Consider the following 71,418-nt stretch of genomic DNA (forward strand, 5'->3'; position numbering starts at 1 on the left):
AATGTGAGGTCCACTACACAGGGCAAAAGTCAAAGGGCTGGGTCTCAGTAGGACTTGTGTGTGTGTTTATGTCACATCACACTGCTTTTTCTGACACTGATTTTCTAACAAACCATTCACCTGATGCAAACACCTGTTGTGCTGTAAACTTCCCCAGCTTGGATTTTAGGAAATCTCCTTTTGTTTTGTTTTATGCATTTTTACTAGTTATAGTTTTAGCTCCATCCAGTCCATAAATAAGGCAAAATTAACTCTTAAGAATTGAACCACTTCATCCATTTATTAGTCAGTTGTTCAAGGAAAACGTAAATACTCAGTGTTAAAAATACTTTTCAGAAGCCAGTAAGCATTTATAGACAGAAGTGAAACAGTCAAAATGGCACAGTGGGGGCTCAGTGCTTACATACGCTATATACATCAGCAATTCTGTTTCTCTACGTTTCTTAGAAGCCTTTCAACTTGTAACTTTTTTTTTTTTTACATGACAAACAGGCAGGTTGGATCATCTTTACACAAAATTCTGTTAGTAGGAAGAGGTCTATTAGTTTTTAATATTATCTATATATTCAAATCACAGTGTCATCATCAGATCATATTCTGAGCTCCTCATCCCTCCCATTACAAACATGGAGTTGGTTTGAAAAGATATAAAAATGACTATAAAGGAAATTCCCTTCAGATTTCCACTGAGGAAGCTGAGCTGAGTGTGCTGTGCTGAGTGATATCGGGTGTAAAGAAACAGGGGGTTTCCGGGGAAATGTTGGGTGGGCAAACTTCTTAAATGTTGTGCTCGTCCTCTATTGTAAAGCTTTCCATGGGGCCTTTGCTCAGAGACTTGATGTCATCCAGGAGAATGGTGGGGGTCAAAATGTGGGAAGACCCTGGATAGGATAAATTGTAATTAGATCCCAAATGACATAAAATAAAAATCCTGTCATAATTCTGTCTGGCTCCAGTAGGGGGCATAAAACAGCTGGAAATAACAGCATATAGTATAGTAAGTGTAATTTTGTCTCTGCTCCAAACTAACATTTTCCCAGCATGTTGACCTTCTGAAAACTTGTCTGCTATGAAGAAAGGCCCTGGTGTTTTCTTGCATTAATGCTCACCTATGATGACCTCACAGGATTTCACTGCCTTGGTGACCTCATAGGCACAGCGCATCTCAGAGCAGCTGATTCCTCCGATAACAAAGATGATGAGACGTGAGCCGGTCCGGCGGTCCTCCTGAGTGCTGGCTCTGTGTTTCTGCCGTGCACTGCGGAGCAGAGGAGTGGCATCAGAACTATTAACTGATAGAGCTTAGAGGAAAAAGCAGATGCTGCTTTGCAGTGCTGAGACAGGAAAATCAACCTCCACGCAAGAAAAACAGTAAGAGGGTGTGGATAGATTAACCCTTTAAATCCAAGAGGCAGGAATTTTCTGGCAATTATTTTATGGTTCAGCCTTTACAGGGTTAAAAAAAAAGCTGACGATGGTAGCACAACATACTAACAACACTCTTACACACACAACCTCTTTTAACAGACAAATGAAGAGAGTAAAACATGTACTTAACATTGCTAAACTGGATATTCTTCGGTTAGAAATAAAAAGCCAGCTGTCACTTTTGTATAATTAATAACAAAGAGAAATATACCCAGAATTCAAAGTATTCAGACAGAAAACAGTACACTCTTCATGTAACTTTGTTAATGGAACCAAGCCTTAAAAAAGACAGTCTGGAGCCAGTGTTGAAAACACCGCAGCCCCGTTCTAGCACGGTCACTCCCAAAAACCCACCTGACAGCCCCAGAGCCGTTCCAGGCAGCAGGACACTCGGACTGGTGCGGCCACTCTTTGGTGTCCAGTTTGTTCTCTACGGCATCCTGGAAGAAACAGATGTTTTCATGAATCTGTCACTGTAACAATTATGTGACAAGGAGAGCCGATCTCTTCTGCAAGGTGTTAAGGTGTCCTACCAACATTTAATTTATATACACAAAGCCCCTTCTTATAAATGTTAAGCAAGTATTAGGACCAAAATATTCAGCAAGTTGTTCTTTGACCCTCATGAGCATACTTCAGAATTCAGTTTTCTTCATATTTGAAACAAACATGTGACCTCATCAATGACATAAAAACAGTCAGTTTGTAAACAGCAACAAAAAGGAAACAGCTTTATGTGGGTGACAACAACTTAATTAACAGAAGAACAAATGATTCAGGTGCCAAGTGCAGGTGTGGTTCTTTCACTGTGGGAAGACAACACAACTACATGGTGATTCTGATGCTCACAACAAAATGCATTAGTACATTCCAAAACACAGGTTACTGATTGAGAAACAACTGTCAAACTTTCCTCTGTCTCAAATAGTTCATTTTCAGCTGTGCGTCTAAATTTTTGTATTGTGCAGCTTTATACTGATGAATCCTCGAGACGAGCAGTTGGGCTTTAGCTTATTTTACGCAGGCTTTCTGCTGCCACACATCAAATCAATCTGTTTTCTGCTGTCAGAGGAAATATTTTAACCACATTTTACAGGAAACCAGGTGCTCAGGTGGTGAAGAGAACTGAAAAATCTTTTTGTCAGATAATAACAGGAAATGTAAGTGAAGATGAGAAGAAACAAAAGAGCTCATTCACATTCTTAAACTGTATTATAATCTCATTTAATCTCTCTCTCTCTCTCTCACACACACACACACACACACACACACACACACACACACACACACACACACACACACACACACACACACACACACACACACAGTACGATTATTAAAAAATTATCCCAGTTTTGTTTGTTAAGAGCTTCCTCTTTATTGGAAACTCTCCATATGATTAACACATGGATTTACTGAGATTCAGTAAAACAATTCTTCATGAGGATCTGATAACAGAGCACAAACATGCTGTAAACTGGGTATCAGTTTACAGCATGTCTTCAAGGCAAAACACTGCTTAACAGAATAGAGAGATTGGAGAAGGCTGGTGTACCGTTGAGGCTGAAGATGTAGAGCAGCACAGCTCTGATCTTGTCATATTTACTGTATGGGTTCAGCAGCACAGGCAGCAGAGTCCTCATGGGATCTTTCACCTTCACCCCATCCACATCTGAACCCACTGCAAGGTCCTGCACAGAAACATCCAGCATATTCTACGTGGTTCAGCTGGCACACTCCTCCAAATCTCTGACTAGAAGGTCACACTCACATATATATATATATATATATATATATATATATATATATATATATATATATATATATATATATATATATATATATATATATATTAGGGGTGGGACTTTAACGCGTTAATTTCGATTAATTAATTACGGGGAAATTAAAGCGTTAAAAAATTTAACGCATTTTAATCGCACTTTGCACCGTGGAACGTTTCTCAGTGCGCGAGTTCCAGGCATACAGATTATATCGACGCACAATGTCCAAATTAGGGGCCGCATCCTGCGAAGGACCCGCCCACGTCTTTCGTAGCCCACGAAGGCTGCAAAGGCCGGAAGTGAGCGGCTCGCCTTCATATCAGCTGCCGTCACCTCTGCGTAGCTCATGTCGCCTAGCAACCGTGAGTGTGAAGCACAGCTGTGTAAAAGCAGCTGGTTAAATGGAGAATGAACTTTTTCTCCTTTTTGTGGTTTAATTTTAAGTCTTTGATTCAAAATAAGCTGTTAAAACAAGCATAACACATTTCAACATCAAGGAATACAGCTGAGCGTATGATTAATTTTCAACTATATTAAGTGAGACATTAATGTTTAATAAAACTATCCAGTTATGATGCTTAACTTTAATTTTAGGAGTTTGCTTATCACAGGAGCACTTCCACCTTTTGTTGGTCTGTGTAGCAGACTGGTGGGAAAATAAACAAAATTTTGAAGTTTAAGCTTATGTATATTGATTCATTCATCAACTAAACTTAAATTAATATTTATCATGTCAAATATTGAAATGCGATTAAAATGCGATTAATTTCGATTAATTAATTACAAAGCTTGTAATTAATTCGATTAATTTTTTTAATCGAGTAATAAATGTTGTTAGCTGATGCTGTTATTGACTCACAGGGAGAAGATGCTCTCCGTAGCCTAGTTTCCACTGCACTGATAACCAGGCTTTACTCATTATTCTTGATATTACTTCTGCCAGGAAAGCTGCTTCTGTGCCCCTGGTGTTGTTTATCTGTCAGCAGGATATCACACAGAAAGTATGAACAGATTGCCTGAAATGTGGTGCACAGGCCCAAAGTTTAAGTCATTAGCTTTCATCTGTTCGTTCTTTTTTTTTTTAATAAGTTTTGCTCTGCATGAAAACAGAAACATTTACAAGTCATTATGCTAAATGTTAAGCCATGCAGTGCTAGCTCACAGCGTTGCATCAGTCACTGTGCTCCAAGAAGACTCAGGAAGCATTTGCTTCAAACTGACAGTTCAGTCGATGACTGACAGTCAGCTCAGTGACTCACTGATATGAATGCGACTGAACCAACAACAGCGCTCAGGGCTGTTATTGGTCTTCAGTTCAGGTGTATATGTACAGTGATGTGCAAAAGTCTTGAGCCACCCCTTATTTCTTTATATTTTGACACACTTTCTTGTAATTTTTAAAGTGATCTTGAGCAATAGCTCTCCAGAAGGTCTTTCAAAGTTTTTCTTTGGACTTTGGCTGCTTTTTCATTTTTATTTTCAGTCCAGTCCTTTTTCCATTTTCAGAGGAATTTTGTTTGTTTTTGTTAAGCCATTTAACACTGACCTATGAATCATTCAAGCACAAAACAGGCACTAACTCAAGGGATGAACCAGGGTTGTGTCTACACATAACTTTGCAAAGAACCAAGTTTAAATTGTATCTTTAGGCATTTTGTTACTTACTGCATCCTCTCACAAAAACACATCATTTGTTCCTGTTTCTTTAGTTGAATTTACAAAAAAAAAAAAAAACCCAAAGAAACAAACTAACAAAAAAACAGCCAAGATAACACAGTTTGACAGACTTAAAAATAGTATTTTTGCACGATAAATGTGATTCCCAAAGAGATGTTAGCTGACAAGTTGGCATATCTCTGGATGGTGTACAGAACCAAACACGCTGCCTCCCCAGATCCTGGACCTCAACATTATTGTACATTATTGAAATATGCTATATTTCCATGTATGTTTTCATGTGTTTTAAAATAAATCTCTGCACCCATTTCCCATTTTCCTAGCAAAATATAAATAAATGAGGGGTGACTTAAGACTTTTGCACTGCACTGTATATGCATTTTGTGGATTTCTTTTCACCACAAATTTGTACCTTTTCTGTTCGAATTTACAGTGAAAAGGTGTCGCGGTCAGCAGTAGCTGACTGTAGAGTCTGTAACTAGCGAGGACCCAAACACAGGACGCGTGGAGGCAAACAGGGTTTTAACTGAAAATGAGACATTTATTGGTGGCAGAAGGCTGGCTGCAAAGGTCAAACAAAGTCCAAAAAACAGAACCGAGAACTACTCAAATATAACACTAGGAAACATCAGTGAAACTGAAAACTAAAAAAACAACACACTAGGAAACTCTCGGAGGCTAGGAAACACTGGGGCAAGGGGAATAGGAACAAAATCAGGAACATAAGTAGACTGAGATGCTATACACAGAGGGATGATTAGGGAAGAGGAAACAGCTGGGAAGAAAGGCTGAACAGGTTCACAAGAGACGAGACAAAGGAAGTAAACTAAAAGCAAAGCATGAGAGACAAGAGACTGACAAAGTAAAACAGGAAATACTGAACAGACACATGAAAATAACACAAGGCACTAGACACCAGAGGAAGGGAACATAATACTGGGGAAGACACAGAGGGAGAACTAAACTAACGCAACAAGAACTGAGAACACAATTAAATATACTGAACAGGAATATATACAGCAATACAACCTCAGAGTACTCCAAAAATCTCAGAATAATTAAATAAAATCTCAGAGTCCAAAACTAAAACATAACAAAAGTTATGTTTTAAGGTGTCTAAACTTGGCTAAGGTATCATTCTGTGTTCCTTCTATTAAGTAGATATGAGCCGGTCAATATTTTTGACAATTCCTGCTTGGCCGGCTGTCATGAACCGGCTGCAATAAAGGCAAACTGTTTAGACATTTACGAGGAAGAAATGGGAAATGGGATTTTCATGGAAGAGACACAGAAACTCAAACATGCTGGCCTGATATGAGAGACATCTGCAGATTTCCAGTTGTGTCTCGTGTCGTGGGCCATGCAGTAGTGATCTTTGTTCCACTGTTGTGACAGAACAGTGGAGGAAAGGAGGACGTTTCAAAAACAGGAAGTCGGTGAGTGTGTAGAAGCTAAATGCCCAGTATCTACCTGTAGCCTGCTACTGCTGCTACTGTGTGAGACAGCCTTTTCCCTCTGAGCTCAAAGGTTATAGTGAGATCGACTGAACAGAGTAAACAGGACAACACAGAACTCTGGCGTATCAAGCTTATTGGTGTATTATCTTATTTAAGTATTTATGATCCCCCGCTTCTCACCCTGTGGTAGCTGGGATAGGCTCAAAAGAGAGACAGCCCAAACTGTACGGTAACTGAATGAGCCATTTTACATGCCAAAGGGGAAACCACGGGGACAATAACTAAATGTAGCACCCAAAAAGAACCCATTCCCCTGTATAGTCACAACAGATGGCTCTGCACTTAAACCAGCTCCACCCTCAGACTCCTCCTTTGCTCAAACCAGGAAGCACTGGAGCAGCAGACGGGGAGCTCAAGAGAACAGAAAAAAATATTACTGCAGCTGACAAATGATGTAAACCAAATGTATGCACCATTAATTAAACTGTTTACTGTAACTTCAGTGACTGCACCTAATTTAATGTGCAAATGAGATGGGAGTGTATGAATGAATATTACCAGAGCATTTCAATTCTGTGTTTGCAGACACATGATCACATGTGACTCAGGACAGGTTTACTGACAGTGAAGTTTTGAAAGTTTGACAGTGAAGACGATAATCAGCTACAAATTATAACTATGAACTAGGGGTGGGACTTTAACGCGTTAATTTCGATTAATTAATTACAGGGAAATTAACGAATTAAAAATTGTAATGCATTTTAACGCACTTTGCACCGTGGAACGTTTCTCAGTGCACAAGAATGAACTTTTTCTCCTTTTTGGTTTAATTTTAAGTCTTTATTCAAAAAGGCTGTTAAAACAAGCATAACAACATCAAGGAATACAGCTGATCAATAATTAATTTCCAACTATATTAAGTGAGACATTAATGTTGAATAAAACTATCCAGTTATGAAGCTTAACTTTAATTTCAGGAGTTTGCTTATCACAGGAGCACTTCCACCCTTCGTTGGTCTGTGTAGTAGACTGGTGGGAAAATAAAATTTTGAAGTTTAAGCTTATGTATATTGATTCATTCATCAACCAAACTTAAATTAATATTTATCATGTTAATATTAAAATGTGATTAAAATGCGATTAATTTCGATTAATTATTTACAAAGCTTCTAATTAATTCGATTAATTTTTTTTAATCGAGTCCCACCCCTACTATGAACATATGACGTTGGTATAATGTTTTAAAGTTGAACAAAAAGGGACATTTCTGCTAGAATTGTTACATTTTGTTTACCCAATATCAATATTTGTTAAAGTAATGTCTCAGATAAATTTTAAAAATATTTTAATGCACCAAAATCACCAAACGTCACTGTTTGGTCACTCTTGTTGTTTAGCGCCCTCTACCGATCATGACGCAGTATGATATGTCTGTATCAAAACGCCTTACAAAATAAAGGTTTTTGCATAGTTTCAATCAAATGGTCCTCATTTAAAAATATGCTTCACACCATTACTTGTTTAATCTGTTTAAATGTTGAAATAAAACTGATTTAAATGCAACAAAACACACATGCAGCTTGCTGATGGGTAGGTGCCGAAAGCAGCCGAAGAACTGGGAGGCTAGATTCGGCGGCGAGCAGAGGGTTTTTCCTGAAAGCGAGTTTTTACATTTTCTGTTGTCAGACTGACAGCGTCGAGCCAGTAGAACCAGCGTCCACACTGAGTGCAAATCATATTGTTACATCCTCCATTCTTCTGCAATATAAAGCAAAGTCAGAGTCGAAAACATTCGTTAACTCTCTCTGGACTGCTCTGTGCTCAGGAGTTGATGTGAATGTGTGCACATGACTAAATACCTCTATTCTGCTGAAGCAGTGAGGGCAGCACTTGCTATTGTCGACTATCCAGTTCTCACTCAGACTACTTTCCAGTGTGGTCATGATGTTGCCATATCTGCTCTCCAGCAAGCGCTTCCTCCCCTTGCTGCCACTGATGTAGTCCTCCATGAGAGCCTTCACACCCTCTAAGAGACACAGATAGCACAGAGCATCAAGCCACATCTGCATTAACACAAAACAGACATTCAGTCAAGGGGTGGGACTGTCATTAAAGGATGACCAAACATATCTGTTTGATACCATTACCATATTATGAGCAGTACTCTCAAACTATCAAGAATCTGGTTGAATTTTTTTTTTTTTTTAGTTGTGTTTTGACTCTATAACTATGCAGCATTATAACATTCATGATCATCATTTCCACTTGACTTTAAGTGATAAAGCAGTAACCTTACTCCTCCATGAAGGTTGACGCATTTGAACTGACGCTGTTGACTGCTGCACTGACATGAGACACATTACTAAGACATCTCCATGTTGCTTCTTGTGCTTCCTGCTTTGAAATGCTGAGGACTGAAATGCTTTATGATTTTCTTTGAAACACAACAATATTTGCACCACTCATACTGCAAATACTGTCATTTTAATTATTCTTTTTTTTAAAAAAAACATATCTTTATTCTCAGTAAACACAAAAACATGCCCACATACTTATTGAAACAGTATATCCTTGTATACCTTCTGTCTGTGGCAAGATGCCTGTTTTTAAAAAGACTTTCAATTTTGCTTGTATTTTCTTGGATTCACACTCGTTTATTCCATGGTAGGTCTTTCTGCAGGTGACACAGAAGGCAAAGCTGCACACAGAGCAAAATGCTGCCTTGCTGGACTTCTCCAAAATCACAGCAGAACCGCAGGAACTCCGAGGACAGTACACCACATCTGAGAGACACAAGCAGAAACTCTTTCATGAACCCGGAGTGAAAATAAATGAGATTTTTATGAATAGGACGGAGCTAGAGATGTTCTTTCTGCCTGGTCTGTGATAGAAATGCAATACACACATTTCAATCAGTGTATGAAAGCTTAACTACACACTCAGTTTAACAGCAACAGAAAGGAAACACACACCGGACATGCGGTCGAGAGCGGCCTGTAGCAGGAGACGGTCATAGCGGCTGAACAGCTCCTCCCCTACCAGACTCTGCACCTACCAAACAGAACAGAGAAGAAGAGAGCAGAGAGACACAAAGTGAGGAAGATGTCAGCTGATCTAAATACTTTTCTTTTTTTTTTTTTTAACTGTCCAGGCAAACAGTTTAAGTAAGCAGAATTATGGTCTGCATGCTCTGTTGCGTCAAACACACTTGCTTTGTGGAGAGGAGCTCTAGACAGGCTCCTCTTGTTAGAAAGAAAGGAAGAAAAAAAGGACTTTCTTTCTTTAATTGTTCATATTAGTATAAGTTTTAGTATACCAGAGCTGAGAAGTGGGGAGGGGCAGATTACTGACAGGGGAAGAAATCTGCCCCCCTATATATTTGCAATTTGTATACTTGTATATTGTCTTATAGTTTTTATACTTATTTGTTTGTTTTTTTTTTGTTTGTTTTTTTTTTTTCTTCTGTAAGCACGAAGTACCGCAGCAATTTCCTAATGCTGTGAACCTGTTCACCCATATGGCAATAAAAACCTTCTGATTCTGATTCTGATTCTGAAAGAGGAAGGAGAAGGTGAAGAAGGAGAAGAGACAAAGCACAAGTGCAATACAGACAAATATTGCTCACATACATGCACATAGACAAATACACACACAGGCCCCCCTCTCTCTCTCTCTCTCTCTCTCTCTCTCACACACACACACACGAAAATAAATGCAGAAACAGACACCCATCCACATCAACCCCCCTCTGAGTGTGGGTGAACGAATGTCCCTCAGAGCCCTCATTATGCATGCTGAAGGATGTGTCAGTTCTTAAAACACATGCAGATGAGAGAGGACGCCTGTGGGAGGAGCTATAGTTGAGGATGCACAGGTGTGTCCTTTGTGGAAGTGTTTTTACTTTCAGTGTGTAAAAGAGGTGTGCAGCACAGCTGGAATATACAAACCATGGCAGAACGAGGACTCTAAGTGACATCACTCCAATCATCCAACAGGTCTTTTTAACAGCTTATAAAATGTGTTGCAGCATTAGGTAAAAGTATGAGACACTACAGTTGTTGAAACGATTCTGCAGATTCAACCACCTGCAGCATAAAATAATCAAAAAAAAACAGGTCAAGACTGTACCTGTGCAGGTGTAGGGGCCCCAGTGCAATCTGCCTGAGGACATGTGACACCCCGGACGTTCCCCTCTGTGATCTGAACCTTACAGAACTCACTGAGACAGGCCCGGCAGAAGATGTGGCCACACCCAGACAGCTGCACACACTCCGACCCGAGCCAGCCCACAAAGCAAACCCCACAGTCAAAGACGGTGGCGGCAAACACTTTCTTTTTCTGACCTGCATCATAGATCAAAATCTGTGACAGGAGAGTCTGTGAGGGAGTTAAAAAGAGACCAGAGAGGGTTTGTTCTTCATTCTGAGGTGAATCTCTGGGGTGGACCGGCAGAGAAGCAGCTCCCTGTTCACTTGGATCTTGCAGGCCTGAGGAAGTAGACGGAAGCAACAATGAGAATGAAACATCTCCTTCATTTAAGGCATCTTCCTGACCACTTTGATCCAACTGAGAAAATGGGAGAGGCTCAGATTTCTCTGTAGCTGAAGAGAGATCATCCTGGGAATCAGCCTTAAATTCTGAGGTTTGGAGGGCTGTCACATCTGGAGTGTGTGCAGTTTGATCTGGGAGTGTAGCCTCTGGAGAAGGAGGTTTTTGATAATCTGAGGTTAGATCACTCTGGTTCTGCTGACAGTTCAGATTATTTTGGTCCTCTGTGTCGGAGTCTAAAGCCAAAGCTCCCTGAGAGTCTGTGCTGCTCCCATCAGAAGGATTCTCCTGAACTTCCAAGGATGGTACAGAGAGGTCTGCTTCTGAATTTGGAGTGAGCTGATCATTCTTTGGTTCTGAGGGTTTAGCATCTTGTTTGTCCTGGTTATAATGCAGGGTGCTGCGTTCATCAGGAGGAAGCTCCAGCTTACTGTGGATGTTTAGGAAGTTCAGAGCGTCTTCTCTGAGAAACTGGACCCAGGAGAACAGCACCACAGCGCCCCCAGTGGCCTCATAGAGATCAGTGAGGTGCGCACCCAGCGCAGCCAACTGTGGAACAAAAAAAGGGAAAAATACATTGATGTCGTCTTTGCTGAGGCTCTGCAGTGTCCTGTGAATCTCTCACACACTGACAGGCTGCACATGTGACCAACAATGATTTAACTGAGTCACTTTCTTCTGCTGAATACCTGTGTGTGAGTCAGCCAGCTGCAAGTGAGGGTGAAGGAGGGAGGGGAGGAGGATGGGTAGTCCTCAGGAAGTTCAAAGGTCAGAAGCAGAGGTGGAAGGAAAGAAATATCATACTGCCTCAGACTTTCACCTTAGGAAGAAAAACAAGAAATGACAAGCTGACCAATATATATATATTATATATATTAATGCACCAATGATTTACCCTCTCTGAGAACCACACTGAAGTCGGCAGGAAGCTCAACGGACACTCGGATTTCTCCGGCAGACTCGGACTCATCCCGAACAAACTCGTCCGCATCAAAGATACTCTGGAGGGCGAGCAGCTCGTCTTCCTGCTCCTCCGAGTCCGTAGTCATACCTCCACCTCTTCTATGAATAACTTTTCCTGTTTCCTCCGGAGGCTGAGGTCTCGCTGTTCAGTGACTCGGAGTTATGCCAGCCTGTTCCTGGTCCGTGATTGTCCGTCCCTCTGCTGACTCACAGGTGCATGATGTAAGGAACGTGACAGAGCAGCAACCTCACCCTACTGTAGACCTACTTATTCTCTCCTGGCAGTTGTGTCCAAACAAAGCACTGACAGATAGCTAACGAGAGTAAAATGAGGAGCGGGGCTTTCCTTGATTAAAGTTTAATCGTTGAACTGCCACTTCATCCACATATACTCAAATCGTAAAACTTCAACAGACATAAAACACAACATGTCAGTTAGAAAAGTCTCGTCACACTTTCACATGTATTTACACATTTCTTATCAAAATAAGCACTCTCACATTAAACAATTAACAAACACGGACATCGTTGCTAGGCAACAATGTATAACGCAGGCTAGTAGCAAAAGTCTAACACAGAGATGCTTCATCAAACTTAATGATTCAAAGAAAACGGTTCACATGTGTCGTATTATATGACAAACTGTAACTGACAACACTTACAGGCGTATCTCTTCCAAGGTTTGGAGTGAGGGAAACCACCGTGCTGTACAAATACTGTGATAGCGGTTGAGTGATCTGAAGGTGTCTCGACAGAAAAAGCTTATAACTGCAGTACCCAAAACGAACACTAGGCGTCACCATAGCATCATGAAAATACGGAAGTAAACAAAATTGTAAAACTTAACATACTTTTTCTTAAACATAAAATCATTTCCACAAGTCGGTACACTACTGCTAATGCAAAACAGGTCAAACAGGCCATTCACCATTATAGCCATTATAGCCTTAACGCGCCTTTCTTTGCGCAGCTAATCCATATTATGATATTGTGCATGATGTAAAAAACAAGGTGCAGGCAGCAAGCTCTTTACGGCTGGGAATGGGCTTGTTGGAGGAAATGCCTCCTGTAATTCATACAGTACACACACACACACACACACACACACACACACACACACACAAAGATTGTGCAAGCATTAGTAATATGTAAGTCCTAAACAGTAACATATAGTACTGTGCAAAAGTCTTGAGACAACCCTCATTTCTGGCCCTTCAGCTGATCCATCTACTGCTCACTGAAGCCTCATCAGAAATGGTCTCAGTGGAAGGGTGGATGTCAAGAGGCCATTCTTACAGAAGGGAAACGGGGGGGGGGGGGGGGGGGGGGGGGGGGGGGGGGCATGCCAAAGTGCACAAGAACTGGACTGAGAATCAGTGGCAACAGGTCTGATGGGGAGATGAATCCCAATTTGAAATTTCTTTTGAAATTATGAACACCGAAAACTACCATCAGATTTTGATCTTCCATGCAATACCATCTAAAAAGCTTTTTTTTTTTTTCTTCTTCTTAAATTTTCATCATGACAATTATCCCAAACACACTGCCAATGTAGCAAAAGTATACCTGGATAGAAAAACATCCAGTGGAGCACTATCAGTCATGGATTGGCCTCCCCAGAGCCCGGCTTTAACATTACTAAAGCAGTGTGGGATCATCTTGACAGAGAACAGAACAAAAGGCAGCCAACATCCAAAAAAGAGCTTTGAATGTCCTTTGGTGCAAATTAAATATAAATATTAATTTAAAAAAAAAAACTGTAAGGAAGTCATTGTTGGAAAGATTATCCATGTTAAGTCTATGTGGTTCTGTCCTGGGACCCAAGAAAAGTAAGTGTCATTAAATTTATTTTTCTTTCTAATTTCCTACATCCTTGGGGTCCAAAAAACATCTCACAATTTAGAGTTCTTAAAATTTATTTTTAATTGCATTTTTTCAGCATGTCCCCTGTAGTGGACAACAGGACGATATTCATTCAAAACAAACAGCTGAACTGAACGATTAGACTAATTATGGTCATTAACCAACGATACAAAATAAAAACAAAAAACGCTCCTTAGGGCAACAGAATGTGTGATATCTTATTCTAGATGCATTTGGCACCCACTATTAGTCAGGACACATGGATACTTCAAATCAGCATCCTTAAGGGGCTGCTGAAGAGCATCTAGGACTGGGGGCACCTTTAAGAAACTGGGAGGTCATAGATAATTCATCCCTATTGAGTGCTGAGTAACTAACATGAACCAGCTGAATTGCTGCCACCATACCCCACAGAGTAACTGCAGATTTGCCCGCCTCCAGCTGGGACTGCAGAAATTGCCAGGATGGCCTGACTGTGGCCTCACAGGGGTGTTGATCTAGTGGACTGTACGCCAGGAGGCAAACAGTCCCCTGCAGGATGAGTAGCCAAATCTAGTGCATGGTGCAGAATCTTGGATTTTTGTACTATCTTGTAATCTCTGCCTCAGTCCTGCTGCCTACAAGGATTAGGTATCAAAGTACATAGATGGTTGTAAAATGGAAAGTACTCTTCCTGAAACCTTTACAAAGAACATCATATATGATAACCACGATGAAAACAACAAAAAAGTAACAAGATTTGAGCTGCTTCTTCTCTTTCCATAAAATGTTCTTCCTGCAATGGCAGCCATTTTGGATTGGTAACAAAATAAAGTTCCCAACATGCCAGCCTGTCACATGACATATCCCCAGAAAGCCCAGGATGTCCTCTTTAAAGTACAACAGGATTTAACTGATTTTCTTTAAAAACTCAATAGATCTGCATGAAAATGTGAGGTCCACTACACAGGGCAAAAGTCAAAGGGCTGGGTCTCAGTAGGACTTGTGTGTGTGTTTATGTCACATCACACTGCTTTTTCTAACACTGATTTTCTAACAAACCATTCACCTGATGCAAACACCTGTTGTGCTGTAAACTTCCCCAGCTTGGATTTTAGGAAATCTCCTTTTGTTTTGTTTTATGCATTTTTACTAGTTATAGTTTTAGCTCCATCCAGTCCATAAATAAGGCAAAATTAACTCTTAAGAATTGAACCACTTCATCCATTTATTAGTCAGTTGTTCAAGGAAAACGTAAATACTCAGTGTTAAAAATACTTTTCAGAAGCCAGTAAGCATTTATAGACAGAAGTGAAACAGTCAAAATGGCACAGTGGGGGCTCAGTGCTTACATACGCTATATACATCAGCAATTCTGTTTCTCTACGTTTCTTAGAAGCCTTTCAACTTGTAACTTTTTTTTTTTTACATGACAAACAGGCAGGTTGGATCATCTTTACACAAAATTCTGTTAGTAGGATGAGGTCAATTAGTTTTTAATATTATCTATATATTCAAATCACAATGTCATCATCAGATCATATTCTGAGCTCCTCATCCCTCCCATTACAAACATGGAGTTGGTTTGAAAAGATATAAAAATGACTATAAAGGAAATTCCCTTCAGATTTCCACTGAGGAAGCTGAGCTGAGTGTGCTGTGCTGAGTGATATGGGGTGTAAAGAAACAGGGGGTTTCCGGGGAAATGTTGGGTGGGCAAACTTCTTAAATGTTGTGCTCGTCCTCTATTGTAAAGCTTTCCATGGGGCCTTTGCTCAGAGACTTGATGTCATCCAGGAGAATGGTGGGGGTCAAAATGTGGGAAGACCCTGGATAGGATAAATTGTAATTAGATCCCAAATGACATAAAATAAAAATCCTGTCATAATTCTGTCTGGCTCCAGTAGGGGGCATAAAACAGCTGGAAATAACAGCATATAGTATAGTAAGTGTAATTTTGTCTCTGCTCCAAACTAACATTTTCCCAGCATGTTGACCTTCTGAAAACTTGTCTGCTATGAAGAAAGGCCCTGGTGTTTTCTTGCATTAATGCTCACCTATGATGACCTCACAGGATTTCACTGCCTTGGTGACCTCATAGGCACAGCGCATCTCAGAGCAGCTGATTCCTCCGATAACAAAGATGATGAGACGTGAGCCGGTCCGGCGGTCCTCCTGAGTGCTGGCTCTGTGTTTCTGCCGTGCACTGCGGAGCAGAGGAGTGGCATCAGAACTATTAACTGATAGAGCTTAGAGGAAAAAGCAGATGCTGCTTTGCAGTGCTGAGACAGGAAAATCAACCTCCACGCAAGAAAAACAGTAAGAGGGTGTGGATAGATTAACCCTTTAAATCCAAGAGGCAGGAATTTTCTGGCAATTATTTTATGGTTCAGCCTTTACAGGGTTAAAAAAAAAGCTGACGATGGTAGCACAACATACTAACAACACTCTTACACACACAACCTCTTTTAACAGACAAATGAAGAGAGTAAAACATGTACTTAACATTGCTAAACTGGATATTCTTCGGTTAGAAATAAAAAGCCAGCTGTCACTTTTGTATAATTAATAACAAAGAGAAATATACCCAGAATTCAAAGTATTCAGACAGAAAACAGTACACTCTTCATGTAACTTTGTTAATGGAACCAAGCCTTAAAAAAGACAGTCTGGAGCCAGTGTTGAAAACACCGCAGCCCCGTTCTAGCACGGTCACTCCCAAAAACCCCCCTGACAGCCCCAGAGCCGTTCCAGGCAGCAGGACACTCGGACTGGTGCGGCCACTCTTTGGTGTCCAGTTTGTTCTCTACGGCATCCTGGAAGAAACAGATGTTTTCATGAATCTGTCACTGTAACAATTATGTGACAAGGAGAGCCGATCTCTTCTGCAAGGTGTTAAGGTGTCCTACCAACATTTAATTTATATACACAAAGCCCCTTCTTATAAATGTTAAGCAAGTATTAGGACCAAAATATTCAGCAAGTTGTTCTTTGACCCTCATGAGCATACTTCAGAATTCAGTTTTCTTCATATTTGAAACAAACATGTGACCTCATCAATGACATAAAAACAGTCAGTTTGTAAACAGCAACAAAAAGGAAACAGCTTTATGTGGGTGACAACAACTTAATTAACAGAAGAACAAATAATTCAGGTGCCAAGTGCAGGTGTGGTTCTTTCACTGTGGGAAGACAACACAACTACATGGTGATTCTGATGCTGACAACAAAATGCATTAGTACATTCCAAAACACAGGTTACTGATTGAGAAACAACTGTCAAACTTTCCTCTGTCTCAAATAGTTCATTTTCAGCTGTGCGTCTAAATTTTTGTATTGTGCAGCTTTATACTGATGAATCCTCGAGACGAGCAGTTGGGCTTTAGCTTATTTTACGCAGGCTTTCTGCTGCCACACATCAAATCAATCTGTTTTCTGCTGTCAGAGGAAATATTTTAACCACATTTTACAGGAAACCAGGTGCTCAGGTGGTGAAGAGAACTGAAAAATCTTTTTGTCAGATAATAACAGGAAATGTAAGTGAAGATGAGAAGAAACAAAAGAGCTCATTCACATTCTTAAACTGTATTATAATCTCATTTAATCTCTCTCTCTCTCTCACACACACACACACACACACACACACACACACACACACACACACACAGTACGATTATTAAAAAATTATCCCATTGTTTGTTAAGAGCTTCCTCTTTATTGGAAACTCTCCATATGATTAACACATGGATTTACTGAGATTCAGTAAAATGGTGAGTTTGGGGGGGGGGGATACTTTCACCTCTCAGCTCTACACCCATTTCTGAGAAATGGCCTTGGCAGCAGCAGAGATTTAGGAGCAAATATATATTTTCCTTTCATGATTCATGGCTGAGAGCTCATATGACTTACCAGACTGAAAAGAAACAGCCACCAGCGAACTTAACCATGACAGCACAACTATAACCTTTTATATCAACATGTTTAAAATCCAGTCACGACACTAGTGTATCAGTACAGATAGAAACAGAATGATCATCCTTAAACAACAAGGCAACACAAAATTAATGCCTTGTTGTGCCTTAGACTTGCTAAAATGGAGAAAACGGTACAGAACAACGCAAACATGTGACACAGCTTATCAGATTATCCGAACCTGATAACCTCCTTTTGTTCTGCTTTCACAGTTCACTGAAACTATGAACAATGAAATAGATGAAGTTACATAAAGTTAGATAAAGTCTGGGAAGGCGCAAACAGCAACCACAACTAGGATGAAAAATGAAGCCAGTGCGGAAGTGCCAAACACTGCAGTTCAGCTAATGCCCGCTCAAGGCTGGGTCCAAAAGCAAGCCAGCGTTTCATAGACTCCCCATGTTAACATGCCCAATATGAGCAATAAAATTAACATGTTTACAGCCTGATGCAAGAACTGCTTTTGGCTACGGATAATTTCATTCTTTATAAACAACTGTACAGCCAGGTAACTTTGTTAACTTTGTTGTCACCCATTTGTATTTGCTGAGGCTCAACGCTTTGATTGACAGGTGTTGACAGACCTAATTCCCACCAATGAACAGGAGCCTCTTAACCCCGTGTGTGACGCTGATGCCTCACAGAGCAGCTTTAACTGAATTGTCTAATGTGTAATGCAGCCTGAAGAGCGCTACAACCCATCCAAGAAGTTTCTGCTTCAGTTGTGTTGCGTGAAAAACTAGTATTTTATTACTTAGCAATAATTAACAGCTATCTGAATCTTCATTGCAGATGTACAGTTTACGGTTTATGGAGCTGGCTAACCATTCTCTAATCTAAATATGGCTACTTATGGTTTACAACAAACACAAAAATGCAAGGTGGTGGCCACTAATACTGAGGCTTAATAATGCAGTGTCCAGAAACCAATAAATGATGTCACAGTGGCTCCGTCCAACTTTTATATACAGTCTAATTTCAAAGCTCTGTGTGTGCATCAAAGTAAGGGGATAAACAATCCAGAATACCACATGGTTAACTGCTATCACTGACCTCCATCACATCTTTTATCACAGGGGTCCATCTCGAAAGGCTGTACGTCTCATCCTGGTTACGATCCCGTCGGGTTGGTTTACGAGAGAAGAAACTAGGCTGGAAAGAAAAGTACATGAATGACCAAAGAAGAAACCCTGTGTGAAATAAAAATTAAAACACTGAATCAAACTATGTTTTCTCAAACTACCGTTGTGATGATGGGCACACCCAGTTCTTTCCAGTTCTGGATGAACTCCGGTTCTCCCTCGATCTTCACATGTTCAATAAGTTTGTGTAAGTTCTCTTCTGTTGTTCCTGTTTACACACAATAAACAACCAAAAAAACAAAAAAGACAGACGGGCAAATTAGCACTTCAGCCTTTTAGTCAAAACAATTCTTCATGAGGATCTGATAACAGAGCACAAACATGCTGTAAACTGGGTATCAGTTTACAGCATGTCTTCAAGGCAAAACACTGCTTAACAGAATAGAGAGATTGGAGAAGGCTGGTGTACCGTTGAGGCTGAAGATGTAGAGCAGCACAGCTCTGATCTTGTCATATTTACTGTATGGGTTCAGCAGCACAGGCAGCAGAGTCCTCATGGGATCTTTCACCTTCACCCCATCCACATCTGAACCCACTGCAAGGTCCTGCACAGAAACATCCAGCATATTCTACGTGGTTCAGCTGGCACACTCCTCCAAATCTCTGACTAGAAGGTCACACTCACATATATATATATATATATATATATATATATATATATATATATATATATATTAGGGGTGGGACTTTAACGCGTTAATTTCGATTAATTAATTACGGGGAAATTAAAGCGTTAAAAAATTTAACGCATTTTAATCGCACTTTGCACCGTGGAACGTTTCTCAGTGCGCGAGTTCCAGGCATACAGATTATATCGACGCACAATGTCCAAATTAGGGGCCGCATCCTGCGAAGGACCCGCCCACGTCTTTCGTAGCCCACGAAGACTGCAAAGGCCGGAAGTGAGCGGCTCGCCTTCATATCAGCTGCCGTCACCTCTGCATAGCTCATGTCGCCTAGCAACCGTGAGTGTGAAGCACAGCTGTGTAAAAGCAGCTGGTTAAATGGAGAATGAACTTTTTCTCCTTTTTGTGGTTTAATTTTAAGTCTTTGATTCAAAATAAGCTGTTAAAACAAGCATAACACATTTCAACATCAAGGAATACAGCTGAGCGTATGATTAATTTTCAACTATATTAAGTGAGACATTAATGTTTAATAAAACTATCCAGTTATGATGCTTAACTTTAATTTTAGGAGTTTGCTTATCACAGGAGCACTTCCACCTTTTGTTGGTCTGTGTAGCAGACTGGTGGGAAAATAAACAAAATTTTGAAGTTTAAGCTTATGTATATTGATTCATTCATCAACTAAACTTAAATTAATATTTATCATGTCAAATATTGAAATGCGATTAAAATGCGATTAATTTCGATTAATTAATTACAAAGCTTGTAATTAATTCGATTAATTTTTTTAATCGAGTCCCACCCCTAATATATATATATATATATATATATATATATATATATATATATATAAAACAATACTCAAAGGGAGCGACCGCCACATCCTGATAACAGAGCACAAACAGACCTGCTCAGCTTTGCAGAGTTTCTCCACATTTTCTCCGTAATGTTTCATGCAGTCCTCAGCCAGCTGGAGATGAATCGTTTTCTACAGTTCAGACAGAAAACGGAACACAACAGTAAGAGCAGACTCCTCTGTTTCAATCTGTTTAACTGCTAAAAGCATTAAATATAAACCCTTTATGATGATAACAGGTTGTGGAGGCACCAAACCCAACCACAACATAATGATCGCATAGCCCTATAATAAGAGGGATGAGGTAACTGATGTAAGTTTTCTTTGTCTTAAATCCAAATAGCAAGACACGACCCTGGAGAAATTTCTGGTTAAATTTCCAACTTAAGATGAATTGATTACTTCAAAGCAAGTTCAGTTATCACTACAAAATTTTTAATAGGGCCCCTGAGTGGCTTAGTGGTGAAGCCGGCGACCACATACACATGCTGCGTTGCAGTGCGGGTTCGCGTCCCAGCCCATCGCCAATTTGCCCGCGTGTCTTCCCCTGTATCTTTCCCCCATTTCCTGTCTCTCTCCACTGTCGATAAAAGCCGCTGTGGCCAAAAAACGCAAAAAAAACAAAACAAAAATTTTACTACATACCTCAGTCATCTGTTTACGGAATGCAGGCATCTTCTTCATCATTTGAGCCAAATTGCTAATTGTGATCTGGGTTTAAAAAAAAAAAAAAAAAGATAAATTAACAAATTAAATGTTTGCCTAAGACATGCTTTTAAAAAGACACAGTTAAAGGATGACATAAACAGAAACCACAGCATGTACCTTCCCATCTGGCTGTTTCTTGCTCGCAGATATCTCCTTTAACATCTTGGGAATTTGCCTGTTGTAGGGAAACAACAGGGTTGAGCTGAGGGCGCCAACAACCAGAAAAAGATATCGACCTTCTGATTTTGCACACTTACTCTGACACCTCGGCGATGTGCTTGTGCCTCAGCTTGACCCAGAGCATGTCATCCTCATTCAGTTTTGCCTGCTTCTCTGAGCCATCTCTAGACTTGTACCTGCCACAAAATTACCCAGACAATTGATTTCTAGTCTGTCATATGGGCCCGACAGTATGGAGCAGTAAGCACATCATTTATAGTACAGGGAGATCCAGCAGAGAAAGACTATTACTTATAGGTGTCGTTCTTGATGTCAATGAGGTCGTAGGCCATGGCCTGGTAGGTCAGCTCGTGCAGGATGGGGCTCACAGGGTCAAAACCTCTTTCCAGTATCAGCAACTGGGCCTGGGTCTTTTCCTTTTTTTTTGGGGGGGGGGGGGCGCAATAACATTAACACTGCATTATATATAAAAACTGTGCAAACTTTTCAAATCTGTGGCCTGCTTGAAGCAAAGTGGGAATATTTCATTCTTTCATGTGATCCTCTGTAGAAGAAAATAATACAGTATTTTCAAGGTCCTATTTACACCCAGGGCTAAGACCTTGTTTATCCTGACAACATGCTTTGTTCAGCAGGCCTCTCACCTTTTTCTTGCCACTGTCATCCAGCTCATAGTGCCTGGCCAGCCTGTTGTCCACCATCTCTGCAAGGATTCTGGCATTATCCATGTTGCTGTCTCTAGTTATGATATAAATTTTTTTTTTCCATGAGTCAAGTTAAGGTTGAGGTTAAGGTTGCAGTGATAGCAGTAGCAGTTAATCCAGCAATTATAAAACAGAAAAGATACACACAGCTCCTGCTTGACTTTACTTCTAAATTAAATACTTTCATTTATGAGGTGCTTTGAGCAAATAAATTTCCCCACTAATTCTTTTTACACACAGCTATTTCTCCTAAGAGGGAACCTTTTTCACTTCATGTGCACTCTGTTTAAGAAACAAGTGACACCTACCCTTTGTTTGCTAACGCTTCCAACCATAAATAGGGAACTTATTCGAAGTTATTCTCACTCTGCGCTGGGCCTCAGGTGTGCTGTAACCTAAGAAACTAAATCTTCTCTAGCTTACTTCTTATATCGGATCCCCGGGTACTCGTCCAATGTGGCACAGAGCGTGACAAGCTGGTCTGCCAGCATCTCCAGTGTCTTCCTTTTGTCCTGACTTTTGGGACTGTAGATGCTTCGGAAAGCTCCGGGATTACCACAGGTGAAAACCTTAAAAGTGTTAAATATCACAGTGTAAACAACAACTGTCCTCTCAGTTAATGATCTGCTTGTAAGCTTATAGTAAAACAGCACACAGATCATTTTCAATTCCTCGCAGTTTCTCCAACTCCAGGCTACAATACAAAAAATTTCTGCCTGTGCGTGTCTGAAAACTGCTCCTAGATCTTCAGCAGTTGAGCAACCAAACCTGGTACACAGGTATATCTTAGGCCCCTGAAGGTTCTCATCTATATCAGAAATTATGACATCATCATGTTGCCTAAATACTACCCAGCAACAGGTTGAAATGACCCATTTCCAGTATTTATACACATATACAACCTATACCAACATATACAATGCATTGTATCATTTTTATTTCACAACATCTGATTTATATTCACAAAAGCTGATGAGGTGCTGTCCCCAAGCCACCAGGATAACATAGTTTGCTAAATTATATAAATGCTATATCAAGCAAAAATGTGAAAGTACTTTCAAAACTACAGCAAATACTCTCTTCAAGATCTCAACACCCATTCAGGATTCACTGAGTTTTTCTACTAAGAGAAAAAAAAAAAAAAATTTTCTCTCACTGGAAACATGGCCTAGAACATCCTATAACAGGGAAACGTCCCTCAGTTAACAGGCAAGTACACAGCCTGTGTGGAAATTTGGATAAAAAGAGGAAGCGGACTATTACAAAATAAACTAAAAAAAGCACAGACTTGGTAAACTGAACACTTACTTGTGCCTCCTGAGGCATGAAGGAGATGTTTATTTCCTTACAGACGCGTATGTACTTTGCACAGTACAGCTTCATGTTTTTGAACAGGTCATCGGGGCAGTCTGCGGGACCAAAAAGATTTCAGTGACCATTATGATCGTGACAGTTTAATGTCTGTTATTTTGCTGATGAAGCAGATTCAAGCAGCAACACATAAGTTACTTACAGTCAGTGAAATAGACGTACGCTGCTTTGTATTTGGGTTTGGTCTTGAAATCGGCTATAAAGGCCTCCACACACTATGAAAAGCAGAAATTACAACAGAGTCTGACAGCAATATCTTAAAAAAATGTCATAGAAACTGAAAGCAGAAACAAAAACTTGAATTCAATTCCAATATGACCATCACAGGTTTATAATGGCAAACCTTAGATGTAGGTGTCATAAAGTAGATGGCCTTCATTTCTGGAACAGGCTCTCTGCTTTTGTACAGATCCTCCACAACTAAATAAACAGGATATTTATGTCAAATGGTAGCTACAGACACACACACACACACACACACACACACACACACACACACACACACACACACACACACACACACACACACACACACATATATAAACACACAGTTAATTTCAAGTATTGCTTTATGATATAAAAACAAATGCAATGGCATCATTCCACCCACTTGTTATTTTCTCTGCCATCAGATCGGACATTTTGCAGCATGTTGAGAGGAGTTTGGTGGTGAAGGGGTCCAGAATTAATATCTGTAAAGAAGGCAAAGTGAAATTGCCCTGTTAATTATGAATAACACAGTAATATGTTGCAAGACTATTTATTATTAAGACAAAATGTATGAGTAAAAATCAATCATATCAAAGTTGACTTTGTAACTTGGAACTTGTCCTTTCATGCAAGTACAGTACTAAGCACATGGTGGATTGTCCTACCTTCCATATTTCAGATTTTCTGCAGTCTGCAATAATTGTGTCTTGTATTCCTGTAAGGGGCAAATAACATGACAGCATGACTAAGATCAGAAAACAGTTATTGTTCATGAGTTCACTATTTAAGCTGTATCTTACTTCAAGTGTTAAAACATCTGCGCTGAACAGAAACTCATGTGATTAGAAATGCAAATATCCATTGTTTAGATAAGACACTGATTAAATGCCTCCCACCTGACCATCTCAGATTTGACATCTTTGTCTGCTGGACATAAATGTGAGTATTTTAAAAATTTACCACCACAAACTTTGGATATAATATTAATGGAAACTTGCTCTTTCTACAAAAATTCACCTGGATTTGCTACATGGGCTCATACCTGGGGAATATCACACTTAAGTTGGCTTATTGTTTTTTTTTTTTAATAACTGTCAAACCTTCACCTGATTTGGACTGTACTTTGCATATGTGAAGCTGTAAATCAAATATCTGTCCCCTACCTGCAAGTTATGGTTTCTACAGTCCTTCAAATCTGCTGTCAGAGATTCAAACAGCGAAATATTTAGGGAATTCAAGCATCCATCGTGCTACATTAACTTGAGCTGCACTCCCAAGATCCTGAATCACAGAGCCACACCCTAAAAAAATTAAAGGACCAAGCTCAAGTAGTTTTCTAGATAATGGAATTTTAAAACCACCTGTCAAAAAAATACCTCAAACGTCATCCCTTGAATTTTTTTGTTTTTATTTTCGTGACAACTAATGACAGCAGGGTCCTAAAGTTCAGCATAATTCCTCCTAATAGGAAATTTTTTCAGGCAAATCTGAGATGGTCATGTGGGATTTCTTTTTTTTTTTTGGAATGACCCTTTCAACCAACTACAGTACATACTCAATGCCAAGGTTCTTTAAGCTTTCACGAGTGGAAGTAAACTGTCAGGGTTGTAACATTACCGAAGCATATTCTGTTTCTGTTTGACGTTTACCCTGTTATTATAGTACACCTGACTGACACCACCCTCATGAATTTAGGATCTGCTGTTCTGGGATTTTATGGTCATTTTGTAGCCTGTATTTTGTGATGTGGTAATTTGAATCATCCGTCCATATTCCCATTCAGGGTCGCATGAAGGTTGGAGCGGTCACAGGGATAACGATACATGTCAGCATCAACAAAGAATCTACTCTGTTGGACTGCTTTAGTTTTAGCTGCTTGTTTAACCCCAAACCAGCCTTCTTGGTGACAAAGCCATAACCATTAAGAGCAATGCAAACGTAATGCAGAGGAGAAAACAGACCACGACTACGACAGAAATCGGACGTCAAGTATATATCGAGCAGCATAAATGAGGTGCGGCTGTAGACATGAAGTGACCTCATGCCCGGCTACTCCCATAAAATAGCACCCTAAATAAGCTCGAACAATGGGCCGTATCGTTGTGACAAACAAGCGGGGCAACTGTTAATTAAAGTTTAGTCTGCTGCTGTTTTCTCTATCGATTCTTCTCCGTTACTTTTTTGTAAATTTCCGCTGCAAAGAAACAGCTCAATGAAACTGTTCGCTGTCATTCAAGAGGAAAACGTTTGCTAAAACAGCTCATAGTTTACGGATTTTCACATTATAAACAGCTGTTACGCTGTTTTATAAGCGCAGTAAATACTCTCCTGTTGGAGTGAACTTACTTTTCCAAACTATCCTTTTTAGCCCGTGCTCCGAGCCCGCTGCCATCTTGTTTTTTTTTTTTCCTCTGTGCCTCTTCCTGTCAAGACAAACTCTGACGTCATACGCGTCAGCAAGTGTGCGACGGAGTGAGTTGTAGTTTTTTAGTGCTGAAATGCTGGATAGATAGATAGATAGATGGCGTCAGCAGATGCTGAGGCACATAGTGCGCAGAGGTTGCCAGTTTTCTGCAGTCAATCACTACAGACCTCCAAACTTCATGTGGCCTTCAGATTAACTCAAGAACAGGGCAGAAAGCTTCATGGAATGGGTTTCCATGAGTGAGCAGCTGCATCCAAGCCTTACATCACCAAGCACAATGCAAAGGATTGGATGCAGTGGTGTAAAGCACACCACCACGGGCTCTTGAGCAGTGAAGACGTGTTTTCTGGATTTATGAATAACACTTCTCCATCTGGCAACCCAGTAGATGAGTGTGGGTTTGGCAGTTGCCAGGAGAAAAGTACTTGTCTGCATCGTGCCAAGAGTAAAGTTTGGTGGAGGAGGATTATGGTGTGGAATTGTTTTTCAGGAGTTGGGCTTGGCCCCTTAGTTCCAGTGAAAGGAACTCTTAATGCTTCAGCATACCAAGACATTTTGGACAATTTCGTGCTCCCAACTTTGTGGGAACGGTTTGGGGATGTCCCCTTCCTGTTCCAACATGACTGTGCACCAGTGCACAAAGCAAGGACCATAAAGACATGGATGAGTGTGATTGGTGTGGATAAACTTGACTGGCTTGCACAGAGTCCCAACCTCAACCTGATAGAACACCTTTGGGATGAATTAGAGCAGAGACCGTGAGCCAGGACTTCTCATCCAACATCAGTGCCTGATCTCACAAATGTGCTTCTGGAAGAATGGTCAAAAATTACCATAAAGACACTCCTAAATCCTTATGGAAAGCCTTCCTAGAAGAGTTTATGCTGTTATAGCTCCAAAGGGTGTGCTGACATATTAAATCTTATGGATTAAGAACGGGATGTCACTCAAGTTCATATAAGATAAGATAAGATAAGATAGTGTTTATTTGTCACATGCACAGTTATACACAGTACAATGCACAGTGAAATGTATTTTGTACCTGCAACCTTATATACACACACATATAAATAAGAAGAATAAAAATAAAAAAAAGTAATTCACACTATACACTATACTCTATATACTATACACTATACACACTTTTTAAATTATAATATTTACACTGTGCAATAATGGTCCAGTTAGGGCTCAGAGTTGAGCAGACGGATGGCTTGTGGGTAAAAACTCTTCTTCAACCTTTCAGTCTTAGTCGTCAGGCAGCGGTAACGCCGGCCTGATGGGAGCAGGGAGAAGAGAGAGTGTCCGGGGTGGCTGGGCTGTTTTAGGATCTTCATGGCCCTCAGCCTGCACTGCTTGGTGTAAATGTCCTGCAGGTTGGGGAGGGTGGTTCTGATGGTCCGTTCAGCTGAACGAACCACCCTTTTTAGGGCCATGAAGTCCTGCTTGGTGCAGTTTCCCATCCAGGTGGTGATGCTCCCACGCATGATGCTCTCAATGGTGCAGGTGTAAAAGTTCCTGAGCACCTTGAGTGGGAGCTTGAAGTCTCTCAGCCGCCTGAGGAGGTAGAGACGCTGTCTGGCCTTCTTCACAGTGATGTTTATGTGATGAGTCCAGGACAGGTCCTGTGAGATGGTCACTCCCAGGTATTTGAAGGTGTCCACTCTTTCCACCTCAGCACCACTGATGACAAGTGGATGGTAGTCCCTCTGCTGCTTCCTGCTGAAGTCCACGATCAGTTCCTTTGTTTTGCTGACGTTGAGCAGGAGGTGGTTCTCCTGGCACCAGTTCTCCAGGCGGGAGACCTCTCTCCTGTAGGCTGTCTCCTCATTGTGAGAGATTAGTCCCACAACAGCAGTGTCGTCAGCAAACTTGATGATGACGTTGGACTCTGACGTGGCCTCGCAGTCATGGGTGTACAGTGAGTACAGCAGAGGGCTGAGCACACAGCCTTGGGGGGATCCAGTGTTGAGGGTGAGGGAGGATGAGGTGAGGTGACCCACTCGTACCACCTGTGGTCTGCTGGTCAGGAAGCTGTGAACCCACCTGCACAGGGATGGGCCCAGGCCCAGGTCCAGCAGCTTAGAGACCAGCCTGGAGGGAACTATGGTGTTGAATGCTGAGCTGTAATCTACAAACAGCACTCTCACATAGTTCCCCTTACCAGTGTCTATGTGTGAAAGGGTCTTGTGGAGGAGGAAGGATATGGCGTCGTCTGTGGATCTGTCTGGCCGGTATGCAAACTGTAGTGGGTCGAGGGTGGTGGGCAGTGAGGAGGTGATGAATGTCTTGATGAGTCTCTCAAAACACTTCATCACCACAGAGGTGAGTGCTATGGGCCTGAAGTCATTGGGGCTGCTGGGGTGTGGTTTCTTTGGGACAGGGACTATGATGGACTTTTTAAAGCAGGTGGGAATCACACACAGTTTCAGTGAGAGGTTGAATATCACTGTAAACACAGGTGCCAGCTGGTCAGCGCAGGTCTTAAGGACACGTCCACTAATACCGTCTGGTCCAGCCGCTTTCCTGGTGTTTACACGTCTAAACGCCCTCCTCACGTCGCGCTCCGTCACAGTGAGTGTCTCCGCCCCTCCGGCCGGGAGCGCAGCGGGCTGTCGGCTTCCCGACTCAAAGCGCGCAAAGAAGATGTTGAGTTCATCAGCCAGAGAAGCGTCGGCACTCACCGGGTGTGTGTGTGGTGCTTTGTAGTCCGTGATGGTGCGTAGTCCCTGCCACAGTCCCCTGGGGTCAGACTGTTGTAGTTGCTGTTCCAGTCTGCGGCCGTAGCGATGTTTTGCCTCTTTCACCGCTCTGCGGACGTTGTATGATGCAACCTTGTAGTCCTCCATGTTCCCAGAGGCGAGGCCGGAGTTGTAGGCAACGGTGCGGGACCTCAGGGCGTCGTGGACAGATTTATCCACCCACGGCTTCTGGTTGGGAAAAGTCCTGATGGTCCTCCTAAGTGAAGTGTCTTCAACAACTTTCCCAATAAATCCCACAACAGTTTCCGTAAACTCCTCGATGTCTCCGCCCGCGCTGCTGCGAAACATGTCCCAGTCGATTGAATCCAACGCACCCTGCAGAGCGGCCTCTGTTTGATCAGACCACCGTGTCACTTCTCTCACAGCAGGGGGTTCCTGCCTGAGCCGTTGTTTGTATTTCGGCATGAGAAGTACAGAGGTGTGGTCAGACTTCCCAAAAGGCGGAAGAGGCTTTGCTTTGTAGCCATCTTTGAATGGAGAATAGCAGTGGTCTAGGGTCCTCTCTCCTCTGGTGGGGCAGTCGATGTGTTGAATCAATTCCGGTATCAGCTTTTTCAAGTTTGCACTGTTAAAGTCCCCGGCTACGATGAGAGCCGCATCACGCTGGTTAGCCTGATAGGTGGAAATAGCCTCATGTAGCTCGGATAGTGCAGTGTTTGTGTCCGCCTGAGGTGGAATATAGACGGCGCTGAAGATGACCGAAGTAAACTCGCGGGGCAGGTAGTGGGGACGGCATTTCAGGGTTAGGAGCTCCAGGTTAGGTGAACATGATTGTTTCAGAAGGACAACATTCCTACTGTCACACCAGTTGTTATTAATCATTAGGCACACACCTCCTCCTCTTGATTTTCCAGACTCACTCGTTCTGTCCGTGCGATGAACACTGAAGAACTCCGACGGCTGTACGGCGTGGTCCGGTATGAGGGGAGTCAGCCATGTCTCCGTGAGACAGATGATGTTGCAGTCCCTTATGTCCCTCTGAAACTGTATCCTGGCCCTGAGTTCGTCCAGCTTGTTATCCAGTGACTGGACATTAGCCAACAGGATGCTCGGCAGTGGCGTTTGGTGCGCTCTGCGCCTCAGCCTCTCTCTTACACCGGCTCTTTTCCCTCGGGGCCTTGTCCGTGACCTGGTCCGTCCTTTGTTTGAGCTGGCCCACTGGAAACGCAGTATCTCCCGAGGCCAAGTCGGGTCGGGAGAAAAAGGTGTCAGAATACAGCCAGAGTGCTGTATTCTGATATTAAAAAGAGTCTGTCTGTCATACGTGATATGACACAGAGCAGGCGGAATTATAAAGTCCAAAATTAGAGCTAAACCTAATATATACAAACAAAGCGTAGGAGCAGGTACGACGGCTGCTGACCTCACCGGCGCCATCTTGGAACATATGCATGTGAAGGCAGACGAGTGAACACTTTTGGCACTGTAGTGTAGCTAGTATCTATCTGACATATTACATCAAAGGTTTTGCTTTCAAATTTGCAAATTATGCAAGAAATATAAGATATTCTGTTGTATTTTCTGTAGTATCTCTATCACTGTCAAAAGGGAGGATCCGAGACCTCCAGCGAGGGAAATTCCAGACCGTTATTATCTGCATGCCACCTTTTAGTGAATATACCCTTGAGTGCAGAACATGATGCCTTCATAGGTGGGTTCTTCTCATGGCATTCAACCTACACCTGCCCCATCTCCCTGCTTCAGTATGAAGGGAAATTTGCCCCCCAGTGGGAGGAGCTTGATGCAGGTATTTCAGCATGCAGACACCACCTATTTTTAAGAAAAGACTAAAACCATTAGAGAAACACATTTTTAAAAATCAAAGAGAAGCTGTCAAGTGGGAGTGCAGACACGAACGTGATAAATGGGTGCTATGAAGTGGCTGGTGATTTTTATATTCCTGGGCATATGCTCACAGGTATAGTATTGTTTCAGGCTTAAAATATGTAGTTGACATGGCATTTACTGCTTAGAGTAAATTAAGCAGAACACTTAATAAGTCCCTTTTATCTTAATTTGCAGGCTGCAGCACAACCAGGTACTGTATGTGGTCTTTTACTATGTATCCCGCTGTTGTTCCATTATCACAGATTTCTCAGTGTGGTAAAATGTATTATAATGATTCATTCTCTTCCCTCATTAGATTTTAGAATGTCAGTGTTCTCTGCAACATCCAAGACTGTGACTCTCAGATGGACCAGGGACCCCAGAGCCACCTCATACAAGATCACCGCAACTTCACCAACCAAACCCGACGCTTTTGTATCATTTGGTCCAAATACAGTGATGGGCTCTGTCACTTCGCTGTCTCCAAACATCATGTATAACTTCATAGTTGAAGCTCTGAGCGGTTCCGATGTACTCAGCACTGCATCTACTAAGTCATCAACAGGTGAGATGCACTTCAGTCCATGCCCACACTGTTTCAGGCATTAAGAACACATTCTTGTGTTGTCCCTTCATTTTCATTTCCAAAATAAACAGTTTTTACATGAATTTGACTGAGCCTGACTTTGTCCTAATAACATCTTCTTCCTTGGAGGGTTCAGGGTCCAGGTTGTGTAGCTGGTTTAAAAATGGAACCAGTGCTTTTTTAAAAGGTTGCAGAGCACGTCGCAGTCACTGAAGTACCACAATAAAACGATGCAGTATTTGTAGCAAGTTTCATTTCTGTTGCATCACATTTGGTAGGATTGTAGTTTATAATTTGAATAGAACAGAACTGGTTCATTGTTAAAAGGCTGCATTTTAAAATTTCACTCTCGACGGGTAATAAGGGTGTACTACACAATGTTTTCAAGTGCCTCTTCTCCATAGAGTTCAAGGTTGTTCATTTTGAACTTAGAGACTTACAGACTTAGTTTTACAACTATATTTTTTAAGGTATGAATTTCAAAGAATAGCCTATAAGACAGGCACACTGGTCTTCTATCTAGATAGAATTAAATATTGTGAATATTATGCTGGTTCCATGAGAATTAGTAATTTTGCAATCTAAATCTAGCTATCTAAATGATACTTTAAAAACTAGAGCTTAAGGTGGGCAGTTTTACTGGCATTTCTTTGGCTACCACAGTGATAAATATGTCTTCAAGGGATTTATTTTATGTATGCTTAATAACTAACAAAATGTACCTAGGAAAAGTCACGGTAGATTGTGTGTTTTTTTTTCTGTTATGTAACCACTTAAATCTGAGGTTAGGTGCAGTACTAAGTTAATTTTTAGATTATGTGTCCACATGCTGGATGCCATCCCTGTTCTTAATGGTTTATGATTATTTCAGCCCCTGATATGATGGACCCCATTCAGACAGTGAAGCCACAGGAAAGCACAACCTTGACTGTGGAGTTTAACTTGAGGACCGGGGCGACTCATTACATCATACGTGTCGAGAATGACGACGGCTTCTTCAGAGAGGACACAGCGTCCTCCTCTCCAGCTGAGATTCGGTCTCTCATGCCGTACACTGAGTACTCGCTCAGCATCATGGCTGTGAACAGCGCAGGGCGCAGCCAGCCATCACTTCCTGTAACTGCAAAGACGGGTACGTTGATTTCTGTTATTTTCCACTGTGTAGGATCTTCACATTACCCATTTTTCAGCTGGAAATCAAAACCACCCAAAGGTGAAATTGGTCACACATTAATTGAGAAACCCACAGTAAATATCTCAGCACACCCCGTGCCCTGCAGTAGTCACATGATCTGTTTTATTGTCTAAATAGCACAGCCACTATATTCAATACTTCAGTTGAAGGTACAGTATACATATCATGATCATATTCAGACCAGGTTTGTCTGCATCTGCAAGAAATGCATCTTTAACCCTAAGGGCCTCTCCTGTATCAGTGGTAACCATACCCGACCCTTCTATGTCAAACACAAAAAGTTGACCTCATCCTGAGAAGATGGCTGTTGGTTCTAACCTCCTCTTTACCACCAGGTGTGTGTGTGTGTGTGTCACATTTGATCCTTGTGAGCTATAAACCATGCACCAAACAGTGTCACAGTTGGCGCCCCTTGGTGGTGGAATGAGTTTACTGGTCTCGGTTCAGTCAGCAGGTCTCAAATGAAAACCTCTTCAGAGAGCACCTATTAAGCTCTCTGTCTTTCCAGGAAGTATTCTTCAATATTCTCCTTGTCTGCCATGTCAAATTTAAGATAAGATGCAATGAATCTTTATAATTCAGAGATGTCATGAATTAACTCTTTCCTCTACAAATTTTCATTTATGCAAACTTGACTTACGTGAAATAGAGATCAAGACAAAGGGGCTATGAATTTATGACATTAATTGGTGCTTATGTGATTATTATACTTATTAGCCTTAGTAAAATAAAGTTTATGTATTGCTTAATAACAGTTTTTATCAGATAATGAACGATTAATTGAACCTTTCACAATTGAAAGTGAACGCAATCAAAATCTGACGATTTGCCTCACTTAAATACTAAAACGATGGAAGGAAATAACACAGCTTTAATATGCAGCAACTGGTGAGAGACTTACATTTTAATAATCTAAGAGCTTCTCTGACAGATTTCAGATTCGACTTGGAAAGCTCTAAATCAGGGGTGGGCAACTCCAGGTCTCAGCCAACACACCTGAATCACATATAGAAGTCATTAGCAGGACTCTGGAGAACTTGACTGCATACTGAGGAGGTAATTCAGCCATTTGATTCAGGTGTGTTGGATCAGGGACACATCTAAAACCTGCAGGACACCGGCCCTCGAGGCCTGGAGTTGCCCACCCCTGCTCTAAATGCTGCACTAACCATTAAGGTGACATCATGTGTATGTCTTCCTTTGGACTCCACTGAGCTCAGGCACGTGGATAATTTTGGACTGAACTTTTAACAACAACCCAGTGAAGTCACTATTCCCCTTTTTATAGAATTTTGACTTTTAATAGTGAGCTACAGCATTCATTCCTCAAACCATCTATTACATGTAAAACCGTCTAATCTCCTCTTCCACAGTTTTGGCTCCACCTCAGCTTTCATCCTCGTCGCCGAGCAATGAAAGCATCGTTTTATCCTGGGACCCTGTTGCTCATGCTGTCCAATACACCCTATCCATATACAAGTTTGGCTCAAACACAAGCATGGACATGTACAACACGTCTAAAACCAATCTGACCTTCTCTGGCCTGGATGCTGGCTCACTCTATACCATAACGGGTTTCGCTTGGGATCCCGAAGGTCGAGAGGGAGAAAGCTTGTACATCAACCAGACCACACGTAAGGAGGCACTGAGACACTTCTCTGTCAGTGATTGCACACTTTGTGTTTACTATGGTGCAGGATGTTATTCAATAGGAGCCTTGAAGAGCATGAAGAATGCTCGCTTAAGAAGAGAGCTAAACCATGATCTAGGGTCAGTGAATGCGATGAAGCACCAAAGCCACTATTAAAACACAGTCTTATAGTCTTATAGTTTTATTGTTTATCCATAAGCTTTAGTGGACATTTTGCTTGACTAATGTAGGAATACCACAAGGAGGAAATACTTATTTTCAAAGCCTCTCATAGAGTGATTTGAAAATTTCCACACAAAGTCAAAATCTATAAAATATAATTTCATTAAATTCTATACAGTAAGTTTTTTTAGCAGTAAAATGTCCTCCTGTATGAGGACTCACTTTGAAGACTAACATATACCGTGAACTAGCATAAAAACTGTATGAAAAATAATATTACAATCTTACTATAATACACAAAATCTGCTTTTCTGCAAACTCCTACATGATCAGGAGTTGAGCAACAATCATCTTTGAAGGTTCTGATCTTTATCAGATATTACGGAGTCATCATGCAGTCTAGCAACTGTCTAGCAATGGGCTAAAATGATCTGTTTTTCATGTATGCATCTACATCTCCTTATGAAAGGAAATTTCACAACAGTAGCATTTCATTTATATCCACAAAAGCTTAACTATATATGAGATATAAAATCAGTATGCTGCATACTAACCACCTCTCAATGGGCTAAAAGGACCCATTTTGTTGCTTTTATTTACCTACAACATCACATAAATGCATTGTATCATTTTCATTTCACAGCACTGTTGTCCTGGCATGCACTAGTATACAGTACATTGGATTATAGCAGTCAAAAAAAAAAAGTCAGTCTTACATGAAATTGGTTCCTGTGTATATTCCAGTTTAGTCCTTTGCTGGTTTTGTGTTTATCTTTTGTCATTTAACAGGACCTCAGGCGCCACCTTCTGTCAACGTGTCTGTGGTGATGAATAACGGTGTGGCTGGACTCTTGGTGTCCTGGGAGCGGGACCAGGAAGTCTATAGACCCACTGAGAACCATGTGATGAGTGACCTGAACTTCACATGCAACACCACATCCAGCTCCTGCACCCTGTCTGCAGTGGGATGCGGAGAGGTACACACCATCCAAGTCATTGCCTCAAACGAGGCTGGGCCCAGCTACCCATCTAGTGCTGTGGTCTTCATTACCTGTGAGTAGCAGAGATATGAATGCGTCAGCCACACACTGCTGATAAGAAATGGAACTACCTTCTATGTCTGAAAACAGAAGACTGCTGTATTCTTTCTAATCACCAGCAGAGGGCATTCTCTGGATACCAAAAGAAGTCCAAAGTATAGTCTGTGGGAAAATGACAAATGACCTTTACTTTGATTTCAGTTGATTGTTTTTTAAATATAATATGGCACTGACTTCGTAAATTATGATCACTGTTTGAGTAAAATACAATATAAAGCAGGGTGCCATTTAGAGTGCACCCCGCGTCATCAATTTTTCAGAGCCACCACCTCACACACACACACAAAAAAAAAAACACAATATAGTGACAACCTAATTGCCAAAGACAAGGCTTCAAAACAGGAATCCACAAACCAATGGGTGATGACATGCTGGTCTTTCACACAGAGGCTTTGGTGTCAACCTGCTGATAGGTTCTGATACTAGACAGATATGGTCTCTACTGAGGTAACTGCCTGGTTGTAACTGGCCATTACTGAGATGAACATTCCCATTTGGTTGGCTTATTTATTGATTACAGTTGTGATATGATATTCTATGTGGCATGAAAAACATTTTATCTGTCCTCCCCATTCATATTCCCATCAATTCATATTGAGAATTCAAAAGCTCCATATAAAAAAATGTATTCCACAGAACAGAAGTTGAAATTTTCTGACCACTAAGGGCAACAATTCTAGGCATAATTTGAGCACTTTGAGTCTTTTAAAACTCTTTCATATAAGCAGACGATGATAATATAATCAAAATTGGTTGATAAAATGTCTACACTTTTATGTAGCTCATTGCTTAAAAATTTTTCAAACTTATAATAACTACCGTGCAAAAGATGCTATTATAAAATATGCTACACAAGACTTTTGTGTTCTACAACAAACCCCACTGAATGCTGGTGACACTGTGTTTGTGAGTGTGTCTAATTTCCTTCCTGTGCTGCAGTCCCCTGCCCACCTCAGTCTTTGGCACTTGTGGAGTCATTAGAAGGAAACTGCACTCTAACGTGGAAGACGGTGTCTCACGCTGACAGCTACACGGCCTTCATCAAGACAGATAGCAGCAGTGTGGAGACCTGCAACACCACCAGCAACAATTGCACCTATCACTGCCAGTGTGGCCACACATACCTGATGTCTGTGCAGGCGTTCAACAACGCCGGCAGCAGTCCTCAAGGACAAGTTCTCAACTACACCACCTGTAAGCAGCAGCAGTAACAACATTTATTGTAGAGATTCATTATCTTCTCTCGCTGATAATTATATGCTTACATCTATCATTTAGTGCCATGTTGTCCAGAGGATGTATCTGTATCGACGGTGAGCACCGACACTCTGGAGATCAGGTGGATGCCCTCGCGGGGGGCAGTGCTGTATGAGACTCGGGCTGCACACAGTTCAGAGGTCATTCTCTGTAATGACACAGCACCAGTGTGCGCCCTCTCTGACCTCAGTTGTGACACAGCCTACAGTGTGGTGGTGATGCCCTGTAATGAAATCAGCGGATGCAACAGTGCTTGTAAAGCTCACACCAAAGACACAGGTAGAAAACTTGTAGGCCTACTTTTTGTATAAACACATATCCAAGGAGAAAAAGGCTACAATATCACAAAATAGATGCCTAGTCATGATTTTGAGGGGTCGCTGAACAATGTGGACATCGTTAACTCAGCCTTCCTTCCTCCATCAGCTCCCTGCATGCCAATGAATCTGATGCTAAATCAAAAGAACTCCTCCCGTGTCACTGTCAGCTGGACTGCAAATAACAGGGCCGCTAATTACACTGTAAGCGCCAATGGAGATGATGACAAACACATCTGTACCACCAATGAAAACAGCTGTGACATCACTAACCTTTCCTGTGGCTCCACCTACGAAGTGAGTGTCATAGCAACCGGTGCCGCTGGTCAGAGTTTACCCAGCTACTCTGAGTATCTAGAAACAGGTGAGCAGCTGAATGCTTTCACTGATGCATCAGTGCTTCTTGCTGTTGACTTTACAATTTTGCGTAATTTCATATGTGACCTTATTCCAGGTGATTATAATGGTATTAAAGATTAAAATATTTTGCCTGTTTATCTCAATTTTTCAAGTTTACAAGAGCTATATTTAGACAGTAACATACAGATGTCCTAAAAACCTGTATTTTTGCCTAGCTGAAATATATACTGTAAATGAATTAAAAATTTATACTTATCTCCACACACCTCATCATCTTTCACAGAACCGTGTTGCCCAGTGAATCTAACAGTGGATCAGGTGACTCAGGCAATGACCAACGTCTCGTGGTCTCGCGCCAAAGGGGCACGCTCATTCATCACCTCTCTGACATCATCACGCGGTCATGCCCGCTGCCATACCCAGGACTCCCACTGCCTCATGGGATGCATCACCTGCAGCACCAACTATACTGTCACCGTGGAGGCGTTTAGCCACAGCGGACACAAGTCCAACTGCACCTATCAGGGTTTCTCGTCCAGTGAGTGTTTTCTAATAAACTGGCCATGCCAAAATTATACATACATGTCGACCAATAAGTAACAAAGAATGGTCAGTGGAAGATGTCTTTGAGATAAAATAGAAGCAGTGTCGACAAAGTTGGGCTGTCAGAGAGCTTTGACGGGTTTATTAAAGCATGCACACACCTGTTATGCTTTTACTTTGGATGCTCGTATGAAATATGGGCAGTTTCAAATAATGTCTATTTATGTGCATGTCCAATTCAATTAAATTCAATTCAATTTTATTTATATAGCGCCAAATCACAACAAACTGTCTCCTCAAGGCGCTTTGTATTGTGGGTAAAGACCCTACAATAATACAGAGAAAACCCAACAGTCAAAACGACCCCCTATGAGCAGCACTTGGCGACAGTGGAAAGGAAAAACTCCCTTTTAACAGGAAGAAACCTCCAGCAGAACCAGGCTCAGGGAGGGGCAGTCATCTGCCGCGACCGGTTGGGCTGAGGGGAGAGAAAGACATGCTGTGGAAGAGAGCCAGAGATTAATATCAATTAATGAATAAATGCAGAGTGGAGTATAAACAAAGTAAATAAGGTGAATGAGAAGAAACAGTGCATTATGTGAACCCCCCAGCAGACTAGGCCTATAGCAGCATAACTAAGGGATGGTTCAGGGTCACCTGATCCAGCCCTAACTATAAGCTTGATCAAAAAGGAAAGTTTTGAGCCTAATCTTAAAAATAGAGAGGGTGTCTGTCTCCCGAATCCAAGCTGGAAGCTGGTTCCACAGAAGAGGCGCCTGAAAGCTGAAGGCTCTGCCTCCCATTCTACTCTTAAGTATCCTAGGAACCACAAGTAAGCCAGCAGTCTGAGAGCGAAGTGCTCTATTGGGGTGATATGGTACTATGAGGTCTTTGAGATAAGATGGTGCCTGATTATTCAAGACCTTGTATGTGAGGAGAAGAATTTTAAATTCTATTCTAGATTTAACAGGGAGCCAATGAAGAGAAGCCAAAATGGGAGAAATGTGCTCTCTCTTTCTAGTCCCTGTCAGTACTCTAGCTGCAGCATTTTGGATAAGGCTTCAGAATGCTCTAACTGCTCAGTTTCACGTGTTTTTTTTTTTTTTTTTTTTAATACCCTTAAGGTAATGATCAGAAGCCCCAGCCGCCTGTTGTTCAAACCTTCTGCTTGCCAAGGGCAGCCAATCAGAAGAAAGCTGGCTTAAAAATAGAGTTGCCTTAGAAGGAGAGAAGCTCATTATTCTATCTATTTAAGTAAAAACTGACTAAAAGCATTAAGATAAGTGTATAGAAGGGATGCCTTCTATACACTTATCTTAATGCGTTTAGTTTATAAAGGCTTGTACTTATAAATCCAAATTTTGTAGTTGTGTTCTTAAAAACTTTGCAGTGTGTCACTTTAGGTTTAAATACACATAGTTCAAACACAGTCAGGGTAATCTATTTTTCCTCACTCATCAATTACAAACTTTGAGATAATAGTCACAAGAGACGCATCACTTCATCAGCATGTCTGTCGTAGGTCCCTGCTGTCCATCACGTGTCAAGCTATACAGGAAGACAAATAACACACTGGGGGTTTACTGGAGCAGCACTGGGAGCAGCAACAGCTACATCGCAGAGATGGTGGTGAACAACACCAACTACAACTGCACCGCATCTCCTGGAGAAAACAGCTGTGAGTTTGGCAGCATCCAGTGCGGGGACATCGATCATGTGGTGGTTGCTCCACTCACACCAGAGGGCAGCAAAGTCCCTTTCTGCCCTAAGAGACTGTACTCAGGTAGGCCACTAGGAATTCAATGTGACTCAATTCAGTGAGACTGTGTGCAGAGCAGTAAGGACCTGCAGAACCTGACTTTTCTGTTTCTGCTCTTTTAGTCACTTGTTCAGGAGTAGACATTGGCACAGGTGAGTACGTTATCTGTGTTTTCAATCTGGTACTCAAAAATATTTATTTGGCAGTTTAAAGTTTCTTGGATTTGCATTGTGTTGAATAATTTTTTTCCCCCTCCAAATTCTTCTTCAATCTCTTCTCCAACAGTGATTTACAGAGGGAAGAGAAGTGCGGACTAGTCTCATGGTACGTGAACATATTATGTGTAACTTTACGTTTAACAGCAGATGTTAGGCCGCAGCACTGGGGTTTCACACATAAGGTCCTGGGGCTAGAATAGGCCCGCCAAAGACTCCTCTGAACCTATTGGTTGTCCTAAAAGTAACTAGAAGTCACTACATAATGTAATCACCTAATTTGCATAATTAGTCATTTGCATGTAGTTGTAATTGAGGCTGTAGGAGAAAGGAATAACATTGTTGGAGAGACAAAAAGTGAGTAAAAAAAACAGCCTAAATATGTTTCGCACTACAAACGAACTTTATGAATTACAAGTAAAACTCAAAAAACTGCAGTGATGTATTTCAGTGCAACTGCAACATTGAAGAAACATTTGCATTTACATCCCTGTAAGTAAGCCAGGGTGGGTTCAGCTCTGGCTTTGCGCACGCCTGATTCATTTGCAGCATTTTCACTATCAACTATAGAAATTTATTTTTTCTTTTTTTTGCTGTGGGTCACTTAAGTTTATGGCATTATGTGTTCTTCCATAGTCTGGTTGATTTCTGTATTAATTTACAATGTAGTAAAAAAAAAAAAAAAAAAAAAAGGAAAACATTGAATGAGAAGGTGTGTCCAAACTTTTGACTGGTACTGTATATTTAAAAAAAAAAAAAAAAAAACATACTGTTGAAATTTCACTTATTTTTCTTATATTAATACATCTCAGGGATTAAATGTGTAGTTAAATGTCTTTACACTAACAGAAAGGGGAGTTTCACTGGTCTGGCTCACTTCAATGTGGCCCACGATGTAAAGGGGAGTCTGACATCCCCGGGCCACAGTAAGTTAGAGAGAATTTCTTATGGTCAGAGTTTTATTTATCATCTTAAACATTGTGAAAACCAGCTGGAAACAAAAGATGGAAACACAAATTTAAAAAAAAAAAAATGAAAAAGGATGACCCATTACTCATGAGAGTTGAGTAAAATTAAATGTAACCAATGACCTACAATAAAAGTGAAAATGATGCAGGCCAAGTACAAGTTTCATGTGTCTTGATGTTTTGCCTCCACAGAAAACATGTTCATCCTCCTCTTCCTCATGCATCAGTGGAAGGAACCCAGCTTCATAAATATATAGAGGAACAACTGATAACCACAAATGTTTAGACATGAAACATACTGGAATAACGAGAGATCAGCGTTTAGGAAACTGTTGTTATAGGATGGTCATGTGGCATTAAAAAAAAGCAAAACCACAGTCTGCCCCAGCGTTCAGGATCGAGCCCTTATATATATTTGAAAAACAGATTATGGGTACAGCAAGGGCAAGGGTTAAATTCAATTTAATTCTAAGTTACTAGAGTTAAAAACATAAAACATTTACCATGGTCCAAAAGACAGGTTAAACAAAGTATGAAATATTTTTCCTCTTCAGTTTAAGAAATGTTTGTTGGAGAGCTGACTGAATTACAGCAGATTTATAGCTCCCGCCCCGAGTAGGAGTACTCCTGACAATCGAGGGACAGAAACTGATCCATTCATCTTTAAACAGATCACTGCTTCCTTAAACGTTTCAGTGCTCTGTTTCATATGGTTAGGGTGTGATGAACTTTTGTAGTATGTGTCACTGTCTAAAACTGATGTCAATTCCTGCTAATAAAGAGTTCCTAGCATCAGCTTTGTCTTTTGTTTTGCTTGTAGAATGTAGTTTGTTAAACAGCAAAATGAAGTTCATAATCTTGAATGTATTGACACTAAGAAATACCCGCAGGGCCACTTTGTTAGGTACACCTGTTTAACTGTTTTTTTTTTACTGCAATAATTGAATCAGCAAATCACATGGTAGCAGTTAATGCAGTCAGAATTGTAGACATGAGCGGGATGACCTGCTGAAGTTCAAACTGAGATATCAGAGAATGGCTTCACTGCTTGTAGCTGTAACTTAAATAACCAGTATTTACCACTGGGGTATGCAGAAGAGCCTCTCTGAACACACACAACAAACCTGGAAGCTGATTGGCTGTAACAGCAGAAGATCACGTTGGATGCTTCTCCTGTCAGCTAAGAACTGGAAACCGTCTGCATGGGCTCACCAAAGTTGGACAACAGAAGTCTGAGTTTCGATTTCTGCTGCAACATTTTGGATGGTTAGGGTCAAAATCTGGTGTAAACAATATGCAAGCAACAATCCATCCTGCCTTGTATCAAAAGTTCAGGCTTGGTGGTGGTGTAATGATCTGGGGCATATCTGGTGGGTGCCTGTAGCTCAGGAGCTTGAGCAGGTCACCTACCAATCGTAAGGCTGCTCCAGTCTGCATGCCAAAGTATCCTTGGGCAAGATATTGAACCCCAAGTTGCTCTCCGATGCAGCCGTCAGAATATGAATGCGTGTTAATGTTAGATAGAAAGCACTTCGCTGTAGAAAGAAGTGTCTGAATGAGTGTGTGAATGAGGCATGTTGTATAAAGCGCTTCAAGTGCTCAAAGTAGAGTAGAAAAAGCGCTATATTAGAACCAGTCCATTTACCATCTTCTTGGCACCAACTGAGCATAAACACCACAGCCTACCTGAGTTATTGCCCAGGTCCATCCCTTTATGACCACATTATACACATCTTCTGATGTGCTACTGTATGCCACAAAGCTCAAATCATCTCAAGTTGGTTTCTAGGATATGATGATAAAGTCAGTGTTCTGAGCAGCATGGTGGAGCAGTGGTTAACACAAGAAGGTGGTCCTGGATTCAAAGTTTCTGTGTGGAGGTGCATGTGTCATGGAACAGCTGTGTGGCAAGCAGGAAGAGGACCCCAATGCAGGATACGCAAGACGGAAGGTAAAATATCAACTCCGCTTTTATTTTAGCGAGGGCAGAACAGAAGGCAGGGCTGGACCAAACCAGCGGCAGATTCAGGACAACAGAAAATAGCTTGACTTGAAGTCTAAGCGCTAAGGCAAAAAACAGGAGACACAAAGCAGGGGAACAAAGAACAAGACGACGACGCAACAGCAAACCGAGAAATCACAGGACTTAAACACACAGGAGGGCTAATGAGGGAGGTGGAAACAGGTGGTAACACAGGTGACACTAATAACACTGACGAGACCAGGGGAAGCAAAACTGGACACAACAGACCGGACGCCTATAAATAGACTGAGAAACAGTTTTTATGCCAGAGCCATAATTGAATTGAACCCCTTGCTGTCAAATGGAAAGTGATGTGGGTGGTAGTGCTGTTGTGTGTGTGTGTGTGTGTGTGTGTGTGTGTGTGTGTGTGTGTGTGTGTGTGTGTGTGTGCGCGCGCGCGCGCGCGCATCGGGGCTGGCATCTTATAATTTGAATTTTTATTTAGTATTGTATTGTGCTAATTATTTTACTACTCATATTTTTATTATGGGCAGCACACTGCCATGGTGGTTAGCACTGCTGCCTCACAGCTAGAATGACATCTAGAAGGTCTGGGTTTGATTCCACCTTGGCCTGGACCTCTCACTGTGTGGAGTTTGCATGTTCTCCCCCCGTGCTAGGCTCTGTGATTGTACGTGGCCTACCACTTCATGGCTCAGTTGCTGTCGTTCCCAATCACTTCCACTTTAACAGTTGACTGTGGAATATTTAGTAGTGAGGAAATTTCCTGACTGGAATATACAGATGGCATCCTATCACGGTACCACGATGGAATTCACTGAGCTCCTGAGAGCAACCCATTCTTCCACAAATGTTTGTAGAAGCAGTCTGCAGGCCTAGGTGCTTGGTTTGTGTACCTGTGGCCATGGAAGTGATTGGAACATCTGAATTCAATGATTTGGATGGCTGAGTGAACACTTTTGGCAATATACCATAGTGTAACTGTAAGGATCAGAGCTAACCCTTGATAAGTGGTGTTTTTCCATCTCTCTCATTTTTATAGGCTAATTTTCTACTGTTGTTATTTAAATTCTGATGTTCCCTTTAAAAAATATAAGTCTGTTAAGGAGCAACATATAAGAAAAAGTCTGTACAGTTACAGAATGAAAGCACTTTTATAGTTTTATCTTCTCAGGTTTACACAGTCTAATATAGGAGTTGTTTGTTGACAATCTAAGTAATATTTAAGTAATCTAATGGAGTTATTGTCAATACCTGTTAACATGAAGTTTATGAGATATGAGAAAGAAGAAAGCCTTTTTGTTTTGAAAAGAAATTAAAGCAGATCTACCACAGGAATGGCATTCATACCCAAATGATTTCCAATTCTGCAAAAAAAAATCAATGGGGGTAATGATTTTGGAATAAGTTTGGAATTAATAAGCAACCCCAAATGCCACTGGCTTTTTCCTGTTGGATCAGCTGACAGGAAGTGTTTTTTTCATATACTATTGAGCTATTCTACTCTATGAATCTATTTTGTGAGAGGCTGTATTAACTGGCAGCACGGTGGAGCAGTGGTTAACACTGGTGCCTCAGAGCAAGGTCCTGGTTTGAATCCACCATTTGGCCTTTCTGTTTGCATGTTCTCCCCGTGGCTGTGTGGGTTCTCTCCGGCTTCCCCCCCACAGTCCAACAATATGCAGTTAGTGGGGTTAGGTTAATCTGTGATTCTAAATTGTCCATAGGTGTGAATGTGAGCCTGAACGGTTGTCTGTGTCAGCTCTGTGACAGGCTGGCAACCTGTCCATTGTGCACCCTGCCTCTTGCTCTATGATAGCCTCCAGCCCCCCTGCAACCCTGAAAAGGATAAGAGGATGGATGGACTTTATAGAAAAAAGGCCCACATTTTTGCTGAGTGTAAAAAAAAAAAAGTCTTACACAGCAGCAATAAAAAAGTATTTAGATGAGCACAAAGAAGAACAGACTGTAATGAGCCAAAAACAAAACCAAAAAACCTAGGAAATCAGGAAGGGGCAAATGAATGAAATGAATGAAATTTACATTCAGAAAACCTGCACTTCTATGTATGGATAGATTATTATTCAATTCAATTTTATTTATATAGTGCCAAATCACATCATCACCTGAGAACGCTTCATATTGTGATTTACCTTACGATTGTAACCGGCTAATGTAAGGTAATAGTTAGACAACCCTCGCTGGCAAGCCTGTTACTTTCAAAAATGACATTGAGCAGGAGAACCACCTCCTGCTCAATGTCAGCAAAACGAAGGAACTGATCGTGGACTTCAGCAGGAAGCAGCAGAGGGACTACCATCCACTTGTCATCAGTGGTGCTGAGGTGGAAAGAGTGGACACTTTCAAATACCTGGGAGTGACCATCTCACAGGACCTGTCCTGGACTCATCACATAAACATCACTGTGAAGAAGGCCAGACAGCACCTCTACCTCCTCAGGCGGCTGAGAGACTTCAAGCTCCCACTCAAGGTGCTCAGGAACTTTTACACCTGCACCATCGAGAGCATCATGCGTGGGAGCATCACCACCTGGATGGGAAACTGCACCAAGCAGGACTTCATGGCCCTAAAAAGGGTGGTTCGTTCAGCTGAACGGACCATCAGAACCACCCTCCCCAACCTGCAGGATATTTACACCAAGCAGTGCAGGCTGAGGGCCATGAAGATCCTAAAACAGCCCAGCCACCCCGGACACTCTCTCTTCTCCCTGCTCCCATCAGGCCGGCGTTACCGCTGCCTGACGGCTAAGACTGAAAGGTTGAAGAAGAGTTTTTACCCACAAGCCATCCGTCTGCTCAACTCTGAGCCATAACTGGACCATTATTGCACAATGTAAATATTATAATTTATAATCTATAATTCCACGTAAAAGTGTATATAGTGTATAGTATATAGAGTATAGTGTATAGTGTGAATTACTTTTTTTATTTTTATTCTTGTTATTTATATGTGTGTGTATATATGGTTGCAGGTACAAAATACATTTCACTGTGCATTGTACTGTGTATAACTGTGCATGTGACAAATAAACACTATCTTAATCTTAATCTTAATCATTTGCGGGCTTCTTGCAACAGTGTGAGTGAAATTACCGCAATAACCCTATGTTGGCTGTGGAGCGCAACTTCTCGGCTTTCAAAAGTGATGCAAAGTGCGCTTGCCCAAATATGCTGGCAATTAAAGGCTGTTAAAGGGCATGTTGGCAGTAACAGCTGGCTATTAAAGGGTTAATAATAACTTATGATTGAATGCAGAGTGGTGAATAAATAGAGCAAGTGTCCTTTAGACAAATACAAGTTAAGCACAGTATCTTACAGAAGGACTTCTTTGGTTTTCTCCAAGTAAGACATTTTGTACAATCATCACTCATTTTTCCAGATGACCAGCCAATCTTAAACCCCATAGAAAGTTTTCTGCTTAAATTTAATAAGGGTCCTGACCATAAAAAGAAATTTCTTTCTTTCTTTTTTTTATAGGCAACTAATGATGATAAATCCTCTCACAACTGAAAGGTCCAAAATTCATTGGGAAATGGATTTGGGGGTTGAGCTTAGCAGTGAAACATGGTCAAGGGCTTTTTCAGTAATAAACATTTATCTGCAATAGACTCAGGGAGAGCCAATTTAGAATTCTTCACAGGCTACAGTGTACTGTACTCTGCAATTTACGCATAAACGTCACTCTCAATATTCACCTCTCTGTATAAAATGTAACACAGTTGTGGGCAACTACTATCATTGTATCTGGCAATGTGTATCGATAAACAGGTTGTCACAGAACTCCGTTCCATTTTTCATCAAACAATTCCTATGTTTCTTTTTGGTTTGTCTGTGCATGGCCTGATCCTGATGCCTGAGGAGATGTTACTACGCAAACTTCTACATCTGGCAAGACGTTGCATTCTGTTACAGTGGATCCAAGGACAACCCCCTTCTGTTACACAATGGTACAGAGAGACATTTAGGGTTGTCCCAATGGAGCGCCTCAGTGCCCTTATAAAGGGTAATTTGGGTGCCTTTTATAAAATATGGCAACCCCTTTTGGATTATTTGCCTCAGGATTTAACCTCCTGAGACCCGAGCTCCTGTTTGCGATGCATTTTCTATTTCTCCTAGATATTTGTGACCTGAAATGTATATATACCAAGCTTACTCTTTGAACAAGAAGATGTATTTTGTTACATGGTTGTTACATACTTTTGTGAGAAAAAAAGATGTCCTCAGATGTGGACACTGGGATTATTTTATAGCATAACACAGCAAAAACAACATGACTTAACAAAGTATAAAATACTCTCGAGCACAATGAAGTATAAGGTGCAGCAAAGCCAAAATGTAATGTCGCAATAGGTGGACACAGGGTCTCAGGAGGTTGAATGATATACTTTGCAAAGGAGGGTCACATTTTATTTTCAAACATATCCAGTGTTGTCTACTTTATTTTATGTATGTTCTGTGCTGGCCTGTTCTGGGGTTTTTTTTGTTTTCTTTTGTTTTTCCTTTCTTTCTCTTGTTATTTTTGCATAATAAGTAAATGTTCAATAAAATATATTTAAAAAAAAAAACAGAGTGAGTTAATAGGGGTGAATGAAGAAGAAACATTCACTGTGCATCATGGGAAATCCCCAGCAACCTAGGCCTACACTATAGCATATGTCTATGAGTATAACTATGGAATCCAGTCAGAACCTTTAACTATGATATAATTAAGTCACAGATCAAAGCCACGGAATGTAGAATGTTGTCAAGACTGTTAAGAAGAGTGAAGACAGACCAGTTTAACCAAACCTTTCGGATTACAACACAAAAAATCAACAAGCTCGTATTTCTTGAAACATACGAGATTTTATATACAAGATAAACCAAACCTTTAGTGTTTATCCCTGTAATGGCATCAGTCATGTGCTCCAATGTACATGCCGGAGACGACTTAGTCCCTGGAAGCTGGCTCACCTCCGAATTCTCCACCTACCAAGTATCAACTATCCTTGGAGAGGGGACTTTCAGCAAGGTAGTAAAATGTGTCAGGATGGCTGACAAGAAGACTGTAGCCATCAAAGTAACGAAAAATGAAAACTTTGAAAAGACGGCAAAAAAAGAGGTATAAACTGCTTCTTAGAATTTCTGTTTCAAAGATGTGTGTAGTGGATGTGAAAACTGTATTTGCAGAAATACTTATTGTGCAGTACAAATGTCAAACTAATGTTAAACCCATCTGTGACCTATGTTTCCAGCTGGCTATCCTACGCAAACTCAGCATGTATAACTCCGATGAACACAACTTGATTGAATGGCACCAGGCTTTTATGGATAGAGGCCGTACATGTCTGGAGTTTGAGTGTCTTGACAAAAGTCTTTTTGACTTCATGCAAGAAAGACATTTCCAACCACTGAGTTTAATGGCAATTCGACCAATCGTCGTGCAGGTATATTTAACTCTGTGATTCTCCACATTAATATGTGCTTTCTAAATGGAAACTGATCAAATTTAATCATGACATTTTCTTTGGTACCTTTCAGATGGCAGTAGCTCTGAAACATCTCAAGTCTGTTGGAATTATACACGCAGACCTCAAATTACAGAATGTGATATTAGTCAATCACCAGCAAGAGCCGTACCGAATTAAAGTGATTGACTTCGGCCTGGCTCGTGAGACCCCAGCTGTGACAGTGGGCTCTTACATTCAGACCCGTCCATATCGGTGAGTAGCTGGACTCAAATCTGATCTCTTACTCACACAATCACACAAACCTTCTGAGTCTGTGGTTTCTGTTAGCTGTAGTATAAATCATACTTATCCAAATGATCGAGACTGACAACAAATGTAACAATTACAATCACTGCTCTTTGTCCTAAATCAGGTCCCCCGAGATTATTCTAGGCCTTCCATTTACAGAGGCCATAGATGTTTGGTCTCTGGGAAACATTGTTGCCTATCTGTACCTCGGTTTCCTGCTGTACCCTGGCTACACTGAATATGATATGGTGAGTAAACAGTAGACCTAGAGTCTGCTTTTTGCTTGACTGAAATATATGGCAAAGTCTGTGCTGGACTCCCAGTTTGACTAAATTTTCTTGTTGTATTTACAGATGAGCTACATAGTAGAAACCCAAGGGAACCCACCAGACAAAATGTTAAACTCTGGGCAAAAGACCTCCCGCTTTTTCTACAAAGAGTTCAATTCCACCACCAGCGACTGGAAACTCAAGGTACCCACCACTTCACCATTGCGCTGCTTACACCTATATGTCAGTCTCTAAACTCACTTGCAATCTACTTCTTTTCTAACTCTTGATTTTTAACATATCCCTATCTTTTCAGATACCTGAACAAGTTTTCGAAGAGTCAGGGATTTGGTTCACAGAGAGAAGTGGAAGAAACTTCACCTCTCTGAATGACCTCTTACATGTATGTACACTTTGGCCATACAGTGGATACAAAAAAAAAAAAAAAAAAAAAAAGGGAAAAACTTATGTCACTCAAACACTCAAGTAAGTTATTTTGGTTGACATTTGTTGCTTTCTTCATCTTTTAGTTCCGGCAACTCGAGGATCAGCCGTTTGAAGATAAAGCTGCAGAAATGTGTGATCTCTTGATGTTTGTTGAAATGGTGAAAGAAATGCTTCAGCTTGATCCTGAAAGACGGATGACACCCCAACAGGTGCTGGACCATCCTTTCGCCACAATGAACCACATAGGGTACTTGTACGACCTGAGCTCCTAGTAAGTCAACGCTTTTTATTTAGAACGACTGTTCTCCCTTAACCCCCCATGTACAACACATTTCCCCACAGATCACACGTTAGTAAAAAGCAAGGAAGTACACCCTCTTTCGATTCTAAGCTTTAACTTCATTCTTAACAGGGTTAAATTTAGGTAAACACAACCTTGGGTGGACAGTAACACAACATTACCCTCTTAACTCCTATCTAAACAATAAGGGTGTACTTAATTTTTCACACACTTCTCATGGTATAATGTCATGCTTTGTAGTTCATCTGGGGTTGTATTTACCCCCATTTTAATCCCTGATAAGGACCAAATTCAACTTTTTAATTGAAAGAAAATATGTGAAAATATTTCATACATATGAGTGAATAATTTACAATATTGAATGGTTCACTGTCTTGCAGTGTTAAGTCCTGCTATCAGCACATGGACATCTGTAAGGAAAAGAGCACAGTGTCTTCAGATAGCGGGACAGGAGTGAGTGGGTCTCTGCAGCAGCCCGTCTCTGACACCAGACAACCTGCCCAACAGAGGCTCCCTTCCCCTGCAGCTGAGAGCAAATTCCTAGTGGGATCCCCTTCCTCCAGGACCACCAGCCCATTACAACAAAACTGTCCTCCCCCTTCAAATCAGAAGAGCAGCCCCAAGTGCTTCAGGCCCAGTCACTCTGAAACTGCCCAGACAGTTTCAGTCTCGTCAAACTTTAAAAGAAAGCTCGATGATGAGGATATAAAGGACACCAGTCAGCCAGTGAAATGGAGGAGGATTGACTTGAAAGATGTGGGTGAAAAAATACCCACCTCTTCCAATTTTGAGAGGTCAGACCACGACCGCCAGTATTCTCTGGGGCCATCCTGTCATGGCCGTGGAGGAAGGGCAAACACGAAGGACTCCGGAGACATACATAACTCAACAGGTTTATTAAAGATGGGGGGAAAAAGAATACAAAAACCTTTCAGAAGGGAGACGAAGAGAAACCACAGGGAGCACAGGAACACACGGGCACACAACGTCAACGACGCAACAAGGAACACATGGAAACTGAGGGCTTAAATACACAATGGGTAATCAGGGTAAGAGGAAACAGCAGGGAACAACAGGTGAGGCAAAGGAAACTAATTACACAGGGGAAGCAAAGCTAGACACAAAGCACAGGGAAACCACACTGGCAAAATAATACAGGAAGTGATAAACCAAGGAACACGCAGACAAGTCACAACACTGGGAACAAGACATCAAACATACTGGGAGGACAAGCACAGGAAATAAACTATAAACACAAAAACGCTGGGCAAACGGCCCAGGACATGACACATCCTGCTCAACCAACAGGGCTGTATTCAACTAAAGGAAATTCTGGTCAACTAAACTTGTCCTCTTCATCCAAATGATTGGTCGTGATGGCATGAACTGCACGTACAGTAACACAACACAATTGTTGTGTCTCTTTTCCTCGCCTGCGATGTGCAGGCTGCATGATTATGCACATGTATGACGCAGTGAAAGCTTTTTAAGTAAAGTTGCACCTGTGAGAGGTGCAGATGCAAAATGGGAATTTATGCCACTTTCCATGTTGTCTGTCAATCAATCAGTCAATCAATCAATCTATCAATCAATCAATAAATTAATTAATTTAAAAAAAAATCATCCCAGGGCGCCTGGGTGGCTTAGTGGTGAAGCTGGTGACCACATATATATGCCGCAGTGCGGGCGGTGTGGGTTCACATCCCGGCCTGTCACCAATTTGCCCGTGTGTCTTCCCCTGTATCTTTCCACCTTTTCCTGTCTCTCTCCACTGTCAATAAAAGCCGCTGTGGCCAAAAATGCAAAAAAAATAAAATCATACCAGGTCTCCACTGCTGTGTTTGCAGCTGCACTTCTTGCTGAGGAACTGGGCACTTTACACAGCGTTTTTCTGATTTTGACGCGCAGAAATTCACATCACCGAAAAAAAAAATGCAAAGTTTCATCAGCTTGAAATATATTATTTTCCCTGATGTTTTTATTTTTAAGAAAAATATAATTTTATATTTTATTTACTGTGTTGAGGAAAACCTTGCTGTTTTATGGCCATTCAAATTCATATTGCTAATTAAAATAGCTTTAGTTTTAGACTGTTCAATAAATGTCAGTCCTGTACGCGACTGACACCGTTTGTTTTTCAATTTTGGCCCATCCGGTGATTGAGTTTATCGTACCGGGGGTGAGGCCTCGGAGGATCACGGGAGAGTCTGGCTCTCCACCTGGAACGTGCACAAATGAAAGGTGTGGAGGAGCTGATGTAGCCCATCACTTCCATGGCTTCCAGGATGTCCTGGTGCTGCTCTTTCACGTAACTCCCGACAAGAGCATGAGAGACACTGTGTGGTGGAAGGATGCCTGCAGGAACAGATGAACTGTAATTCAGGAGTGTATCCACATACATTTATCCACAGTATTCCTGACTTCGCGCCATTACCCATAATTCATAGCGGAAGCCGGTAGTTTACTTCCGTTTGTGCTGTTGTTTACGGTTGCAGGCTTGCACACATGCCTTTCATTTAAACATTTTGACACCGCAGTTTCTTTTACCTGGCCTAAACGGTATCACATCGGAGGTGGATACATTGCAAGGATGTTTTAAAAAGCAGCTAGGTAACAGTGCCTCACCCGTCACTTGTGTAAATTGACATGAAATTATGGCCCGAAGCAGTCCCGTCGCCAGATCTCAGTCTTAAGGGGGGCTTATGAAATCCAATAGGGGGGCACCACTATTATTAACTTGATTAGTGATCTGGCTTGGGTGGGCGGGCCCAAGCGTATCAGTGGGCGGGCACGGCCCCCTAGGGCCCGCCCATAGCGACGGGTGTGGCCCGAAGTCACATTACGAATACAAATACCTTTATTAGTCCCACAATGGGGAAATTACTGTTAGCAGAACACCCATCCAAGAAATTCAAACATAGAGATAAACACAAACACCGGGGACAGGTGTCTGATGTCATGCAGCCGTTTTACCGGCGCTACCTTTAGCAGGAAAACAGAAAGAGATACACTGGGATAGGTAGGTTCTAAAAAATCATCTCGTACTGTGTTCATTATGAACACCTTACGAGGTTCCAAAAAAAACACCTCAGCAAAGCAGTAGCACATTTAAAGTCTGGAGAGCACTAGGGATCTAGGATGTGTTATTTGAGTGTTCCCTTTATTTTTTTTAAACAGTGTATATTCCACACAATACACAGAAATGTCAGTTTTTCTCTTTATTTTATCTTTGATAATTATTGCTCAAAAGATTTAAAATAGCAAATTATTACAATATCTCACTTTAAAATTACCACTATAAAATTATAAAAGCATATAAAATGCTGTGTGTTTCTCCATTTTGTTCAATACACACAAACACAATGGTGGGGAATGCTGTTGCAGAAGGTCACTGCTGGAAAGGGCGGTTGCAGAGACATGAGATCACATGAAATCACGTGACTCCTGAGGACGATATTTGTATCGGCCTGTAGTGTGGCATTAGATTCAGTGTGTTGTGCATCGAGTGTCCAAAGGTTTCCTGAATGTCTGTGAGAATGACCACCACAGGTGCCATAAGCTGCAGCAATAACAGCTAGACTTCCATTGACCCCAGGGCGGGTCAGAGGTGAGCATCAATGCTGTGAGCCACTGAGTGAGTGTGGATGATGTGGAGCAAAGTTCTCTTTTCTTCATAGTGCTGGTCAGGTGGTTTATGAAGGACCTCCAGCTGTTTCCCAGTAAAGGTTTTAAGGTGGTTACAGGAACAAGTGCTGCTGCTTTAGACGCTAGAAAAACGTCACCTTTTGCTCCACCTGAGCTCTCCGCATCTTTGCGCGAGTGCAGACAGACTGCATGTAAAACAGCTGCTGTTGTGTTTTTGTTGAAAACTGGGGGCTGCATGACACACTGAGAACTGGAACAAATCTGTTGTTGAGCTTTATTTGGAGTTCATAAAGTGAAGCTGTAAACTAACCAGAGACACATGAGGTGAGGATGATGAGCAGCAGGATCCTGCAGATCATCTTCTCCCTGTGAGAGGAGACAGAGGTGAAGAGTCATCAACACATGAGGTCAAAGGTCAGTCAGTGCAGCTAGAAGAAGGAAAATCTACAGTCTGACTTCATTCACTCATTACAACATCTGATCCTGTTCATGATCCAGATTATTACACTGACTGGCCAAAACTAGAAGAAGTACAACCAGAAGAAGAACCTGCACTTTGATTTGACCTGAAAATGTTTCACATTTTAAATCTTCAGAGCTGCAGAAATGTTTTTCTGTCACAAGGTGGTGCCATGCTTCAACTGATAAAGGAAACCGAACTGTGGAGATCATTTCTTCCAACTTGAACTAAACCTTCACTGACTGCTGCAGGAAAACTACCGTATTTTTCGGACTATAAGCCGCTACTTTTTTCCCACGTTTTGAACCATGCGGCTTATAGCCCGGTGCGGCTTTTCTGTGGATTTTTCTTTAACCACCAGGGGGCTCTTTAGCAGGATATGAATCATGGGACGTCAAAGTTGGAAATCAAAGAAGAAAGCGCCAACAAGTGCTAGCAGCAGGCACAAAAGAGATTTTTTTCAAACTCCCTCATCATGGAAACCACAAAAAGAACTTCCTATGATGCCGCTTTTAAGTTGAGGGCTATCGACCTGGCACTACAGGAGGGAAATAGAGCCGCTGCACGTAAGCTCGGCGTGAACGAATCAATGGTTCGGCGTTGGAGACGGCAGCGGGAAGAACTCATTGAATGCCAAAAGACGAGAAAGGCTTTCAGAGGACATAAAAGCAGGTGGCCTGAACTTGAAGATGTTCTTGAGGATTGGGTAAACACTCAGAGGGCAGGCGGCCGAGGTGTATCCACCGTGCAAATCCGTCTGAAAGCCAAATCGATTGCCCGCCAAATGAATATTGACAATTTTAATGGAGGACCGTCATGGTGTTTCAGATTTATGAGAAGAAAGAACCTGTCCATCAGAGCACGGACAACTCTCTGTCAGCAACTTCCCCCGGACTACCAGGAAAAAGTTACAAATTTCCGACAATTTGTTGAAACAAAGATCGCGGAGAACGCCATCGGACCGGACAACATTATAAATATGGATGAAGTGCCATTGACATTTGATATGCCTCTGACCAAGACTGTAAACAAGACAGGTGCATCATCCATTTTGGTGAAAACCACCGGACACGAGAGGACACATTTCACCTGTGTCCTGGGCTGCACCGCGTCTGGGAAAAAGCTCCCCCCGATGGTGATTTTTAAGCGCAAAACTATGCCGAAAGACCAACTCCCGAAGGACATTGTAGTTAAAGTCAACCAGAAAGGATGGATGGTAGAAAATCTGATGATGGACTGGTTAACGGAGTGCTACGGAAAGCGCCCAGGAGGATTTTTTCACCGGAAAAAAGCGCTGCTTGTTTTGGACAGTATGAGGGCCCACATCACCGATTCGGTGAAATCAGTCATCAAGAGAACCAACTCAATTCCCGCTGTTATTCCTGGAGGTACAACAAAGTATTTGCAACCCCTTGACATCAGTGTGAATTGAGCGTTTAAAGCAGCACTCAGGGTTGAATGGGAGGCTTGGATGACTAGCGGGGATAAATCCTTCACAAAAACTGGCCGAATGCGAAGAGCATCATTTTCTGAGGTCTGCCAGTGGATCCTAACAGCGTGGAGCAGAGTGAATGAATCCACCATCACCAATGGGTTCCGAAAGGCTGGACTGCTGCGTGAAGAGGGCACCACAGCTTCGGAGCCAGCTTTACCCCGGGATGACAGCGACACGGAGAGTGACACGGACATAGAGACAGAAAGGGTATGTGACGAAGCTGTTCTGAGGCTGTTCAACTCCGATACCGAAGAAGATGACTTCAGTGGTTTCAGTGTGCAGGAGGAAGATGAATAAACCAATCAATAACTTTTCTGTTTTGTTCGATCAGCACTTTTACTATGTTACACGCACCGTAACATAATCAGTTCAGGTAAAGCTAAACTTGTCATCTTTTTCTTCCTTTTCGATCAGCGCTGTTACTATGTTACACGCACCTTTCGGAAACTACCGTAATCAGTTCAGTTAAAGCTAAACTTGTCAACTTTTTCTTCTTTTTTAACCTTAATAAATTTGTTTACAAATTAATGTGATGGTGAATTGACTTGTTATAACTCAAATTTGGGGTTGTCTGTCCCCCTCTGCTGAGTGCCGAGTAATTGTGGAAAACCGAGAGCGGCGGAGATACCAGCGGCTTATAGCCCGGTGCGGCTTATATATGTACGTTTCCAGTTTTTTCCAAAAAATTTGTAGGTGCGGCTTATAGTATGGTGCGCTCTATAGTCCGGAAAATACGGTAGATTTAGATCGTATACTGATGAATATCAGCTTCATACTGTGAACAGCAGGCTGAGGAAACCAGCTGTTAACATGTGGATCTGTGGAGTTCAGGGAGCTCCTCAGTCACATGAAGCAGCAGGATGAGACTCAGAGGAAGAAGTTGAGATGAGCACACTGCTCAGTGACTGTTTACATGTTGATTGTGTTTCTTTTTTGTTGTTTTTAAAGCACAGTGTGATGCGCAGAGCTCCAGCAGCTGCTGTCAGTATGAGTGCAGCATGGAGGCCGATCCTTCCTCGACTCTGTCTGTGGGTTCACTGTTGGAGTTTGAGGTTTGGGCTCATCAGCTGCTGCTGGAAAGGACACAAAATATTCTTTTATTCCTATAATTCATAAAATATATCCACCAAATTAATTAAGTATATCATCCTCAACTTCAATTCTAAACTATGACATTATTTTTTAAAGATTTACTGAATCAACTTACCAGTGACGCTGAGTCGACATCTTCCAGCACTGAAGTCATCATCAGTGTTGACCTCACACAGGTACAGACCCGAGTCATCAGTCCTGAGTCTGGACAGTTGAAGTCTGATTTGTCCTTCTCTGAGGGTGTCTTTGTCACTCTGGACTCGTCCTGAAAACTTTGCATCCTGAGACTCTGACACCTCAACACCTCCATGAACACGATACAGGACTGAGAGTTTATCAACAGTAAATAGTTCACAGTGAAGTGATGGATCTGTCAGGTTTGGTGGTGAACGTCCACTCCAGTGTGATGCTGTGGTTCTCCTCTGCCTTATAGGAGGTCTGTGTCACATTCACTACAAATGATCCTGTTGAGGAGACAGAGAGGGAAAGAGAGGAGCAGACACACTGAGAACTGGGCTTTATTTGGAGTTCATAAAGTGAAGCTGTAAACTAACCAGAGACACATGAGGTGAGGATGATGAGCAGCAGGATCCTGCAGATCATCTTCTCCCTGTGAGAGGAGACAGAGGTGAAGACTCATCAACACATGAGGTCAAAGTTCAGTCAGTACAGCTAGAAGAAGGAAAATCTAGAGTCTGACTTCATTCACTCATTACAACAGATACAAAACAGACACAAAGAGAAACTGCAGAAACATCAAAGCAGGTTTGAAGCCATTTAGAAACAGTGTTGTAGTTACAGAGTTTGGCCACCAGAGGAGAAAAAGATGTTTGTTATGTGTGAGTGTTATAAAATATATCAGCTTATAATAAATGTGTGTGATGATTGAACAAATGAAAGTAAATGAAAATAAAAACATTGATCTTTATTTGGTTCGAACTCGTTTCTATAATTATGAGTCAGATTGGAGCCTGAACAGAGTCTGGATACAAAATGTGTAGAAACAAAAGCCTGTAAATAAAAGATTAAAGTAGAATTTTCTGTGATCACTGCCTCGTTTAGATGGTTCATTCTAGGATACTATGGCAGGCCTCAGTACTCTGACGTTGACCTAAATGAGCGGCGGTCCAAGATGGCAGCGTGATAACACCTAGTTTTATCAGCTCAGTTTTATCGTAGCTCTCGGCACCAAACTTTAATATAAGCTTTTCCCACCATTGTAAGCGAAGTATAACCTAGAAATATGCCTGCTTGACCTAAACCTGACACCAGGAAACACAAGGAACTAGAAAGCAAACAAAACCCCACAAACAAATGAAACCCAGAACAGAACAGACAAAAATAAGCAAAACAAAACACGGACCCACAGGACCCCGGACCAGCATGTTCCTGTTCCTTTTGTTCCTGTTGGTTCCTGGGCTGACACACCTGCTTTCAATCAAGTATACAATATGCAATAAGGTCCTTAATTATTTGTCCAACAACATTTTTTTTTTGTGCAATTTAGCCTCTGTACACCACCACAGTGGATTTTAAATCAAACAATCAAGATGTGATCAGTGGTGGCTCCAGAAATATTTTTCTGCAGGGGCCAAGGGGGGGGTCAAAGCATCTTATTGAGGGTGCTATGAAAGATCTTTTAGTTCTCAACACACACAGACACAAGTTATTTTCTTGGGGGTGCTATGGGGGTGCTGTGACTTTTCGAGGGGGAGCTATAGCACCCCCTAGTGCCCCCCCCGGAACCTCCACTGGATATGATTGAAGTGCAGACTTTCAACTTTAATTCAAGGGGTTTAACAGAAAGTTAGTGTTCAACTATTTAGGAATTACAGCCATTTTTACACACAGTCCTCTATTTTCAGAGGATCAAAAGTAATTGGATAAACTAACATAACTGTAAATCTAAGGACTGTTTTAATACTTGGATGGAAATCTGTTGCTTTCAACAGCTGCCTGAAGTCTAGAACCCACAAGCATCACCAAATGCTACATTTGCTAAAACTTTGCCACTTTTCTTTCTTCAAGACTAATTTGATTATCTCTGAAGTGACTGTACATGTGACTGAACAACAATATTCCTTATTCACTGTGCTTCATACGGTAAATGCTCTTTTGTCTGAGCAGGACAGCTAAGGTTTCATTGCAGGCTTCCAGCCCATCCAGTGTCACTTTAACTTCTCTTCTGGTAATAACACACAATGAGGAGCAGGTCATAGCCCTTTATTCTGCTGTGACAACTATGTTTTTCAGTCTCTCTGAAAAACATATATTGTTACTTGAAGAAAAAGAAACTTCAGACTGAATAATCATGTGTGGTGTTGGAGCAAATGTTTAGAGATTTTAGATTAACAGTAACTTGGAAGGGGAAAAGTGGAAAAAGGAGAAAAAAACAGTATCACATGGAGGAAGTGGAGTACATATATAATATAGTGACAGTCACATGGTCCCGCTCAGGGTTATACAAGCAACATGAAATAAAGGGGGTGAGATGTATTAACAGGTTAGTAAAGTTACAGTGTTTATAAAGTGTGGCCTCTGAATATATTTATGACATTGCTGTGGTAAAATCATTATTTATCAGGCTTCTTTGATCAGTTTGAATTGAGTCGCTCCAGATTTAATTGGATTGGGTCATATTTTACATTTACCAATCACCAGATCTGATCAAGGTGCATTTCATAGTTTGGTGACAAAATTGGAGTCTCGACTAACTTGTTAGTAATATGTTAGTCTGAATGAACATATTACAAGTTATTAATAGATTTACCAAACTTTGCCACCTGTGCAACAAGTCCAGTTGTGAAATTTCCAAATATTCCACAGCCAACTGTTAGTGGTATTATAACAAAGTGGAAGAGATTGGGAACAACTGCAAGTCAGCCACGAGGTCGTAGGCCATGTAAAATCACAGAGTGGGGTCAGCTGATGCTGAGGTGTCAACTTTCTGCAGAGTCAGTCGCTACAGACCTCCAAACTTCATGTGGCCTTCAGATTAGCTCAAGAACACTCAGTAGAGAGCTTCATGGAATGGGTTTCTATGGATGAGCAGCTGCGACCAAGTGCATTGCAAAGCGTCAGATGTAGTTGTGTAAAGCACGCTGCCACCGGACTCTAGAGCAGTGAAGATGTGTTCTCTGGATTTATGAATCATGCTTCTCCATCTGGAAATCCAATAGATGAGTCTGGGTTTGGTGGTTGCCAGGAGAACGGTACTTGTCTGACTGTATCATGCCAAGTGTAAGGTTTGGCGGAGGGGGGATTATGGCGTGGGGTTGTTTTTCAGGAGTTGGGCTTTGCCCCTTAGTTTCAGTGAAAAGAACTCTTAAAGCTTCAGGATACCAAGAGATTTTGGACAATTTCATGCTCACAACTTTGTGGAAACAGTTTGGGGATGGTCCCTTCCCCTCAACCTGATAGAACACCTTTGGGATGAATTTGAACAGAGGCTGTGAGCCACGTTTTGAAGCTTCAATATTAGCACTTTTGGCTGTGGCCATGTTTGGAGCCAGAAGTCATCTTATACACATTAACCTGTACAGTTTACACACAGAAACACATATTGACAATGGTCTAATAAAAGAGTAAAACTTTTCAAAACAGAAGCACCACCTTCTTTGGTTGTCTGTACTACACAGCAAGCCATAATATTAGTCAGACAATCCATTAAAATGTTGTAAAAGATGCCAGTAGCACACACAGTGAACAGATCCAGTTTAATGACTCGAAGTGGAGGATGAGGCCTAGCTGACACCTGTCAGCTCAAGCTGGGACACCAGTTACTGGAAGAGTTTTTAAAGTCAACATTAGTGCTGTTGGAAACTGCTGCCAAGTTTTTCACTGAAAAATAGAGAAAGCTTCCCTCCATCCCTCGCTTGTGCTGAGTTTTCAGGGCAGATCTGTTTGCCTGGGGCTGCTGGAGGGACAGCCTGCCCCCATTTGGGGAATACTGATTGGCCCTCGGGTATAGTTGACCAAAGCTTAAAAGAATCCAGCACACCATTTGTATTTCATTCCCTTGTATAGTAAATTAATTTTAATCCTACTTTTGTAGTTAAAGATGGGATGGCTGGGAGCCATAGGCTTTTCTTTAGCATTTGTAACTCTAATTCAGGTAAATATAACTTTTTATGTTAAAATCTTTAAAACTGATCAATAATACTTTTTATTTAGCAACAGTAGTTACATAATTTTCCATTGATTTTTTTATTTACAGATGCATCCCGATGCAGACGGTAAGAAATGAAAAAACTTATGTTTAGTCTATGTGTGTAAGCATAATTTGATTTTTCATTTAAAACACACATGCATGATTATGAATAGAAAAGATCACTAAAGCTCAAGATGTCACACTGAATAGAAGACACGGTGTGAGATTCAGATAAGATTAAATAACAGCAAATATTTACCACTTGTGTTTGTGTAGTTGCATTGTTTGCTGCTGTGCAACCTTTAATAACAAAGTTTATTATGTCAAACCCAACTCGGTGCTGTGTATTTCCATTTCTTTCAGGGTGCAAAATCTTGTCAGCAACTCCCTCAAGTGTCTCATCAATTCTGGTAAAATGGATGGAATATCCCGGAACAACAAGTTATTTATTGGACTTTCGAGAGAAAAACTCTCCACAATCTGCACCGATTATAGCGTTCATGCTCGGACAGCTGACTGAGAAGAACGTTTCTGGTCTGGAACCAAAAACTGAGTATAATGTGACTGTCAAAGCCTTTGCCTTCTTCACTGTGACGTGTGTGAATTCAACTCTGGCTTCCACAGGTAAGTTCAGCATTTTTATAACACTGGTGGTCAACACTCAGAATACTGTCATTTTTCTGTGGCACCAGGACCCAAGAGTCCCATTATCACACACACACATAATTTAAGTTAATGTGAAATAGAAGTATTTATAAACACATTAAAATACATCCACAATGAGCTGGTTAAAAAACAAACAAACAAACAAAAAACTTGATTGAATAAAAAAGTATTCATCATTAAAGTAAAGCCAATTGTGTCTTTATGCCAGATCTGTGCTATTATACATGGACAACACAGACTTACACTTTCCAGCACCCTGTAAAGAAATTATTAAAATAATGTTTAATGGTATCATAGTGTCATTTTCTAAATCCCTTCAATTTTTTCCTCCCCAGTAATTTAAAGAAAGAAGAGAAAAACATATGGTAAGTGAATGTATTATCTCTGACATCTAGCTGGATTTGGCAACAAAAGTCTTTATGCTTGAATAAAACACACTTTGGGAATGCAGTGAGAATACATCATTCCTTTGTGTGTGTGTGTGTTTTTTTTTTTCATTTAACTTAAACAATGTGACAATATTGCCAACTGTAAGGCCACAAAAAAACAGTCCACCACACAAGACTAAATAAACAAAAAGTGAGGAAATTTGTTTGCGAGAGGCTCCAGCGCCACCGCAACCATGAATTGGATAAGCAGAAGAGAATGGATGGATGCATGTAACAATAATGTGGCAATAAATCTTATACTGTTGGACAGCCTGTTTATTTCCCCTTAAATGGTGCCACATTTGTTTTGAGCTTCTGGTAACCCAGGTGCTGACAATCAGGCTTATCATCATTGGAGGCAATCTCAATGCAGAGAGATATCGAGATGAGATTTAGCAACCACCGGCAATCCCATATCTCCAGTCTGGGACTGAACTCTATCCTCCAAGATGACAAAGCTCACCCCCACAGAGCAGGATTTATTAGAAACTACTTCCAGAACCTCAACCTCATTGAATACTTGTGGGTTCAGCTTGGGTGTGCCAGAGTGACCAACAAAACCACTATGGCTGACATGCAACAACTGCTGGTTGAAGAATGGAATGCCAGCAGTGTGTAACCAAGCTGGTGACCAGCATGAGTAGGTGCCAGGCTGTTGTGGCTGTGTATGGTTCTTCCACATGCTGCTGACACCCCTGTTTGTTAAGTGAATAAATTGTTAAATTGCCAGTATGTCTTGTCTTTTCAGACTTCAATCATCCAATCTAAAAAAAAAACAACAACACCAAACAAGAGTCAATAGCAGAATAAGCTGTTTGGGTTTTTTCATGGGCGCAACCCACATCCTCAATTCTGCTGCCCAACCTACAAATGCATTTTCCTTACAAATGTGGCACCATTTAAGGGGAAATAAACAGGCTTTCCAACGGTATAAAATTTATTGCCAAGAAACATTGTTACAAAAAAAAATAATCAACCAAACACAAATTTCCTTTATTTTTGTGCCAAGTTTATTTGAAGAGAATTGTGAATATAATGTGGTGCCAAAAGCCTAATATAGTAATATAGTAAATGCATTTATTAGGACATAATTCTAGCTAGTAAAAGCATATTTCTTGCATATTTAGTTTCATAATGAAACTCAATTGTTTCATTATGAAATTGTTTCTTTAATTTTTCTTTGCAGAATGATGTAAAGATGCAAATTACATATAGTAGATTGTATCATTTGTGCTTCAAATTACAGAAACATTACAATTACAGTTCTTACCTCCTCTTTCAGATCTTTTTAATAACTTTAGGCATTGTTTGTAACTGTGTGTTGACCACACTGCCATGTGTACCTGTATATACATATTAATGACTTACAATAAAGAAAAACAAAACAAAGCACCTAAAATTCCTGCAAACTGAATGCAATGTTGATGTGTCTTGATGCTTTGCTTCCACAGAAGATATTACACAACACCTCCCTGATAATCTTCTGCATCACCACCACCACTGGAATGAAGCCATGCTCATAAATATTTAAAGGAACAACTGTCTGCCGAGAGTCAATCAGTCATCTGTGTCAAATGAAAAACCAGAGCTTTTATGGTCAAACAGAGATCATAGATTGACAGCAGTTCATTCTGTGCTGTTTTATGATTCTCCGAATGTATTTAACTTTGTGCAGTACGTGTGTAAATATGAGCCTACTATAGTTAATAAATGGTTTCCAGCATCAATTTGTGTTTGAGTTTATAAGAATGAGTAATCAGTATGTTCATTAACCTGGTTAATGTGTGATTTTTTGGTAATAATTTTACAAGAAATATGTTTTGTCTATGGAAACTTAGCACAAAAATGTATGTATGTTTGGTTGATTATTTCTTTGTTGCAAGAATGTCTCTTGACAATAAATCTCATACCGCTGGAAAGCCTGTTTATTTCCCCTTTCCAACATTTTAAGATTTATCGCCAGGAAGCATTCAAGCAACTTCATTGCTACAGTTCTATATTTATGTTAACACTCATGTTGTAATAACTTTTTACACAAAGGCCCAACAAAATTCTATTAAAATGAAACAAATTAATAAATATCCTTTTTTCAGACAGTGCAGTGTAACCAGAAAAATCACGTTAATGCTTTTCTATCCATCTTCAGCACAGAAGAGATCTCAGGTTAATCAAACAACATATAAGTTGCCTTTACATGAACCAGCTGCACCTCTGACAGTAAATGTATTCTTGGATGCTTCAGTGTATTTCCTTTAAAACACCCCCATGTCTCAGCTTTACATGGCACTCCTCCCAGAAAAATGGTTGCCATGGACTGTTTTTCACAGCAGAAGTTTCAGTTGTCTGAAGACCTTCAAATCACAAATGGCTCTGATATTATTTTCACTGTGAACACTGCCAGTTATCAATAATGAAACCGTAACTCTCTGTATGGAGTAATGGGCATTCAAGGGTAAAACATGAGCTATAATTCTGCCCAAGGCATTTGTTGGAAGCATCCAGGTTGTGGAGATTTTTCAGCAGCTTATGTAACAAACACCAAATTGAGATTATAATAAAATATTTCTTGTATTATGTGCAGGCTTTTCCCACCCATCCATTATAATTTCCTTGCAAAAAGCACACACCCAAAAACACATGTCACATTAACTCTTTTCCTTTTCAGAATTTTTTTTTGTGGAAAACATGAAGGGAAAAGTCTTTTCTGCATGTCCACAAACCTGTTTAGATAGATTTCTGTCTCTTGAGAGTTAACTGACCCACTCTGACTTCATCCCATGATGGTGAGCTTGGAAACATATTTTGTTACAGTATAATGCGCCATCAGTTCATGTCTCCAGATGGGGTTAAAGTGGGTTTTGGTAGCTAGGGGAACCCTGACATCCAAGTGTGGCAGTGCAGCAGAGAGGAAATTACTCAGAAATAGGTAATATTTGCTTTTGTGAGTGCCAGTAGATTTTTCTTCATTTATAGGTGGTGTTCTGCTGACTTGTGCTGCTGCTGCGGCTTTGAAGTTTACTGCTCTTTGTGGGTTTAGCCAACTGTATTCCCAGATATATTTACAGTTTGTTAAATGAGCCATCATGGCAGTTTTTCAACAACTGTTGCTAATGAGCATCTTTAGTTTCAGTTTAGCTTGACTGCAACCAAAGTCCTAGAAACAAATCCTGTTTCCTAACAGCCGTTTCAACATTTGAGTTAGTTCTGTCAGTAAAGTGAAAGTAGTGTGAAGAGGTTGCTTCCCTGTTCACAAGCAGTCACCTCAGCAGGTAGCTACATGATACATGATTTAGCAGCTTTTGTGCCAGATGCTCATCCTGACATACACTATACTGCCAAAAGTATTCACTCACCCATCAAAATCACTGAACTCTGGAACACATCAATAATCAATCAATCATCACTTCCATGCCACAGATGTATGAAACCAAGCACCTAGGCATGTAGACTGCTTCTACAAACATTTGTGAATAAAAGGGTCGCCCTCAGTAGCTCAGTGAGATGGTACCATCTGCCAATCCGATGGATGAGTCTGGGTTTGGCAGTTGCCAGGAGAACAGTACTTGCCTGTCTGCACCGTTCCTAATGTAAAGTTTGGTGGAAGGGGGATTATGGTGTGGGGTTGTTTTTCAGAACTTGGGCTCAGCCCCTTAGTTCAAGTGAAAGAAACTCTTAATGATTCAATTTTTTGTTAGCTTGCCGTTCCTTTCATTTTTAAATTGCTGGAGATTACTGCATGGTGAGAAACCAGGAGGAGAAAACAATCCAACCTTTCCATGTTGTAATATCGTTTTTATAACCGTAGATTTTTGGGAAGTTGCATCTAAAGATGCTCAACACCTCTGCATTGTCTACCTCACGACAAGATCACAACTGAAATATGAAGATGTTCACATCACTTGTCCTTATTCACTGTGCTTCATAATTGCTCTTTTGTCTAAGCAGGACAGCTAAAGTTTCCTCACAGTATTCTAGCCCATATCCACTTTCACACTGACTTCCTTTTTTTGTAATACACGATGAGGAACTAGGAGCTGATAGCCCTTTATTCTCCTGTGACAACGATCTCTTTCAGCCCAGTGTGTAGCCTACATAATGTCAGCTCAGGGATTAGCCTATCTAGGAAGAAATCAGCTTCACTCCATGTTTCTCCTTAACACCGTCAAAAACTAACAGTTTATGAAAAACTCAAGTTAGTAACAGCTTCAAACATAATGTGTTTAGAAGTGCATCCCATCCTAGATGAAGTCTCAATTCACAAGTTTACATTCCTAACTTTCGTTTCAGTGCGATTTCTTTTCTTTGCTTATGCAGTCCCTCCTGAGCCCTTATCTCTTTGGTTCAGGTCATTTACAATGTTCTCATGTATTGTTGACTCAAAGAAAAATGAACCACTAAAACATGTAAAAATACAGTAACTTTGACAGAAAATAAAGAAAAATAGAATAGAATAGAATGCCTTTATTGTCATTATACAGGATGTACAATGAGATTGGACATATTATTTCTGATTAGAGAGGAATGAATGACATGCTCCTGCTTGGGTTAACGAGTGATATGAAATAAGGGTAGATGGGATGTGATAATTGGTCAATAAGGTTATGTCCAAAACTATGGCTCCAAACATTAAAGGTACAGCGAAACTGTGTTAAGATAAAGTCTCCTTTTATCAGTTTGAAGATTAACTTTCTTCTCTTGCATATTTACATTCATAGATCAGTTAAACTCACATTGTAATTGACAGTAAATTAAAGTAATTTAAATGAAAAACTAATGTGTAATTTTCTGTAGTGTGTTTCTTGCACATTACTGTGGGTAGGATAGTTTTTATGAGATTTCAAAGATGATGCAGGATCTCCAGAGTAAAACAGACGATTCACAACAATGTGATTCTGTAATTTCCCCATTGTGGGATCAATAAAGTATCATCATCATCATCATCATCATCATCATCATACAATGAATTGTTTGTTTTAGGGATGTTGAACAGTCTTTTTAAAGTTCTCTGTGGGGATAAGCAACAGAAAACAAGAGTTGCTTGAAGTCTACAAATTTCAAATATAAATTTAAAACGCTAGACACTAGCGTTGCTGTTAACCGTTGCCTTCTTTAACTCTGAAACACTAAAACGGTTGAGTTATGATAGAAAACTGCCTTGGTGGAGGTTATATCTACCGGCAGACTGAGCTAGAGAGAGAAAAAGAGAGGGAGTGAGAGCGGGTGAGGACCTTCTCGTCATCCTCATTTCAGGCAAACTCTCATGCACCCATCCCACTCTGCATCCCTCCCTTGTGCTGAGTTCTCAGGGCAGCTTGTATTGCCCAGGGCTGTTGGAGGGACAGCCTGCCCCCATTTCGGGAATACTGATTGGTTCCCAGGCATACTGAGTTAAAGCTCAAAAGAAACCTTTTGTATTTGACTCCCTTGTATAGTAAACTAATTTTAATCCTCCCCACATTGTCAAAGATGGGATTGTTGGGAGCCATAAGCTTTCCTTTAGCATTGGTAACTCTAACTCAGGTAAATATAACTTTTATATGTTAAAAACTATAAAAAAAAATAATCAAATTTGTTTTTAATTTAGAAACTGTAGTTATAACATTTTCCACTGGTTTTACTTACAGATACTTTATGGTGCACAAGGTAAGAAAATGAATAAACTTGCACGTCTATGCTGCCTAAAGAACAGTGCTATGATATTTTGATTTTTTTTTTTTAAATAATTAAGCATGATTATAAATAGATGAATAAAAAAGATCATTAAAGCTCAAGATGTCACACTGATATTTAGATAACATTCAAATGAATAATAGCAAATATCCATGTTTGTGCAGATACTTCATATCAAAGTTTATTGCCGTGTATTTCCATTTCTTTCAGGGTGCACAATCTTGTCAGCTACTCCCTCAAGTGCTTCATCAATTCTGGTAAAATGGAAGGATTATCCCGGAACAACGAGTTATGTTTTAGACCTTCGAGAGAAAAACTCTCCACAATCTGCACCGATTATAGTGTCCGCATTCGGACAGCTGACTGAGAAGAACATCTATGGTCTGAAACCAGGGACTGAGTATAATGTGACTGTCAAAGCCTTTGCCTTCTTCAGTGTGACATGTGTGAATTCAACTCTGGCTACCACAGGTAAGTTCAGCGTTTTTATAACTCTGGTGGTCAACACTGAGAATATTGTCATTTTTGTGTGGGCAACGGGACCCTCAAGAGTCCCAGTTATCACATACATAGATTTGGTTTAAGTGAAATAGTCTCTCCTGCTCTTTCCCACCAGTGCCCGACACGTCGCAGATAGTAGAAGGTCGAGCGCTGACAAGTACTTCAATCAGGGTAACATGGACAGTAGTGCCTTCGGCGCAGAAATACTTCCTACAGGTGTTCTCTCAGGCCACGGGAAACATGTTGACCTTCACATACACCAACACCACAGCTGTGATAAGAAACCTGGAGCCTTCCTCCAACTATGACTGCTATGTCGTCACAGTTAACGACGCGGGCCTGGGAAGCAGAAGCAAAGTGAAGACCATCACAACCTGTAAGTGACTTCAGCCTGTTTCGAACCTAGAAAACTTTGAAGGTGGATGGATAGTCTATAGTCTTGGGACTTTGATGATTTATAGGACTTCCTCACAAACTGATGGAATAATAACTGAAAACTCTTCAGCAGTATTTCACATTATCTAAGAATAAAAGCAATTTCCCTCGAGTTTCTTGATTACATCCTGATCAGGCACAAGAAAAATATGTCATGTTTTCAGCATATTTTAAAGTATCCTTCTGCTATCTGAATTTGTTACCACTCTTATACACGAGTTGCACGGAGTTATGATAAGAGATGCCAAGATACTGAGAAAAAAAAATAAAGCAGATATTCAAAAATGTATGCGTATAAAGTGAAAACTTACATTCCAGCTCTACACCTCCCTTTGAGTGAATTAGAAAACATGTGAACTGACCCTTTAACTCTGCTAAACTTGCCTGTCATTGACTGTAATGTGAATTTATAAATAGCAGCCTGACCCTTTTCACTCCCTGAAATCAAAAGTCATCAAGAATTATTTTTGATGCATGAGTTTAAAACTATTTCACTGATTTGCATCATCTAACTATTTAACAGTATTCATAACTGAGTAAATGCCTCTGTCTTTTCAGTTGTGCAGCCACCAGTGGGCATTGCTGTGACACAGACCACCCAGGTTACAGCAAGAATAACATGGCAGCCAGTGAAGTCTGTCCTTTTATACCATGTCAAAATCCATAACCTAGATGCACCCGGCAGCCAGCCGTCTTTGTACAATGTCTCAGGCACCACACTGGATGTTCAGGGCATCCTTCCATGTTCCACCTATCTGATATCAGTGTCCTCATACAGCATGTTCTTGGTGCCGAGCGAGTCCACGGACTACACATACACCACCAACAGTGAGTCTGCAAAGCCAAGCCAATATCAATAACTCGGTGATTAAGATCTGGGTCAGCTATTCTCTCTGAGGCATCCCTTTCAGACATGCAGAATATGATCCTCGAGGAAAATTCAGCTATTCTGACAACCTACTTGTTGTTGAGGCTCAGGGGAAGAAAGACATGCGAGAACATTATTTGTGCTTTAATGCACTCCACTAAATATCTGATATGATGTTTACCAATTAAAGCCAATCTACCCATTAGTGTTTCCTAGCAGACTGTTTCTGAAATAAAATTACTATATAAGTGTCATTCTACTGCAAAAAGGTTAACATACTGTGTTGCTTGCAGAGCTGACACCTGTCTCATCAGTATCAGCGGACTACAGCTGTGCCACTAACTCTATAACGGTGTCTTGGTCGCCTGTTGTGGGGGCCACTGTCTATAAGGCCACGGCAGCTTACAATAACAGAACACAGCTGGAATGCACGAGCCAAAGCACCAGCTGCCAGCTCAGCGGACTGAGTTGTGGTCAGGTATATACGGTCCATGTAACACCTATGTCAGAGAACTGCAGGAACTTAATCAACATCACTTCAGCCACTTTTCAGACAGGTGAGACACACAATAAACACACACAGAAAAAGAAAATAAAGGAATGCAGTCTTCTTCAAAGTCTGTTTTGATAAAGGTTTTTGTGGAGTGTGTGTGACCACCCATAACCAACCAGCTGAGCGTCTGCTCACAGTGAGTTCTTTACAAGTGCATGATGTTTCCTTCAACTGAAAAAGCCAAAATAACCCAGCTCCTTTTAACTGAGGGAGAATCAGGGAGCTGATGTTCAAAATGAACTTTGCTTACAGGCTCAGTATTGAAAAATCTGACGTCTTTTTAGTTTTAGAATAAAAAAGGAAAGATTTCTGAAACAAGACTGAAAAATAAAGAAGAAGAAAAAGAAAACAGGAAAGAAGAGATAAAATACAGTTTGTTTAAAAGAAGGTCCTGGGTTTGAGTCCACCATCTGGCCAGGGCCTTTCTGGGTGGAGTTTGCATGTTCTCCCCGTGTCTGCATGGGCTCTTTCCTGGTGCTCCGGCTTATACCCGCAGTCCAAAGATGTGCAGTCAGTGGGGTTTGGTTAATTGGTGACTCTAAATGTGAGTGTGAATGGTTATCTGCCTCTGTGTGTTAGCCCTGCAGTGAACTGGCGACCTCTCCAGGGTGTGCGTGTGTTCTGCCTCTCACCCTATGGCACCTAGGATGGGCTTCAGCCCCCCGTGACCCTGAATTGGATAAGCAGAAGAAAATTAATGGATGGATGGTCTAAAAATCAAACCGAAGAGGCAGAGAGACCTTAATAAATGGCCACATCGCTCAAGCTTCTACCTTCTACCTAGTATTTTTACTTATTGCATGGCTATATAGAATACTAAACAAATTAATCATTTATTATATGCCCACTTGATTTATTAAGGCTACAAAGATTTAGACTTGTTATGCATTCGTCCTACCCATTTTATGCGCCTGATGCCTACGAAACCTCTCTAGTCTGAAGAACTTAATCATGTGGGTCAACCAAAATTTAATGGTATAAAAAAAGTACAAAACAGACCCATACATGCGAATTCATTCCCAGGTATAACTATTGTAGTTAATTAATGGAAGTAATTGAACCTCCCAGTGGCATTCAGCTGAATGTCAGCGCTCTGTTAAATTTTCACTGCTTCACCCTTCTGTCTATTTTGTGCAGGCAGTTCATCATTTCATCTCACGTATCACTCCATTCAGTGGGGAATCATGGGATATTCATGGCATGTTCAGCCCCACCCAATGAGCCACATTGTGCTTGGCAAATCTGTCGTGACTAGGAAGACGCTGAATATGATTTTATGACAAGTATCTGTAGCATGTCGAGCATACAGCCATTTAATACTTGACTTATTTATGGATTAACTGTCGATCTAATTACATAAACCTTTTTTTAAAAGTACAACGGTGTCAGAAAGCCAAAGGAGACATCAGTTTTTAATTTTTCCCCCATAACTCCCCTCCTAATCTACTACATATTAATTTTAAGGCAACTATATTATTATATTAATTTACAACTATATTACATCCACTTGTTTTTACCTCAGGGCAGCAATTACTGAGGTTATGTCAGCCTTGTGTCACTTGAGAATACTTGTTCACAAGTTCTTTAATACAAGTTTGGTTTAGCGTTTTAAGTTCACACACTTGTTTTTGTGATCACTAGGCGTCTCCTTTGAAAACTGGGTCTCCTTTTGAGTTTCAGTGTCTATATCACATTGTGTTGTGTTCAGCCAGCTAAGAATGAGTCTGTGTTTAAGTGAAACCTGAAACATCATACAGTGAAAAGCAACAATGAAGTGCAATCTTCAGTATCAGGGTGTTTTAACCTGGACAGAGATTTGAGAAGATCAACTTTGATGAGGATATTTAACCTAACTGACTAGTTTTCTTTCTTTCTTTTTTTCTTTTTCTTTTTTCCATTCACAGATCTACCATCCATCCTTTATATATACACCGTATATGATATGTCTATGATATGCCATATCTAAAATAACTGTGTAAATATGTTTTGTCATCAAGCTCCTTGTCCTCCAACCAACCCAATGCTGTTGCGAGACTGTAGCAGTGATGTAATCATCTTTTCATGGAATCAGACAAGCAATGTAAACTACTATTTGGCTGAG

At 41.0% G+C, this 71,418-nt stretch overlaps 4 protein-coding genes across 6 annotated transcripts; 1 reads left to right on the top strand and 3 right to left on the bottom strand.

Annotated features, from left to right (window-relative positions):
• Positions 1-249: 249 nt before the first annotated feature.
• On the bottom strand, positions 250-4,143 carry LOC115778831 (syntaxin-binding protein 3-like). Its single transcript, XM_030727172.1, has 5 exons — positions 4,069-4,143; positions 2,937-3,119; positions 1,783-1,868; positions 1,110-1,258; positions 250-881 (listed from the first exon to the last, which is right to left on the bottom strand). The coding sequence occupies exons 1-5, from the start codon at positions 4,126-4,128 to the stop codon at positions 778-780; spliced, it is 582 nt and encodes a 193-aa protein (XP_030583032.1). The 5' UTR covers positions 4,129-4,143; the 3' UTR covers positions 250-777.
• A 3,701-nt stretch (positions 4,144-7,844) lies between these two features.
• Positions 7,845-12,890, bottom strand: LOC115778963 (E3 ubiquitin-protein ligase RNF14-like). 3 transcript variants are annotated; one of them, XM_030727362.1, is made up of 8 exons: positions 12,517-12,890; positions 11,787-12,053; positions 11,581-11,711; positions 10,472-11,440; positions 9,316-9,394; positions 8,923-9,126; positions 8,203-8,369; positions 7,845-8,101 (listed from the first exon to the last, which is right to left on the bottom strand). In XM_030727362.1, the coding sequence occupies exons 2-8, from the start codon at positions 11,938-11,940 to the stop codon at positions 7,967-7,969; spliced, it is 1,839 nt and encodes a 612-aa protein (XP_030583222.1). In that variant the 5' UTR covers positions 11,941-12,053; positions 12,517-12,890; the 3' UTR covers positions 7,845-7,966. The 3 variants fall into 3 exon arrangements, with proteins under 3 accessions (XP_030583222.1, XP_030583221.1, XP_030583220.1); XM_030727361.1 differs by having other exon boundaries at positions 11,787-12,168; XM_030727360.1 differs by having other exon boundaries at positions 11,787-12,056; positions 12,517-12,889.
• A 2,006-nt stretch (positions 12,891-14,896) lies between these two features.
• On the bottom strand, positions 14,897-25,893 carry stxbp3 (syntaxin binding protein 3). Its single transcript, XM_030726991.1, has 19 exons — positions 25,815-25,893; positions 24,134-24,183; positions 23,869-23,950; positions 23,602-23,678; positions 23,401-23,473; positions 23,196-23,296; positions 22,311-22,456; positions 21,828-21,921; positions 21,475-21,599; positions 21,261-21,359; positions 21,121-21,178; positions 20,941-21,006; positions 20,347-20,427; positions 19,220-19,355; positions 18,912-19,018; positions 18,722-18,820; positions 16,427-16,512; positions 15,754-15,902; positions 14,897-15,525 (listed from the first exon to the last, which is right to left on the bottom strand). The coding sequence occupies exons 1-19, from the start codon at positions 25,858-25,860 to the stop codon at positions 15,422-15,424; spliced, it is 1,779 nt and encodes a 592-aa protein (XP_030582851.1). The 5' UTR covers positions 25,861-25,893; the 3' UTR covers positions 14,897-15,421.
• Positions 25,894-30,284: 4,391 nt separating this feature from the next.
• Positions 30,285-41,054, top strand: LOC115779411 (fibronectin type III domain-containing protein 7-like). The gene is made up of 14 exons (XM_030728056.1): positions 30,285-30,402; positions 30,678-30,693; positions 30,799-31,047; positions 31,940-32,200; positions 33,637-33,897; positions 34,866-35,129; positions 36,116-36,370; positions 36,455-36,712; positions 36,860-37,114; positions 37,394-37,648; positions 39,176-39,436; positions 39,535-39,564; positions 39,698-39,736; positions 40,788-41,054. The coding sequence occupies exons 1-13, from the start codon at positions 30,361-30,363 to the stop codon at positions 39,727-39,729; spliced, it is 2,439 nt and encodes an 812-aa protein (XP_030583916.1). The 5' UTR covers positions 30,285-30,360; the 3' UTR covers positions 39,730-39,736; positions 40,788-41,054.
• Positions 41,055-71,418: the final 30,364 nt, after the last annotated feature.

Source organism: Archocentrus centrarchus, chromosome 4, assembly GCF_007364275.1.
Source record: "Archocentrus centrarchus isolate MPI-CPG fArcCen1 chromosome 4, fArcCen1, whole genome shotgun sequence".
Classification (NCBI taxonomy): domain Eukaryota; kingdom Metazoa; phylum Chordata; class Actinopteri; order Cichliformes; family Cichlidae; genus Archocentrus; species Archocentrus centrarchus.

Excerpts from the sequence above, each read along its gene's own strand:
- LOC115779411 (XM_030728056.1), top strand. The coding sequence starts at position 30,361 with ATGAAGGGAAATTTGCCCCCCAGTGGGAGGAGCTTGATGCAG. Across the intron at positions 32,201-33,636 it reads TCCTGTAACTGCAAAGACGG|TTTTGGCTCCACCTCAGCTT; the intron begins GTACGTTGATTT and ends CCTCTTCCACAG. Across the intron at positions 36,713-36,859 it reads AGCTCACACCAAAGACACAG|CTCCCTGCATGCCAATGAAT; the intron begins GTAGAAAACTTG and ends TTCCTCCATCAG.
- LOC115778963 (XM_030727362.1), bottom strand. The coding sequence starts at position 11,940 with ATGACTACGGACTCGGAGGAGCAGGAAGACGAGCTGCTCGCCCTCCAG. Across the intron at positions 9,127-9,315 it reads CGCTCTCGACCGCATGTCCG|ATGTGGTGTACTGTCCTCGG; the intron begins GTGTGTGTTTCC and ends TGTGTCTCTCAG. Across the intron at positions 8,102-8,202 it reads ACTGCTTCAGCAGAATAGAG|AAGAATGGAGGATGTAACAA; the intron begins GTATTTAGTCAT and ends TTTATATTGCAG.
- stxbp3 (XM_030726991.1), bottom strand. The coding sequence starts at position 25,860 with ATGGCAGCGGGCTCGGAGCACGGGCTAAAAAGGATAGTTTGGAAAA. Across the intron at positions 23,297-23,400 it reads GTACGTCTATTTCACTGACT|ACTGCCCCGATGACCTGTTC; the intron begins GTAAGTAACTTA and ends TTGGTCCCGCAG. Across the intron at positions 22,457-23,195 it reads TCATGCCTCAGGAGGCACAA|GTTTTCACCTGTGGTAATCC; the intron begins GTAAGTGTTCAG and ends AACACTTTTAAG.
- LOC115778831 (XM_030727172.1), bottom strand. The coding sequence starts at position 4,128 with ATGAGTAAAGCCTGGTTATCAGTGCAGTGGAAACTAGGCTACGGAGAG. Across the intron at positions 3,120-4,068 it reads ACGGAGAGCATCTTCTCCCT|GACCTTGCAGTGGGTTCAGA; the intron begins GTGAGTCAATAA and ends GTTTCTGTGCAG. Across the intron at positions 1,869-2,936 it reads TTCTGTTAAGCAGTGTTTTG|GATGCCGTAGAGAACAAACT; the intron begins CCTTGAAGACAT and ends TGTTTCTTCCAG.